This window comes from Puccinia triticina, chromosome 3A, assembly GCF_026914185.1.
Source record: "Puccinia triticina chromosome 3A, complete sequence".
NCBI lineage: Eukaryota > Fungi > Basidiomycota > Pucciniomycetes > Pucciniales > Pucciniaceae > Puccinia > Puccinia triticina.
Genome location: NC_070560.1, coordinates 8,754,324 through 8,806,656, shown reverse-complemented (window position 1 = coordinate 8,806,656; position 52,333 = coordinate 8,754,324). Strand labels below are relative to the sequence as shown.

At 46.4% G+C, this 52,333-nt stretch overlaps 4 protein-coding genes across 4 annotated transcripts; all 4 read right to left on the bottom strand.

The window, feature by feature from the left end:
- Positions 1 to 3,879: 3,879 nt before the first annotated feature.
- PtA15_3A923 (uncharacterized protein) lies at positions 3,880 to 8,579 on the bottom strand (the record flags this gene model as incomplete). Its single annotated transcript, XM_053167940.1, has 6 exons — positions 3,880 to 3,976; positions 4,060 to 4,088; positions 4,474 to 4,570; positions 4,664 to 6,094; positions 6,190 to 7,843; positions 7,934 to 8,579. 6 exons carry the CDS (start codon positions 8,577 to 8,579, stop codon positions 3,880 to 3,882), a joined length of 3,954 nt encoding a protein of 1,317 aa, XP_053019107.1.
- Positions 8,580 to 15,283: 6,704 nt separating this feature from the next.
- On the bottom strand, positions 15,284 to 16,627 carry PtA15_3A922 (uncharacterized protein; the record flags this gene model as incomplete). The annotated part of the gene is made up of 3 exons (XM_053167939.1): positions 15,284 to 15,439; positions 15,520 to 15,692; positions 15,784 to 16,627. 3 exons carry the CDS (start codon positions 16,625 to 16,627, stop codon positions 15,284 to 15,286), a joined length of 1,173 nt encoding a protein of 390 aa, XP_053019106.1.
- An 8,841-nt stretch (positions 16,628 to 25,468) lies between these two features.
- Positions 25,469 to 28,012, bottom strand: PtA15_3A921 (uncharacterized protein; the record flags this gene model as incomplete). The annotated part of the gene is made up of 9 exons (XM_053167938.1): positions 25,469 to 25,666; positions 25,760 to 25,899; positions 25,974 to 26,107; positions 26,185 to 26,284; positions 26,353 to 26,539; positions 26,647 to 27,047; positions 27,138 to 27,182; positions 27,260 to 27,534; positions 27,612 to 28,012. The coding sequence occupies 9 exons, from the start codon at positions 28,010 to 28,012 to the stop codon at positions 25,469 to 25,471; spliced, it is 1,881 nt and encodes a 626-aa protein (XP_053019105.1).
- A 938-nt stretch (positions 28,013 to 28,950) lies between these two features.
- PtA15_3A920 (uncharacterized protein) lies at positions 28,951 to 31,020 on the bottom strand (the record flags this gene model as incomplete). Its single annotated transcript, XM_053167937.1, has 2 exons — positions 28,951 to 29,151; positions 30,994 to 31,020. 2 exons carry the CDS (start codon positions 31,018 to 31,020, stop codon positions 28,951 to 28,953), a joined length of 228 nt encoding a protein of 75 aa, XP_053019104.1.
- Between the last annotated feature and the right edge of the window lie 21,313 nt (positions 31,021 to 52,333).

The following is a 52,333-nucleotide window of genomic DNA, read 5'->3' as shown; positions in this document are numbered from 1 at the left end:
ACCCTAACCCTAACCCTAACCCTAACCCTAACCCTAACCCTAACCCTAACCCTAACCCTAACCCTAACCCTAACCCTAACCCTAACCCTAACCCTAACCCTAACCCTAACCCTAACCCTAACCCTAACCCTAACCCTAACCCTAACCCTAACCCTAACCCTAACCCTAACCCTAACCCTAACCCTAACCCTAACCCTAACCCTAACCCTAACCCTAACCCTAACCCTAACCCTAACCCTAACCCTAACCCTAACCCTAACCCTAACCCTAACCCTAACCCTAACCCTAACCCTAACCCTAACCCTAACCCTAACCCTAACCCTAACCCTAACCCTAACCCTAACCCTAACCCATTCTCATCAACCCATTGCCATTGAACCATTGCCCATTGCTTTCCCCCCCCCTTTCAACCATTACTCCAACTCTCTTACCCTCAGTAGTCAGTAGTTAAGCTCATAGTACTAGCTCCTAAGATCAAGCAGAAATCAGCCACACCTTTTCTTCTTTTTCTTAGTGTTACTCTCATCCCCTCAGCATTAGTCAGGAAGGCAGCCTCTTCAGCACCCTTGCTTAGCTTACATTAGTACTAGTGTTGCTATCCATTTCCTTTCCAAGCTCTATTCTCCCCTTTGAGTAGTTCCACAACGGGATGTTGAAAATCGCCTTCTGTATCTATCTCAAGCACATTACATTGACGATGTTGTCTCTCGCTTCCTGCCCAACGGTTCAACTCCGACATCTACTCCCACCAATTCCTCTTTCAAAGACCTGCGCAAATGCAAACCCAGTGATCCTGCCTCCTCAGGACCCTATAATCAACTAATCGGCTCGCTGCTCTGGGTTGCTCAATGTACAAGGCCCGATATCTCTTTCGCCGTGAATCGACTTTCCCAGTTTCTCAAAGATCCCTCCGATGATCACTGGCTGGCAGCAATCCGCATACTCCACTACCTTTCCACCATCAAAAACCTTTGACTTCGCCTCGGCGGCTCGATGGTTTTCAGTGGTTTCTCCGACTCAGACTGGGCCGAGGATCGCAAGGATCGCCGATCTACCTCAGCATACACATACCGCCTCGGTGAGGGGTCTGTCTCGTGGAAATCGCGCAAACAAGCAACCGTGTCTCTGTCAAGCACCGAGGCTGAATATAAGGCACTCTCTGACTCATGCAAAGAGGGCCTATGGTTTCGAAATGTCCTCACCGAATTACGTCTACGTCCTAAACACGCCATTCCGCTTCACGTCGATAACAAGGGTGCTGAGGCTCTTGCAAACAATCCCAAACATCACTCAAGAACCAAACACATCAATGCGCGTTATCACTTCGTACGGGAATGTGTAAAGGACTCAAAGATACAGATTCTTCACGTTTCCACACGAGACATGCTCGCCGACATGTTAACTAAGCCGCTCCCTCGAATACTCCTCGAAAAACACCGTCTTATGTTTGGGATAGTCTAGATTTTTTTTTCTCATGTTTTCCTTCATTTCTTTTCTGGTTATGTTCATATCTCAGATTCTCAGCAAGGGGGGGTGTTGAGCTTGGCTCATCTTGTTGTCTGCTTCGATCTTCTTTCCTCTCTGTTCATCACCTATCACACACTTGTTACCGGTTTCACAGTTCATCACTCGACTACATAACCTGAGGCAGCAGACAGTGGAAAGGCTTTCTTCATCCTTTCCAACACACTCACCATCTCGTGTCTGCTGCTTCAGGTCAGTTCTCTCTTTCTCTTCCTTTTTCCTTTTTCATATGAAATACATCATCCTTTCCAACACACTCACCATCTCGTGTCTGCTGCTTCAGTCTTATATATTTCATCAATCGAGAGGACACATCCCCTGTCGATGACCGGCACAGGCCGGCTATCAAGAGGACACAGCCATCCTCTCGATGACCGGTCTGTCCCGGTCATCGAGAGGACACAGCCCCTCTTGATGACCGGGACAGACCATAGCGGTTGTTGAGGGATACATCTCTCGATGACCGGTCTGTGCCGGTCATTGAGAGGCCGGGTGTGTCCTCTTGATAGCCGGCCTGTGCCGGTCATCGAGAGGATGGGTGTGCCCTCTCGATGACCGGTCTGGGCCGGTCATTGAGAGGGGATGTCCTCTCGATGACCGCTCGGTCCCGGTCATCGAGAGGGAGGATGTTTCCTCTCAATAGCCGGACTGTGCCGGTCATCAAGAGAGTTTGTGTCTGCTCGATGACCGGTTACTCCCGGTCATCGAGAGGGCTGTCTTTGTCCTCTCGATGGCCGGTCTATGCCGGTCATCAAGGGGAGGGCTGGTTTTGGAGTGCCCCGGTGTTCACTCCATATCAGCCTGGAGTGCCGGGTTGTGCACTCCAAATGGGGGCTGGTTTTGGAGTGAACCATCCCCCACTCCAAAAGTGGCTGAGCTTGCTGAGCTGCGCACGGATGAGCGAGCTTTGTTGAGCGGTTGGTCAGGCTAGCCGCTGAGTGAATGGGCACTCATGCTCACTTAAGTGCATAGCAGGGTTGCAAGAAGAGCGGGCTGGATGCAGCTTTGGAGCTGCACCCAAAGTTGCACAATGTCACTCGACATCGGGTGACTATTTAATTTTCCTGGTGAGAAGATAAATGAAACAAAACAAAACCCACATGACACATGTGTTAGGACCAAGAAAGGAAAAGAAAGAATCTGGGAGGGATTGAGAATCTTGAGGAAGTGAGAAAGTAGGAGAAGGGATTTTGAGGGATCTTGAGGTCAAAGTCTTGCTGGTGAGATTGGGGATCTTGCTGACTTGAGGATTTTGATGATCTTGAGGGCCTGTACTGGTTTGAACACCACACCGGTACCGGCCATCAAGAGGTAGCTATCAATGTACGGTAACAGCCATTGATAGGAACATTTTGATGTTTGGTACCACCCATTGAGAGGTACATGTTGATGTCTGGTACCGGCAATTGAGAAGTACATACTGATGGCCGGTATGGGACATTGAGAGGTACTGGTACTCTCAATGGAAGTGGAAGCCATTGAGAGTTGAATTTTAAACTCCAATCAGCAGAGTGTTATGTTGATAGAGGGAATATTTGTACATATCAGTCAGCAACAGTCGTCAAGAGTGTACATGGATGTTGAGGTTGGGGGATATCAGGGTTTGTGTGTGGTAAGGAGCGGAGTATCACAAGCCTCTGGCTGTGTGATATGTGGTACAGGGGGACTATCCTAGTAGCTATACAGTCTCAAAGCTGGGACTGGTATAGGGCCCAGAAGGGTTTTTCTCAGTTTGGAAACTTGTTTAGGGCCTCCAGTGGAGGGACTAAACCGGGCCCGGGTGACTATATTTGGTTTAGTCCCGCAGTGGAGATGCTCTGAGCCCCTGCATCCCAGGTGAACCTAGGGTGTCACTCCTTTTCACCCCACTCAAAAGATTACTACAGCACACCCACTGTCCAACAACCCCCACAGATATGACACAAATTACCTCTTTGTTGTCATTACTTTCCTTCTTTTAAGAGGAAAAACAGATACCACATGAATGTTCACTAATATAATCAGAGGGGAAAACAACAGCCATATGCCAATGTCAGGGTTGAGGGGTATATGTAAGCATAACTAAGCAAATATAATCTGTAAGTACATGTAAAAAGAATTGGATATTACTACATACCCTGAAACCCACACTTCATGAAGGAAAGCATTTTTTATATCTTTTGTGAGGGGGTGATTGTTTCTTTCTTCTCAAAACCAGCTGATAAGAAAATAAGCATAAATCACTGAAGCCAAATAATAAGTAGCTACACAACTTCAGAAGAATAAAAAAACAATCAAGGATATAGAGTAGGAGAGATGATAGATAGTGTTTTTGGTTGTTGGTTAGTTTAGCTGGAAGGAAAGATTCAAGAAAAGTCAATTTGAGTTAATATTCTCTTTGAATAGGATGTGTAAGTCTTCAACTCTCCGTTTAGCCAACTCTTCTTTACTCAATGTTTGACCTAGACTCATACTAAAGGCAAATGAAGAACCGCAAGCGGGTGTCAGATCTTCTGAACAGCCGTCGTAAATGAGGCGCAGGGATAGACAACTTACTTTGCAAGTTCAGTCTTCCGTTTTTGAATCTAAGAGCGAAGATGCGGACGCAGATAGGAAAAGATGGTATAAGAATTGAATAATATTCTCTAAAAAAATGATCCGTTAGCCCGCACCTCGAGCATATTCTGTTCGACCGATCCAGAGATGATGTATCGAATCATCCTCACTGGCTTAGTCTGGCCCAGGCGATGAACCCGATCAACGGCTTGGTTCTCGACCGCAGGATTCCAGAACGGCTCCTATCAATGGGATGGACAGCACTCAATCTCAAACTGGCGCGATCAAGTCAAAAAAGGCACGAGGCCAGGGGAAACCACTGACCATCAAGTATACACGTTGAGCGCAGGTCAAGTTCAAGCCCACCCCACCTGCCCGTAAACTAACCAACAAGACCTCGCACTTCGGATCGGCCTTGAGTGCATCCATGCTTCGATTCCTTTCGGCCCGACTCATGGTGCCGTCGAGCTTCTTATACTGAATATTGAACTCGTCGAGTGCACTGGCGATTCTACGATTTCAAAAGGGAAAAGAACCCGGAATACGTTAATCATGGCCACTAGGGAAAAAAGAAAAACTCAAAAGTGGAGAGCGTCGGACGCACTTGTCTAAAAGCTTTGTCCATTGACTGAAAACGACACTCTTGACGACAGCGCCTTTGGTCGGCTTGAAGTCAGCATCAGGATCGTTAGGATCAAAATTTTCATTGAAGATGGGATCTTGTGGGGCAAAGTTAGCGGAAGTAGGATTTGCTTGACTGAAGGGCAAGAGGTCCAATATCAATTGTGAGATCTTGGTACCATGCTTCAACAAGGGACTGGAGGCTTTCTCCTCGATCAAGGCCGAGAGCGTCTTCGGTTTACTCTCGACCGGTTCTTCACTGGCTTCTTCGGCCTTGGAGACAGGCAGCGAAGACGATTCGACGGCTTTCATCTTCTGAGTCGATTTAGACTTCCGCGAGCGTCCCTTAGGAGCTCCGTTCGAAGCCGGACCTGATGGGACGCTTCCGGGGTCCTCGATTTGCAGCTCTTCTAACCGGAGATTTTTCTGGAGCTCGTCCGCCGAGACCTCGGCAATATCACTACTCATAATAAGCTGTTGCGAGCAAACCGAACAGTCTACCACTTCTTCCTCACGTTCATTGAGCACTCTCAGACCGGAACACAAGCGTTCCCGAGAACATTGGAGACAAAACAGATGTTGGCATCGGGTAATCACCGATATTGACTGAGTCTCTTTTCCGTCGACGTTCTCGGTGCCAGTGGCCTTAGTGATCGCGCTGGAATCTTGTTGCTTGGGATTATTGTTTGACTTTTTCCGGCCTCGCTTCGAGCCGGTTAGGTGAGGGGCTTTCAAATCTTCGACATCCTCTTCATTCTCACCCGTCGAGGCCGAGATTGCTTCTCTTCCGCATTCGCTACACTGAGTCGCCCCAGTATCGCGCATCAAGATCAACAACTGGATCGCCTTCGACCTCGAGAGTCCATCCTGCTCGATCTGCCTTGCCAAATCGAGCTCTCTTCCCGGTTGAACCGCTGAATCTGTGACCAAGCCGACGTGTGCACAGATCTGCCTCAACCTTAGCAACTCTTGTAGGATTGAGCAATAGTTCTTCAGCACGGTATCTTGGCTCTTGAGAGTCATGAAGGTCTGACGACTGCGTTGATGATACATTGAATAGAACTCCTTCTCATCCTCGTTGAGCTCAAGATAAACGATGTCATCCTTCTTAGGGGGCAATGTCAAGATTGGTTTCCCGTGCTTGTCAGAGCTTTGCTTTGTCCGTCTGAGTGCGATGTGTCGCATGATCAATTGTAGCCGCGAGACTCCCAGGGGCTCACCTAGTCGGGCTGGGGTACCAATGTGGGTCGTCCAGACAGCCCTGTCGGTGAATGGTTCAAGACGGAGGAAGCAGACGAGGGAGAACAGGTCGTTGAGCGAGTTCTGAAGGGGGGTTCCGGTCAAACAGACTCTTCGTTCGGCTAACAGATCACACGCAGCCTTGGATTGAGTGGTCGTGTGTTCTTTGATCATACTGTGACAAGTTTGGATTGGTTAGCCATTCACTGTTGGGTTTTCTTTGGATGGATACCAAGATGGAGGGAGTGAGGGGGGTCAATGTGAACTCACTGAGCCTCATCCAGGACGACCCGAAACCATTCTATAGCTTGTAATGGACTGAGCAATCCATCACCCTTCCGTTTCCGTTTCTGTTTGCCACGATTCTTGGCCGGAAGCTTTTCAGGGTTTCCATTGAGGATCTGAATCGATCCACCTTCGGCATCCACCTCTTCCACCCCATCGCTGCTCTCATTACCGTCCTCTGCCTCTTTGGCCCCCCGATTTTGGCGTGAGAACTCGTAGCCTAAGAGCGAGTAGGTGGTGATGACGACGTCATGATTAGCAAGCACCTCAGCATCACTCGTCCGTCCATTTCCATGATAGACACAGACTGATAGCGAGGACTTGTGAGGAGCACTCGAGCTTGAACTTGCTTCCGTAGTGGGTGTAGGTATTTTGCGGACGTGCTCTTCGATCTGACTCTCCCAGTTCTGGACGGTCGAGAGGGGGCAGACGATCAGGGTGGCTCTCGACTTGACCTGGATGAGATGAGAGCGATCATGAACTGCAATCCGTTTCTTTGCAGCCAGGGCGCTCTCCTTTTTTTGTGCAGCGGTCGACTGAGGAGCCCCGTCTAGTTTCATCTCGGAGAGAGAAAGTTTCACGGCTCCGCCCGAAGTTTTACTTCGAGGATTATCAGCCGGTATGGCTGGTCTATTGATGGGTGATTTGGCAAACTCGATAGAAGCTTCGTGGGTGGCAGAGATGAGCGAGATGATGGAGATGGTCTTGCCCAGGCCCATGTCATCGGCCAAGATGGCCCCTCTACACTGTGGTGGAGTCTGTTTGCCGATCTGCTGGATTCCAGTGACGACGTTCATCCAACCGACGTGCCGCCCATAGCTATCGCGAGTCTTCTTCCACAGGGAGACCAGGTTTTCCTCGTCCTCTTTCTCCAAAGCGTTTCTCTCGGTAGCATTCCTGGCCGATTTGAGATCTGGAGTGACGAGCTTGGGAGTCTCACGATCGAGCATGAACGATAGGGCCTGTTTCTGGTGTGGATAGAGCGAGGTGACGACCATGTGACCAGGTTCGGTTTCGTCTAGATCGACCCCGCTGGCCAAGCTCTTAAAGATCGTAGCGACTTGCTGGTGGGTATCGCAGGCCTGGGTGTTGGTGCGAGAGATCTGATGGGGCGGATATGCGGCTGAGTGACCGAGTAAGCGTTGACGGATAGCTTCGATTGCTTCACGAGGTTGAGATGAGTGAGGGTTGTTGTAGAGACATCCGAGATGCATTTCGGGGTGATAGCTGACGGGATGTTCTAGGGAGACGCCGGATCGAGTAAGGTAAGTGGCGATCGAAGTGACTGATTCGGGTGAGCAGAATAAGAGTAGCTGTAGTGGGAGCATCATCGGGTTCTGTTCGCCTCTTCTGATCACGCAGCATTCGACCCATATCTGTCGAGAATCGTCTGAGGTTGTTGTTGGGCGAGTGAGCTTAGGTCCTCCTAAGCCGTTTGTCTCTGTGATCTCCTCGTCGTTTTCCTCGAGGCGTGAGAGTGAGCTCGATTGGGCTGAGGGGTCTTGGGCTTGAGCTAGTCGATTGGGCGCCCAGCCACCGACGGCACTTCCACCGCTGAGTGAATTGATCGGTCCCAAGAGTGGTCCGATCACATTTGCGATCCTTTGGTCAACTACCCCGAATGGCACGCCGGTTGGAGCTTACAGAGAAGGGCGATGGAGTCAGTTAGAGATATATATGGGCTTACGACTGATCATCAAAAGCGTTGATGAGAGAGAGTCTTGCTCACCCTGAACCTTGAGGGTCTCACTCTGACCGTTGGGTGGGAAGCGACAGATACTGACTGGGATCGTTTGAGGTCTAGCCCTTCCATCTGGGCCGCAGTGATCGACTTGGAAGTCCGACAAGCGATAGACGATCAGGACGAGTGAGCTGAGCAGACCGATGCAGATCGGACGGGTGGTATTCGAGTGGGGGGAGGGTTGCAGGCCGTTTCGGGGGGTGCTGGGCAGCAGAGATGGTTTGAGGGGCCAGGCTCGAGGGAGGTGGTGGTGGGATCGGCTGGCTGGTTTGAATACAGGGGATGAGGGGCTGGAGGATGGGATATTGAGGTGAGGGCTGTTGTTGATGGCGAGTCGGCTCGGAGGAGGCTCCCTCTGGGCGGCCTGGCGGCGGATCGCCTGGGAGAGTGCGAGTGCGTGTTGCTTGGAGCTGAACTTGAGTTTCTGCTGGAGGGCGGCTGCTGCTGGCGGGGCGGCTGAGGAGGATGGGCTGGGCTGGGGGGCGGTGCTGGGGGCTGCCCGGGATGGGATGCTGGCGGCTTGCTGGCTGGCCGGCGGGTGCTGCTGCTGGACTGGGGGCGATGAGAGGGGGGAGAGGGAGGAGGAGGGTGGGGATGTCCTCTTCCGCTTGGGGGGTCGTTCGCGGTTGGCCATCGTTCCGGGCGGGAATGGCTGGGCGAGGATGGTCTCGAGGCGGCGGCTTATGGTGCCGATCGAAAAAATGTACAGCCCACCCGCCACCGCGTAACCCAGTCAGGCCCCGAACTTTAATTTTGCATCCAATATTTCGCAGCGCAGTCACAGTGCTCCAATCCAATTATAGCCTGGGCAACCCATGAGATCTTGAGATGAATTCAAAGTTTCAACAATCTGGATTCTGCAGTGCACAATCAATTTTTTTTTTTAAAAAAAATTGTGCACTGGTGCTACAACTTTAACAGCTGATCAGTGGGTCCCACAGTGCAAAGGGATTATTTAAAAAACACACACAAAGTAAACAGTACAGTAAGACCATAAAACCAAATGAATAAACAAGCCTAAGATATGGGAGCTGGTCAGAAGAGAAATATTACAGGAGAGGAAGACTGAAGTGTATAATTCATAATGAATCTACATACATCAGGAAAAAAGGATAGTCACTTACAAGTGACATCATGCCAGCTCCAGTTGGCTACCCACCATCTAACCACCATCTACCCCCCCCCCCCCCCCCCCCCATCTACTGAGCTTCCAGAAATTCCACAGGAGCTCCTCAGTTTTGGTGGGGCCCAAATTATCCTCATTTCTAGTCAGCTGATGCTCAGCTTTGGCTCCCAGCTGATGCACAGCTTTGCCATTGGTGCCCAGCCCATGCTCAGCTTTGGTGCCCAGCTCATGGTCAGCTTTTAGCCAGTCCTGGCTCAGCTTAATCTCAGCTTTAGACCAGTCTTGGCTCATCTTAGACTCAGATTTGGACTATTTTTTCCCAAGATTAATGCTCAGCTTTGAACTAGCATTTGTTCAGCTTATGTTCAGCTTTGGAACAATTTGGCACAGCTGATTCTCAGCTTCAGACCACTCCTGTACCAGCTGATCCTCAGATTTGGACTAGCCTTGGATCAGTGCTGATGCTCATCTTTGGAAGAGTCTTGGACCAGCTGATTTTAAGCTCCGTACCAGTCTTGTCCCAGCCAATGCTCATCTCTGGACCAGCCTTGGCCAAGGTGATGCTCAGCTTTGGAATGTTGTTGGCTCAGCTGATGCTCAGCTTTGGAACACTGTTGGCTCAGCTGATGCTCAGATTTGGAATATTCTTGCTCTAGCTGATGCTTGGCTTAATTCTATCAGGCTTGGACCAGCTAACACTCAGCTTTGCCCCAGGCTCAGCCAATTCTCACTGCTCAGCTTTGGCTGAACAGAGGGAGTGGACACCCTTGGCATGAGAATCAAGGAACTGGGGTCCAACAAACAGTATTGAAGAGGTGGAGGAGGGATGCACAAGGTTCAAACTACAACGGTTGTGGGATTGGAGATTGGAGATGTGGAAAGGAATCAGGGAATAGGCTTTCAAACTCAACGGAAATCAGGAAGAATCAGGATCAGGATGAAATTACATGGGAGACCTTGTCCAAGCCCAGACAGAACTTGAAATACAGTCTGAAGATGAGTGGTGTGCACCTGACCCTTGTGTCTGAAACATGTTGTGGGACTCCTACGCAATGGGTAAGATGAGCTTGGCTTGCCTCCGCAAGATTGTTGAAGGCTTTGCGGAGCGCTTAATTTGTGATGACACCGCGGCAGTCGTGGAAAATCTTGGGAAGGTATTGCAGAGTTGTGATCTTTTGCTGATGGAATTTGGCCGCAATTTCATGGTACCAAGATTTGAGTGCGTTCCTGATAAGTGTGATGACAGAGTTGAAGCTGTGCTGGGGGCCAAGAAGATGAGACTTGATGAAAGCATGTGTGGATTCCATTTAAGATGGTGTGTGATTTTCAAAGTGAGGCAACTTTCAAGTCCAAGTGTTTGAGTAATTTTCAGCAACCAGGAGCCAAGTTTCTGTGATGTATTTTTGAAAATCAGGACCGTATTTTAACAAAAATTGGGCAAAAGAAGATCTGAAATCTGTCTGAGTTTTAATTTTACCAAATTCAACCATATGTTTCTCTTGCACTTGATTCTTGATTGTTTTCAAGTCTTTGGCAAGGAAGGTTTTCTGCATATGCCAAGAACAGAGCATAGAATTGGTGTTGTTTAAAGTGGTTCTGAGAGAGTTTATCAGAGCTTGTTCTCAATCAGTGATGAAAACAGCGGGTGTTGAGATAGTGTATAAGCATTTCACTAGGTATTATGCTTCTAATCTATACACCCACAACTCAGCCTATATTGTGCATGTATATAGTCTAGTTGTTTCCCTCACTGTGATTTCCTCACTGAATATTGATTATTACACATTGACTCAATGTGCTGGACCATGTCCATGACATCTCATCATCTCTCATAGATCTTGTGTCACCTTTGTCACCCCCAACAGCGGGCAGGGGAATAACATGGGATTTGAACACTGCTAGCAAGGATTTGAGCTCCCAGTTGCAGAATATTTTGGTTTCCTTGGTCAGGCTGAAAGTCTTGTTGGTCCTTGGAGCCGGTAAATCCAGAGATGTGGAGCAAAGGCCTCTTGTATTTGTTTGTCTTTTACATTGAACAGTTTTCTCCGGTCATTGAGGGAGTGTTTCTCCTCTCGGTGACCGGAGCAGACCCGGTCATGAAAATGATTACTTAATCCCCTCGATGTCCGGGTCTGCTCCGATCACCGAGAGGCAAGCACTCCTCTCGATGACCAGAACGATGCCGGTCATCGAGAGGAGTAAACACTTCCTCAATGACCGGAGTCAAGAGGATTACTTAATCCCCTTGATGACTGGCTCTGCTCCAGTCACCAAGAGGCCAAGAGGTGTGTTTACTCCTCTCAATGACCAGGACCATTCCGGTCATCGATAGGTGTGCTTACTCCTTTCAATGACCGGGACCGTTTCGGTCATCGAGAGGAGTGCTTAATTGCCTTGTGTGTCAACTCCTCTGGATGACCGCGTCCATTCCGGTCATCAAGAGGCGTGTCTACTCCTCTCAATGACCGGCTCCGTTCCGGTCATCAAGAGGTGTGTCTACTCCTCTTGATGACCGGAACGGACGCGGTCATCGAGAGGAGTGATTGTCTTGTGAGACTCCTATAGGAGGGTTTCTGAGCGGTACTCGGAGCGGTATCCGGGTACCGGGTCAAATTTTGCCCAAAAGCAGGCATCAGGTACCGCACCCAGCACCAGCTGGCGGGTACCATCAAGAGCCAAGCGGTACCCGCCAGCTGGTGCCGGGTACCGCCAAACGGGTACCGCAAGGCCATGTCTAATATCCAATTATATGAGTTTTTTTTCTTCTTTTTGGAAAATACTATATCCAAATTATGGTATTTGAAATTGCATATGCCACTGTTCACATAAAATCATAAAGCCAATTTTGGCTGGGAGATGACAGCGTGCATAAAACTTAAAGTGAAATCTCCCAGCCAAAATTGCAGTTTATGATTTTATGTAAAAAAATCTTATGCAATTAGGGTGTTCAAAGTTGACTTGCATAAAATCATAACACCATAAAATCATAAAATTCTAAGGCCCCGTTTGGCAGCAATCATGTTATGTGATGTTGTGCACTTACCTAATGTGATGCACATCACTCTTGAATTTCATATCTTTCAACATAACACGAGTGTTTGGCTGCCACCCGCGTCATACAGCTTGCCTACATAACAAGCTCCATGGTCGGTAAATACTGGCCATTGAGCGTACATACCGGCAAGGCCAATCAAGTGTTTAACTCCTCTCAACGATGGCCGGTACACGGTCATCAAAGGGAATACAGAGTCCCTTTTGGGGAACACATAGTCCCATTGATGACCATTGGTCATCAATGGGAAAACATGGTCCCTTGGATGACCAATGGTCATTGAGGAGAATATGTACACAGTCCCTTCAATGACCAATGGTCATCAAGGAGAATACATAGTCCCTTCGATGACCGATGGTCATCAATGGCCAATTGTGTTGGATCGGTCATCAATCTCAATGACTGTTTCCATTGATTGGAGTGTGTACTCTGCTTGGTGACCAGTACAAAGTCTGTACCGGCCATTGAGGTGAGTAACAGAGGTGGAGTTGGGGGTGTGTTGTGTAAGGGTGCCGATATCACCCCAAATACACCCCCAGGGGTACTATATCAGAAATGGCGGGGATGATGAGGAGTGATGAGGAAACTCGTGATGACCCTCATAACTCCTCAAATCTGCCAAAGATGCATCATGCGAGCAATACGATATGGGCCTTGGTGAGGCCCGGTTATAGAAAAGCAGTGGTTATTACATAACATCACTGCTGCCAAACAGGGCCTAAGCTGAAAAAATATTTACACCGAAACACTCAAATTAGAGCAACCTTTCTAAAATGGTCCATATAAAATCATCATTTGAAAGTTTTATGATTTTATGATTTTATGTAATTAGGGTGTTCTAAATTGATTTTTGAATAGGGGGGTTCACAATTGAATTTTACTGAACTTTGGAGCCAAATTTAAGGCCTTTATGAAGAAAATTTCAAAATTTTGGGAAAATGCACAGCAGCAGGTGATGCAGATCAATCAGTGCAATTTATCAATTTTTTAAAAAAATGTTCATAAACACCTTAAAATGTGTCCCAAAGTTTTGTAAATTTCAATTGTGAACCCCCCTAATATCATTTTACATAAAATCATAAGATTTATCAAAGTTTTCAGAGGTGTTTGAATTGAAGAGAGCCCTCAACTTTCACCCCATCAAAACTTTGGACATGTAGCTCTTATGATTTTATGTAGAAAGTAGTTTGAAAATCAATTTTGAACACCATAAATGAAAATTTTATGATTTCAACTTTGAACACCTTAAATTTTGAATATAATAAATGAAGGAAGAAACAAGAAAATCTCAATACTATATAACACCAGGGGGGAATGTGTGGCACTCTCTAGAGAGTGACAGACTGTAATTTTATCAGTCACTTGGTCTGATGTAAGTTCAATGTCAGTTGTAACTCTTTCTTCAAGTTTCTTCCCTGTACAAGGGTAACTGTAGGTGAATTTGTTGCACAATGATCTTGAACTCAATTTCAACAGATAAAAATCTCTCTGTTAACATGTTTTGTTTGATTCATCTTGATCACAATTCTGGATGTGAACTTCAATGTAGGTACAAATTTTGTTGCCATGACTGTGACTGCCCTTATTCCCAAAAATATCCTTTACAAAGTGACAAAGATTACTTTGCAGAGCTGATTTTTTTTGATTCAAAACACATGTAAAATAAAATCATGAAAAAGCTTGTGAAATATAGCAACTGCAAAATCTCAGCCAGCTGATATATAAATCCTTGGGGTGTATTTCTGCCATGCCTATTCTCATAATAAATTGGGAGGAAAGGTGTGAAATAAAATGTCTATTCTTCAAGCATCAAACAGTACCAAAGCTGGGAAAACCTGGGTAACTGGTGATTTTCCTCCTTGCAAGGTGATATTCAAACAATCCTAGGGGATGTTTCCGCTACCATTTTCACCAAGAGATGTTCCACCTATGAATAATAAATTTAGAAGTGCCGTCAGCTGTTCATGATCATTTGGTACCATGTACCTTGCATATTTCAATACACATTGCATAATTCTAAGAACTTGACCTTCACCTGTCTGAAAAATGGTGAGGCTGGAGGCAAAAAGAACTAAGCTGCTCAAGGGAAAGGGGGTAGATTTGTGGATATCTACAAGTAGAACACAATCAAAATAAAACCTGATCGCAACACATGGGACTCAGGTTGCCCATGGGCATGGGCATTTCAGATTTAACTGTTGATCACCATGGATTTATCAGACGAGCTTTTGAAATCTTTCTCTTACTGGTTCCAGGATCACTGAAAGATATATGCACCTGTGTTTGCCCCAGAGGACTTAATTGGCCAAATGAGCCATCTTTAAATCATTTTCCCTTCCACATACCTTCAGTCAACAGTTTTGGTACCTCCCTTGCTCACAAAGAAATCCTCAAAACTCATTCTGATCTGCAAAAATAATGCAAGTTGCAACAGGAAAAAAGATATTAATTTAGTTTAAATGAGACGAGAAAAATTGGATGATCACAACAAGTTGCAAGCCTCGAGTTTTTAACGGGCCCTAGAAGAAACCGCCAGAAACAAAGAAGAAGCGAGAGAGAAAGAAAAAAGACTTGGTGTGTTGATGGTTCAGGACTGGAAGGACTGTGTAGCAACAAACTGTAGTATGTAATACAAAGTTAAGAATGCAGTGTGTGCATGCATCTCCTTAAAATCAAGAAGGGCTGATGTTTAGTTGGTCAAAAGTAGCTACTCCCTGTTTGGACACTGCGCCGAAACAAAAGGACATTTTTTACGGTCACGAACATCAGCTATCAGGCCAGTAAGATCCAGGGCTCGACATGAGAAAACACAAACACGCGCACAAACAAACAAACGAGAATATTGTCGGGAGCGATCTGCTCACGTTAGGAGAACTCAACAGATGTACAGAAATAAAAAGAGGGAAGGCGGCATGAATGGGACAGATTGACTCGCTCAAAGAGTGTAGGTAGGGCGAGGCGGACAGGACAGGCCGGGCCGGGCCAGAAAGAAAAAGAGTACCAAGGACTTGTATGGAAAAGAGAGAGAAAATGCGAGACGGCCGTGTCAAACGTGCAAGTAAATATCGACGGACAAGTGGGTGGGGTTTTCTTCTTATTTTTTTTTATTTTTTTTTAAAAAAAAAGTACCTTTTTTTCAAGTGACGATTATAATCAAGTTTTAAAGGGCTGTCGGCTTATGCTGATCCGAAGGCGGATATGCGTGGGGAATGTTGCCGAGGCCAAGCGACAGCCTGTACGGGTTGGGCTCGAACATGGCTGGGGGCTGGGTGATGGAGGCATGTGAGAGTCGATGGGCCTCGTAAGCTTGGGCGGCCTGTTAGCATGAGAACCGGATAAGGATCAGTGATCCTGTGTGGATTGTGCAGGGTTAAAAAGGGCAAAAAGAGGACGAACGTGTGGGTCGTGTGGATAGGCTACCTTTTGTTGTGGACTGAATGCGCTATGGGGCGACGCACTGCGCTCGGGCAGGTATGAAGGGTACTGTGATCCGAAGGCGGGCCCGGCGGTATTGGGTGGTGCAGGGATTGAGTAAGCCTGGTAATCGTTTGTTCTTTTCTCGCGGAATGCTACATGATCCGAATGGGAAAAACCGGAGATCAGGATCGATTCGGTAAGATAAAAAAGGACATGACATGAGACGAGATAAGATGAACTGACATGGCGGGCGGGGGGCAAAGACGTCCTCGTCGTATTCGTCTAGCTTCTTGGCAAATCGCTTGCTGGGGCTGAACTTCCACTTCCTGATTACCGTCCAGAGCAGGAACAGTCCGGCAACGATTCCGGCAATGATGGCCATGAGTTTGATAGTAGTCGCACCAAAGCCACTGCTGGAATCATCTTTATGCGGGGGTGTTTTCGCTGCCCGGTTGTTCTGGGAGTCGGGGCTGGGGCTGGGTGACTGTGTGGCTTGAGAGGCGCTCGTTGGATCGGGGGTGGGCAGCTGCCCTCTGGATGGCGAGATCGGGGAGGGGGGTGGGACGGTTGAGGATGATGGTGAGGTGGAATTGGACGAGGAGGGGGTGGGAGGCAGGGGTCCTTTGGGGGTGTTCGGGACAGGCGATGGGCTTGGCGATGGGGCGGCGGCGGCGGGGGAAGGGGATCCGAGCAGTGCAGGTAGCAGCGGGTCGCTGAGTGAAGGATCCTTGGGTGGTGAGTTGGGGGGCGATGTTGCAGGATCCTTGGCTGAGTTGGGAGATGCTGCGGGATCCTTGGGTGGACTGTTGGGGGTTGCTGAGGCGGCTGGGGCGGGCGGAGGCGAGGCGGCTGGGTCGGCTGGCGGGGTGGACTTGGCCGGGTCTACGCTGCGATTGGCGCCGCTGGTTGGATCGAGCAGGCCGGCGAGCGGGGTGCTTCCGGTCTGGTTGGGCAGCTGACGCTTGAGATGCCGTGCGAGTGGGTGTGAGCCGGGGGAGGGGTCCTGGGGGGCGACTGGGGAGAGGAGGAGGGCAAGCAGGAGGCATGACCAGGCCAGTTGGGGCTTGTGGTGGAGGAAGGCGGGCATGGTGGTCGTGGATGAGTTTTTCGAGCGAGAGATCGCAGGCGGAGGGTACTGTAGTGTGAGGGTGGATGGATGGATGGCGGTGGCTGGCTGCAGGCTTGAAGGAGTGGGGCAGGGTGAAACGAGTGTGGGTGAGTGCGTGGGGCTGCAGGGGCGAGGACTACAAGGTCTGAGGGGAACCAAGTGCCAGGGAGTGACGACGCTGTCTGTATGAGGGGGGTCGGACGTGCAGCACGCTGAGCCAGCTGCCAGCGGAGAGAGGGCAGGGACAGAAGACGATGAAGTGGTCAAGGGAAACGGATGCCCAGCCTGCTCATGAGTGAGTACAATATAGCGGCACTAGCTAGTCCCTGGATTGTATCTCCACCGGGGCTGGGGTTCCCTCGGATTGAACCCGCGCTGCAAGACAGCTGCTAAAGATGATCCGGGATGCAAATATTTATGTGCATACATACATGCCAATTCGATACACATTTACACACCCATTGCTCAAGCTGACAAGCTCCCGGCGAAAAAATGGACATCAACCGAGAGCCAACCGGGTTCGTACAGAGACGGATTGGACAGTGCTTATCATAAACACCCAAGTGGTCTGCAAGAAAGCATTCCCAGTATTTGAGCTCATTCTAGCCTGAAGTGCCTGTACGTACATAGATAGGTTGTCTGAGAAGGATCAGACCTGCAAGCTGCTCGACAAAACGTATCATGAGCCTTATAAGCTATTTTCAAAAATTTCCACACCTGAATTATAAAGGAGGTCCGGGTTCTTTGGCGGCTGAGCGTGATCTTAACAAGCCGGGAGGGTGCTTCCGGAGCTCGCACATGAAGACTTCCAATTCGGATCAACCACACAATAGAGGGGGTTTCAATATTGATCCAGCAAGCGTTCCAGGTCGGAGTTTCCAGGAAAAATGACCGACCTGGAACGCTTCCTGCGGACCTGATCTCCTTCTCCCTATCCCCTTCCAGGACCTCCAGGACCGCAGGAAATCAGGAAACATTTAACCAAATCAGAGACCAATCAGACCTTTTTCTCAAACCCCGGTCCCCCAGCTTTTTTTTTCGACACCCATCAAACACCCGACTCACCAACGATGTCATTGCCAACGACGATTGCGTCCAAGACTCCGCAACTCCGCCCTGACCATGGAGCCCACCCTGCTAGCTCAAAGGGTCTCCAAGTATTTGAGGCATGCCCTAGTGAAAACCAGCCAACATTTGTTGTATACCGCTCATGAGCATTCAGCCAGCTAGGATTGAATCCTGAAGTGCAATGATGGTATGTGTCAAGAATCGCGGCAGGTAGATTTTGTTGTAACCCAGTTACTGGGTTACCATCCGCAGCTCACTAGACACCGGAACATGAGGTTCCAGCGTAGTAGTTTGCTTAATACACATGCGTTTCTCTCACAAACCACTACAGATTTCCACAAAGCATTGAGAGGCTGTCGGCCTGCATCGGTGAGAAGGGAAACAGGAACAAAAGAAAATTCACACTCAGGGCAGCCCTTCTGTCCTGACCGTTTCAATGGCCTCTTCCATCCGTACTCCACAACCACCAAATAAGCCCAAGTGACTGATAGACAGCGAGAGCTAGCAAGACAAAGGAGAACTGTCCGAGCTGACTATGAAGATCCCCCCTCCAGCCAGCCTGAAAGCCACCAGCACTGAGCAACTCAAGACACTCTTGAAGCCAATCAGAGCAACACCCAAAAACCGGAGGACCCACTTCCATAACTGGTTGGATGAATTCAAAGCGAATCCATTGGCGATCTTCGAGCCTGAGAATGAGGCTCAGATCAAACTCATCTTAGAGCTCTGTCGGAGAGAATCAAGGAGGCTTTGCTGTTTTGGCTCAGGTCATACTCCTAGCAATCCAGCTTGCTCTGATGACTACATGGTCAATTTCAATCACATGAGCGGGTTGATTGAGGTTAATCTCATCCTTGCTTTCCTGCTGGCTTCACTCTTCCTGAGCTCATTGACCTGAATCCGACTCTTGAATTTTTGGTTCCAGGCGGATCAAAGTACCAAAACAATTGAGGTATGGGCTGGCAATCGCCTCAAAGATTTCATCCAGCTATCCCACCAATAAATTCTGAGCTTGTCAGTGCTTGGATCAATCTCAGTGCAATCCATTGCGGGAGCCATCTCTAGGGTTAACAATGGGCCGGGCTGGCCCATGGGCAACCCGCGCCGTAGCTTGTGGGCTGGGTCTGAGCTTGTTGTTTTGGTTTCCCACACTCAGATGGGCTGGCCCATGGGAGCCCAAGGTTGGATTATGAAATGATTGAGATCTCTTGAGTCTCAAGTCATAATCAGGTTGACAGAAAGCTTCAAACAATCATGGATTCAACCACCGCTCCCATTCCTACCCAGTCTTTGGCTCAGCAACCTTGTATTGAGAACAACAGCAGCAAAGGCACAAAGAGACACCAACTGACCAGCAGGGCTTGGGACCACTCCAATTTGGAAGGTATTGAGGTTTCTTTCTAACCATCATAAATTCAACTTACTGATATCTCTTTCTTTGTTTTTTTAGAAGTAGATGGGCTTGCACAAGGCATCTGTAAATACTGCCGGAAAGAATTTACCGGGCGTCCATCTGCGGGAACAAGTCATCTCCAACGTCACCTTTTTGCTTGTGAGGGGAGTCCTCTCTTTGGAATGCAAGAAAATACCAAATCCAGCCCCAACAAATGGGAGTTCTTGCAAGAAACATCTCGTACACTTTTGGCGCAAATGATAATTGTTCACAAGTATCCTTTTCGGCTTGCGGAACACAAGTTTTTTATCAAGTTTGTGTCCTCTTTACAACCTGATTTTAAGATGATCGGTCGACACACAGTGCGCAATGATTGCTTGAATATTTATAATCAAATGAAACTTTTGATAATGGAAGAAATCTCAGCCATTTGTTGAGTTGCATTGACCACTGATTTGTGGACTTCCAGAGATCAGACTGGATACATGGTGGTCACGGTGCACTTCATTAATGACGACTGGGAACTGAAGAAACAAATCGTGGGGTTCAAACCCCTTTCTTCACCACACACCGGATTGGCAATTGCTGATCGCCTGCGCGACATGCAATTTTGGAGTGGAATCTGCAAGAGAAATATACCTTTATTACTCTTGACAACGCTGCGACAAATGACACGGCAGCCCAAAGGATCCAGAAGCTACTTTACAAACGATTTCCTCAGGGACTAGATGTTAAAGGAGCTTAAAGGAGCTTATTTCCATGTCCAATGTTGCGGGCATATCATAAACCTTGTTGTGAAAGATGGACTCCAATCTATCAATCAAGGACTGGCTAAGCTTTGTGCTTTGGTGAAATATGTTCAGAGTTCTGCTGCTAGAAAACAAGCATTTGACAAAGCTGTAGATATCTGTGGTATAATCTCGGACAAACAACCCACACTCAATGTTTCTACTCAATGAAACTCAACCTTCTTCATGATTGACTTGGCTTTGCCATTCAAGACAGCTTTTGAAAAACTGTCTATGACTGAATCGGGCTACAATTCATATCCCACCCCAGGTGAATGGGTGCAATTGAGAAATATGCAAGTTTTCTTGGGGATTTTTCAGAAGGGTGAGCTCGCTTTTAGTCAAGATTCAAGAGTGCAAAGATCAAACATTGAATTTTATTTGCTTATTTCTGACAAAGCTACTGCCAATCTCTCCGGTACTCAGTACCCCACCTTGAATCTGGTCTTCAAGATAATGACTAAGCTTGAGAAATACATCAATAAAGCTCAAAAGGAAAGCACTCTACCATCTATTGAACTTGCTGCCAAAACAATGCTTGAAAAGTTCAACAAATATTGGCACCCCATGCAAACTTTTGCTTCCCTAGCGATTGTTTTTGCTCCACGCTACAAACTTGACTTCCTCTATTTTCACTTTTGTAACAAGCTCAAACTCAGTCAAGAAGCATGTGAATCCCAACTCACTCATATCAGGGAACTCTTGTACGACTATTGCTCTAGCTACGCGCCCAAACCCAAAAAATTCATTCCCCAAGAGAAGGCTGCGGAAACATCACAAAACCCTTTCGATGATGTATTCCATGCATTCCTGGCTTCCACTAAAGGCACCTACACCATGTCTGTGAACTCCAAGCTTGATCTATACCTCAAGCAACCCAATGTGGTAGTTCCAAACGGAAGCCACTTCAAAATCCTTGACTGGTGGAAAGCCAACCAGGCTGAACATCCTCATCTCTCCGAACTGGCCAGGACAGTGCTGATGGCACCAATGACCTCTGTAGCTTTGGAATCAGCCTTCTCAACGGGTGGTCAGGTTCTCAATGAATTTAGAAGTCAACTTAATGTGACAATGGTTGAAGCATTGATCTGTGCCCAAGACTGGTTAAGATGTCCAACATACAATCCTGATGTTCTCATAGATGAATATTGATGATAATAAATACACTTGTTTTTTTTTCTTTTTTCTTTCTTACACCCGAAAAATTGAGTCCAGCCATGGTCATCTGATATGGTATGAACATTGGAGAGGAGAAATTGACTCCTGACTCAACTTGTGAATTGTGACTCATGCCACAGAAAGAGGTCAAGGGGCCGGACACAATGACGGGAAACCCAGGTTGGGTATCCCATTGTTGACATGCTTGCTCCGGAGCTTGCTGGATGCCTGGGCTGCCAAGCTGCTCACTGTGTGCCTTGTTGGTGCACCGGCGGCGGGCAAAAGGCTCCAGTCTCCATGACCATCACTGTCCACTGATGTTTTTCCCGACGCTACCTTTCTACCTGGTCGCTGGGCTGACCCGAGTCCAACCCAAACTAAATCAGTGGCTCAGCCCAGCCCAGCACACCTGGCTTATTACGTAAGGCCCCAAACACTTGATGGGTTGGGGGGAAATCAGAGTGGGCCGCTTTTGGGCCGGCCCATTCTCAACCCTAGCCATCTCAACGGTGATCCATGGCTGCGATTAGGACTACAGATGTATCTCAACATATTTATGTTGAATCCCTGACTTAATTCTTGCTGACTTGAGTCAAGTCACCGTGAATAACTCAGAGGGCCACAAGCTCTTTCAAGCAAGTGTTTGTGGCTTAGGACTCACTGGCGTGATCACGCAATTCAAACTGCGTTGTGAAGATTTGTTCAATCTTGAGGAAACAACCTATGTGATCCCGTTTGATGTGTTTGTGCGAGCACATTTGACCAAGGTACAAAAGCGCCCGGTGGATGTCATACTTTTCCCACAATTTGCCAAATGCAGACCTTGGCAGATACTTGCCAAGGCTTCCGTGCGGGACAATGACAAGAGCTACGCGGCAATACCAATGGGTAGCAGCAGGACTCTGTATAAGTGAATGCACAAATTTCTGATGAGTATCTTCTTCTTGGGAATGTTAGAGGACAATTGCAATGAGAAAAGGCAAACCTCATTTCCCGTATAAGCTTTGTACTCTTCCTTGGTAACCTTCAGATCCAAGAAGAGATCTCCCTCCAGGCACATTCTCGTGTTGAAAAGAAAGTCCTTGGCAATGATCATACCATCCAGTGCGTGAAGCAATTTCACAGTATGTTTAGTACTAATTGGGTTATCAATGACATGGATCCCTCCATCTTCATCATCCGTATAATACTTGTTGTCAGCCTCAACATAAAAATATTTAGGACACTTACGGGAAGATTTTTTGCCACTCCGGTTCGGCTTGACAAATCCGTGCTCTTCTTTCTCCAGCAACGCCAAGAACATAACATAAGGTAGCTTGTTGGTAAGATCTTGAACTGCCTGTACCCGCCCGCACAAAGTCTTTAGCCTTGAGTGCTTGGAGGGAAATGCCAGCTTGGGTGTATTGATGTTCAAGGGCATAGTAAAGATGACTCCTGACTTTGATGTCGCTGGAAAGATCCCTGTGCCAGATTTTGAGAGTTTTTTGGAAGAGTTCCTTCTCCAAGCTGATTTTATTTGCTAGTGGCCGGGTGAGGCCAGGCTGGATGGCCAGGTTGTAAGTCAGGACGCATCAATAGCCGGATTTGACTGGTAGCACTTTGTGTCTCACATTGGAATACCAGCACGCAAATGACTGGCTTGCATTGGATGTTTGCAAAGTCTTAGATTGGCCATGATGTTTTGAAACAACTTCACCGCCTGTGTGCGCTGATGGCAAACATATTATCAGAGTTCCAAACATGCCTGGAGTTTTTTTGGTACTATGACACCAGCTATAAAGGCATGGAAACTGCACGGTACAGTCCGGCGGTGGTCAGCTCTCCACGTGTTGATCCCGGTTGTCCAATCTTGGTTGTATTGCTAAACAAGGTTGACTAACCTGCACGGTACAGTCCGGTGGTGGTCAGCTCCCCATGTGTCAATCCCGGGTATCCAATCTTGGTGAGGAAAGAGAGAAGATCCCGGGCGTGCAAGAGCTGAACTGTATGTGCCCAGAAGTGACAGGGTTAGGGTTTGGACATGTCACTGACAGAGGCTAAACAACTATGTACATGATGTGTAAGTACATAGTTAACCATCAATGTTTGCAAAAGTGTATCCTGAACTCTAACACCAGCAATTCGTCAGTTTCAAGTTTAAATATAACTAAATACCAAACCAAACTGCAACAGTTGAGAGATAACTCTTACTTGGTGTGGGGCTTAAACATTGCTCCCTTCTCATAAATGAGCATCTTGTATAGCTCTGATCAAATGGGGCCGTCAATACCAATACTGGTTGCGACGTGCTTGCTCAAGTCAAGCAAGTAAGCTTGCACCAGGAAAAAAAAGTAGTTACTTGATGATAAGTTACATGATGCAGCTTTGTTTTCTGCTCCAAAACTGCTCCAATGCTGTTCCTCTCCACCAGCACATCTAGGGCTCACATGCCAGGTGTCAGGATCAAAGCACTCCATGTGCAAAACCAGATGATGCTCAGCTTTGGCCCTGGCCCAGCTGATGCTCAGCTTTTACCCTGGCTCAGCTGATGCTCAGTTTGTTCCCTGGCCCAGCTGATGCTCAGCTTTGGCACCAGCCACCTGATGATCATATTTGGCCCTGGCTCAGCTGATGCTCAGCCTTGGCTGTGGCTCAGCTGATGCTCAGCTTTGGCACTAGCCTAGCTGATTGTCAGCTCTGGTCCTGTGATGCTAAGCTTTGTACCCATCGTTGCTCAGCCTTTCCCTAGTCCTGTCCCAGCTGATGCTCAGCTTTGACCCAGTCCTGGGCCAGCTGGTCAGCTGATTCTCAGCTTGGAGCCAGACCAGGGAAAAAAATGGGAATCAGCTTGGACAGGACCAGAGCTGAAAATCAGCTAGGCTAGGGCCTGAGCTACGGCCAAGGCTGAGCATCAGCTGAGCTACAGCCAAGGCTTAGCATCAGCTGAGCTACGGCCAAGGCTGAGCATCAGCTGAGCTATGGCCAAGGCTGAGCATCAGCTGAGCTACGGCCAAGGCTGAGAATCAGATGAGCTACAACCAAGGCTGAGCATCAGCTGAGCTACGACCAAGGCTGAGCATCAGCTGAGCTATGACCAAGGCTGAGCATCACCCAAGCTACGGCTAAGGCTGAGCATCAGCTGGGACAGGGAAAAAACTGAGCATCAGCTGAGCCAGGGTAAAAGCTGAGCATCAGCTGGGCCAGGGCCAAAGCTGAGCATCATCTGGTTTTGTCACATTGAGTGCTTTGATCCTGACACCTGTCATGTGAGCCCTAGATGTGCTGGTGGAGAGGAGCAGCATTGGAGCTGAAAACAAAGCTGCATCATGTCACTCGCCATCAAGTGACTACTTTTTTTTCCTGGTGTTACCAGGGGTCGGCCCAACACCCACCCTGCCGTTGGGGTCAGCCTGACTGCCCTGACAGCTTCTGCTTGGGGAGGACAAAAACCAGACGTCAGGGTCAATCCAAACCAGGGAAGACGTCAGGGTCAATCCAACCCTCAATGCTGATGTCAGGTTCAGGCCAACCTGTCCGTCACTTTTCCTCCCAAAGGCGGATTGCCGCTTGATCCCCGGTAGGTCAGACAGGTTTTATCCAACATCGGATTGCCGTCTGGGTGCACCCGTAGTGTAACTCAGCACGCCCGGTACTGGCCACTCTCTTTTCTCACCAAGAGTGGACCCAATACCGAGCGTGCCTGAGCTGATCCAGCAACACATTTCTTATCATCAGATTTGCATTTGTCCTGAGGGCGTCTTATAGTCATCCCCCGCGGATATAGCAAAATAGACGCACCTGAGAAACCAGAACAGCGTGCTGTGAGCTAAGGAGGCCGTGATGGGAGGCCGACAACAAATGGGAGAGAGAAGAGAAATGGACTAAGCACCTGTTGGTGCGAGGGGAATGACTCGGAGAAAGATGAGTGAAGAAAAGAAAAGGAGGCTTGGTACAAGATACTAAAGTCTAAGTACAAGCTTCTAAACCTAAAGCTAAGACAAGTTTGTACCGGGCCCGCTCCACCTGACTGATTTGCCGCAGTCACTCGCCTATCCTCCTCTGTCCTGTATCGCAACAGCACCCTTGTCGTCGAACTTGCCCCCGACCAAAATAAATATTCAATTTTGTATCTGACATTGAGGGGAATGAAACTGTGCAGACAAATGCTGATGTAGTACATGACGTGTTATGTGAGTGTGCAAAGAGACTCTTGTTTTTTGAGTATATTTGTAATATTACAGGGTAAGTGATGCGAGCATAGTTACTTCTGGAGCAACTTGTTTTTAAGACAGTTCCTGGCAATGAAAAGGTCGAGTTTGAGGAAGCAACAACAGTTTTTAGGGTATGATCATATGATATATACATAGGTTTGATCAGCTGGTGATCCGGCCAGGTCAAGTCAATCCAAGTGCGGCAATCCGTGACATATGACGATTAACTGAAGCAATACCGTTCGAAGCAGTTCGCACATGGTCCGGATCGAAGCACGCCCTGCCGATTGCGGGCTCGATCTATCAATGCACAGGATAAACATGTGGGCCAGTCGGCATCACTGCGACTGGCACTGATCCTCGGCCTGGTCGTAGACTCCATGACCGAGGTCAGGAACGAGCTGGTTTCCTCCTTCGAATACTAGAAGCGTAAGAAAAACAATGTGTTAGTTACAGGACTTGCTTTGGCCGCGATTTATCCCGGAAAGTGCCTTCATAAGGCTACGGACTCAACTTGTAGTTTGAAGGTTGAGTAGTTGGTGAATGGAGGTGATTGGGTTGGGCTATTGGGTAAGTAGATTACTAAGGGATACCCACCATTACCTTGCTTAGTCGGCGCGTTGCAGCCGAAGAATGTGGGACGAGATGACAATCCTTTGAGCGCAGCGAGCGTGCTTGTTAGCGCCTTCAGATCTTCTATTCGTAGCCAGTATAATACATACGCTCACCCTTTTGCTCCCAGATTTTGGGATCCAACGGGACAGGTGGGAAGGTGGCTGTGCCAGCCGGCAAGACCTTGGTCACTCGTAGGAAAGTATTAATCATGCTGCTTCCGTTGGGCCAGCCCGCCCCGTTCGGACCACTGGTTTTCCCGAAGGGTAAAGCAATCAGTGACTGGTCAATGTGATTTGTGGGACGGAGGCACTTCGATTTCCATACCCTGAATCAGAGTCCCGAGACGCATCCGCCGCCAAGATGACATCAACTTGTCTGACTGGAGCCAGTAACGGGCTGAGCGGTATATTTTCGCCGTTCTCGCCTATGACGGGAACACCAATGATCAAACTCATCTTCCAGAAAAGATACTGACATCAAGTGGAAAATTACCACCATCAACAATCACCAGCTCGTCGGTGCTGGAGCGATCAAAGCCGGCGGGGCCATTTACACCTCTGAACGAATTCGGGTACCGTGCCGTCAGGGATCTGTCAAAGCTAGCGCCAGAAATCTTTTGAGCCATCGTCTGCAAAACTGAGGTGTATTGGATAGGTAAGCCAGTCACAGCATTGAACAACTTTTTTAGGGCAAAGAAAAATCACATGAAAGAACAAAAACATCAAGAGATTATCAGTCAAAATGGAGCAGTAAAGGTTGTTAGACAATGATGAAGTTTTACGCAACCGTTGCAGAGCTTCCCATGATGAAACTCAATTGGTCAAATCCACGAACGCAGGTGTTTTTCGGGTCGGTTTGTGCGGCTTTGATGACGGATGAAGCGATGAAAGGCTTCCCGGCGTTGAGACTAGTGCCAAGAAATTCCGAGGGAATGAAAGCGCTCAGCTGGGGGTCAAAGCTCCCGAACTCGAATGGCGAACATTCATAGACCGGGGCGGAGAGCGGGACGTATGTTGCTCCGGAGACGGGCACGTTGCTCGGGTTGGCGGCTGATTCGTCCAAGGGCTTGTGGTTACTAACAATGATCGGGAGGGGGATCTGAAAGTTTTGCATCGATTGCGTGTTCCGCAGGCTCGAGAATAGCATCCCCGCTCCGTGAGCAGTTGTAGGCGAATTGGTATAGAAGTCTGTGCATGATTCAGGAAAATATCCATTGGGAAAGGAGCCGTCAGTCTTGACATCTCACTCAGAACAGCCGTCCGATTCGCTAGACTAACTTTCAGAGCTTGTTCCGGGCAAGAAATGATATCCAAGCGCGCGACCTAGAGTAGGATATGGAAGGCAACATCAATACTTATGCTTGATGTTCATGTTGAATCGGTAAATGTAAGATAGGTACCCCAATGGTCAGTCAAGGAGATGTTGTACCCAGCAGCCTCTTTGAGCTTGGCCGTATCATGGAGAGCGTCCAGAAACTGTACACTTCTGAGAGCATTAATTCCGCCGGGTAGAGCCAAATCTTTCTCCAACTGCCAGCCCTCCACCATCTCAGGCGCGGTTGGGTAATTGTTCGCGGCCGCGGATGCGACCAGCCAGCTCCCACCACTAAGACCAGTGACATATGTTGACAATGGATAAACACCGCGGAGCGGGCTAGAGCTGGACCTCGAATCACTGAAACGGAAGACAGAAAAGTGAATATGAGAAACTGTGAATGTTTTTCGAAGTATTTAAGTTGGCATGATACCCACAGCGCTTGCATGACTCCCGCAGCATATAATGAGGCGCGAAGACCGCCACCAGAATGAGCAATCGCAAATACAGGCCAATCTTGCTGGTTTTTGGTCAGCAAGGAAGTGGACTGGTAGCCGCTGTCCTTTCCGGGCCCGTTGGTGAAAAAATCCTGCCATAGTGGGTTAATTACAGATGCGCGGCCCTTGAGATAGTTGGCCTCGGCCTGGGACAAGCTTTGATTCCGTCCGCTTGGGGTGCCTGCGAGCCGCAACAGCTGTTGGGTGACGGGACATTCAACGCTGACGGGGGCGTAGGAGGGCAAGCTGGCAGTCAGGACTTGTGGGTTGACCTTCCCATTCAAGTTCAGTAGGAAAAGCAGAAATAGGTCGAGCATTGATGGGTAATAGGCAAGTGGCATCCCTCTCGTCATCGGGTATATGTACGAGTGTGCTTTTTAGGTTGCAAGAGATTGATGGCGAAAACTGTCGGCTGCCAAGGATCAAACGAAACGCGAGGCCTGTCCGTCAGAGAAGGGTCAGATGACTGATATCATGCAGATCAATACATTGAGAAGGACGTGATATAAGTTAAAAGTGATCCTGATCAAGTCCAATTAATTTGTAAAAAGATTTATTACATACAGACTCGTGCCGGTATTTGTTGCCTTGATGACGAGCTGGGCTTTACCACAGAGGGGAGCACTGATCAGGGAGTGTTGCTATGAATGTGTACTTCAAGTGAGAGTGAAACGCCGGAAGAGAAAGATCTCCAGTTGAGATAAAGAATGGAACTTCGTGGACAGCCGAAGTGCAGGACAATCAGACCACCTCAGTTCTTGACAGAGGAACCCAGACCTAGACACTCAGACTGCAACGAAACCGATGTTCAGGAGCATTTGAACGAGAATACGTATGTACATATCCTTGATGGAATAGCGGCTGAAGGGTTGTGATGTATGTACAACGGGCCAGCTCTGCCCAGATGGCCGGAGGCAAATGGCTTCAAGGGCGGCAGGACTGAATGTACAGGAATGCCTGGATTACGATTAAACTGAGTCAGGTTCTTTGGTTGCTACGATGTCATTGTCAATTGTTGAGCGCGTAGCTGCGCGTAGCTTCTGAACTTGGTTTTCTAGGGAGGCAATTGTCCGCTCAGTGGATAGGGCAAGCCGACAATGTTTACTCTATGGGCTATTTCGCAGCTCCCGTGGTAGCGCTGGGTGTGTGCTGGGCCCTGTGAAGCGGTATGCTTCTGTCAGTGAGTCGGCACATGTCGACAGTTGGGTTTCCCTCAGGAGCAAGGCTAGAAAATCTAAAAGCGTGTCGCGACAACTTTCTACTCTTGGGAAATAGTGTCTTAGTTCTGGTCCTCGTGGTAAGCGTTGCCTGTCCTTCTAGCAAGAGCCAGGACAGCTACAGCCGGGCTCGGTGAACAAGCATTGCTTGACTGCAGGGAGTGACCACAGTTGCGGTCCTCCGTGATGATGTGGTTGATCCGGGGGACAGACACAATCTTCTCAACCGGCGCTGCTCTGTCAGATGTTTCCCTGATCGGTAACTTTATGACAGAAGTGACGAGCTCAGGGTTGCTTTCACTTCAAGAAGGCTGGGGTCACACTAGCTTAACTAAGCCTCTCGAACGGAGGGTCCGGGGGACCCCGCCCGGAGGGCTCTCCGCAGGAGAGGCTTACTCGCCTCATGTCTGAAGTCTGGCTGGGAAACCTCCCTGCGGGAGGGGCCGCTTCGCGGCCAGCCACAGCGAGCCTCCCAGGGGGGACTTGTGTTAAGTTAGGGGGTCACACCAAACGACTCAGCTTGGCTCAAGCCGGGGCGCCGGCCCCAGAGGACAACTACAACTGAACTTTATGGCAGAAGTCACGAGCGACTTGTTTAAACTTCAAGGAGGCTGGGTCGGTCATCAGCGCGCGCCAAACGACTCAGCTTGGCTCAAGCCGGGACGCCGGCTCCAGAGGATAGCTACAACTCCTAAGCTCGGAGTAAGATTTTGAAAAATAAGAGACTGCAGTCCATGGGGATCAACATGTTGAGATGAGCTGGACTGCTGTTCAGCAAACAAATAAACAGTTGACACAGCTGGCCAGTTTTCCTCAGGCGCGATCCCATGAACATGAAACTCGTCCACATGGTCACAAGTCTCCTGCCTCCTCCTAAGACATATCCAGAAAATCATATGCGCGGGTCCGTTTGTCGAATGAAATATCATCAAACACACTTCTCAGATTTCGCTGGGACTGAATCTGACTAGAGGGAGTACCACCTGGCACCATCTAGCTTAACTAAGCCTCTCGAATGGAGGCTCCAGGGGACCCCGCCCGGAGGGCTCTCCGTAGGAGAGGCTTATGAATATGTCTGCAGGCTTGCAGACAAAGGAAGGATTTTCAATACCAAAAAAAGAAATACATGAAATGCCAGAGTGATGGTGGTGAGCTACAGTCCGAATGACTGATAGGAGCAAACAAGAATGAGAAATGCACCTGATGATGGTGCAGGCAATGAGACATGAAGTGAGTGAGGAAAATAGAGAAAGGAAAAACAAGGTATAAACTGGATGACTTCCCGTTGTCATTTAGAGAGCTCTAGATGCCCCTCTAGAGCCTAAATTAAGACACCCATCAAAAACTCAACCAGTGCACGTGAAATGAATGAACTGTAGGATTAGGAAAACATTCCCCTTTTTGTCAAGAATTAACAATTTGGGTGTGTAAATTGAGATCTGGGAGGCTCCCAGACTCAAAAGGAAGTCCTCCACTGTCATCTAAATATAAAAGTGCAAGCAAAACCTAATTAGATGATAGTACACTAAACAAAAAACTCTAGAAACTGCTAGCAGTTGAGATGCAGAAGCTCAAAGGAAGCTTGAGGCAACGCTGAAACAAATACAGTACATGTATTTGTATATGCCACATATTGCATTGGTTTGTATTTAAAATACAGTGTATTGTATTGTATTCTTCATCCAACACAATACACTGTATTTTTTGCAATGTGTATTTTCCTACCAATGCAATACATGGATTCTGAGTATAATGTATTGAGAAGCCCAATACAATACAGAAAATTTAAATACAATCTCTCCAATACATGAATATATATTGGGCAGTTTTTCAGGAGCCTGTGGTGCGCGGCTGGGGTAATGTTGTCCCCCCACCATAGTGTTGTGGGGCCAAGTGGAAACCGACTTTGTTGTTGTGGGACCTTTGGCTCCATTGTTGTGGGATGATGTGGAGGGTGTGTGCGCAGCTTGAACCATGCTAGCTACTGGGTATATTCTTTCTCAAAATGGTGGATAACCTAGTTGCTTGAGATCTCTCAACTCTTGCCCTTGACAATATCCAACCCCCAATGGCTCAATTGACTGGTCCTGAAACAGCCTCTTCACCTGCACAACCTCTGAATTGGCCTCCATCCTGTCAATCTAATTGTCTTATAAATCCTGTCAAGATCCACGGGAAATACATCCAATCAAGTCAAAACACCCGCCAATCCCCCAAAAGATAAGCAGCAAGAATTCAATGCAAGTTCAACCTAGGCATCTCCCCGCAGAAAGAATTGCAAGCAAGTTTCCTCATCATCCACTCATCATCACCATGGGAGTTTTCTTGGCACTTGAGTGCAAGTGCCATCACACAATATTGTTTAATATCCCTGTTAGATATATCCTGGAACATTGACCTCAAAACACGCTGAAGTCATGATGAATTCATGATGAGATGATGCTCAATTGAGCTGAAGGAATGCTGAAAAAGGGCTGAATTTGTTGCAATGATGACACTGGAACAGCAGAATGAAATGAAGAGGGTCGTGGAAGGATTACATTGCATCAGAGAAAAGAGAAAAGGAAAAAGAAAAGAAGAGAAAAAGAGGACTCACCTGGAACAGCAGAATGAAATGAAGAGGGTCGTGGAAGGATGAGGTGTTGAGTTGTCTGTTAGTCTGCTACCATGATGTATCACCACAGTAAAGAGGGCTGTTGGATCGACCCATGAGCACTACCAACCAACCACCCAGCTGGCAGCCACAAGCGTCTGTAGCCTAGTTGGTAAAGGCAGCACTCTAGTATGTGTCTCAGCATAGCTGAGGTCGTGAGTTTGACTCTCACCAGACACATCTTCATTTTACAGTCTCTACAGGTTATGAGCCCAGAGCTACCTGAGCGCTACTCGCTTACAATAGAGACTTGATGAATTTGTGAATGCTTACTTGTAAGACCACGCAAACCCCTATAAGCCTACATCTAGATCACGGGTTCAATCCCTACGCTGATCATCTTTCCTGGGTCTCATTCCCACTCTCTCTTGGGGTCAATCCCCACTTCCCATCATGTAGCAAGGGGGGGTGTTGAGTTGTCTGTTAGTCTGCTACCATGATGTATCACCACAGTAAAGAGGGCTGTTGGATTGACCCATGAGCACTACCAACCAACCACCCAGCTGGCAGCCACAAGCGTCTGTAGCCTAGTTGGTAAAGGCAGCACTCTAGTATGTGTCTCAGCATAGCTGAGGTCGTGAGTTTGACTCTCACCAGACACATCTTCATTTTACAGTCTCTACATGAGGAAAGCACCTTCCACGTCTGCTGCTCCAGGTGACTACAATGGTGAAATGTCACAGAAGATGATATGTAGATGAAAGTTTTGAGGCAGAAACACAAGAGAGAAAAAAAAAGGAAAAACATGAAGGAAAAAAAAACAAAACCTTTAACAGAATTTGCTTGAAAACCAGCTCAAACTTGACCCTATGTATTATTGGAACTATTTGAGAGCACATTTCAAACTGCCTTGCAAAGCAATATCAAATACTTTGCAGAAAAAAGGGGTTTTTCATGGGAATGATATATTTGGATTTATCATGTGTTTATCATAAATTCCAAAAATCTTGATGTATGTTAGTGTCACAAAAACATGCACATGTAAATTTGTGTGACACATATTTCAGTTTCTTGAGTTTTTCAAAACATAGCTGAAGCTCAGGGAAAAGTCCCTGGGAAAAAAGCTCATATTAACTAGGAGTTGAACATGACTTCATAAAATCTCCCTAAAATTACATTTATACATATTGCTGAAAATTACATACAGTTTGTGAAGGGTCCACATAAGCCTGTGGTGCTGCATGCGCACTCAGCTTGGTGTCAGTTGGCTTGGTGAGGAAAAATGTGACACACCACCATGCATGTGTAAATTTGTGTAAAATATTCTTTGGCTGCTAATGTTTTTCCCCAGGGAGGTCAAATTCTGGTACAAGTCCAGAGGGGCCTCAGATTACACGGGTTTTGTGAATGACTTCAGAAAATCTCCTCAAAGAGATTTATGCACAGATGTATAAAAATCAAGTAAAATTTGTCAAGGATTCTCTGAATCCCCTGGCTCTGCAGGGGAACTCAGTGTGGCTGTAAGGGTTGGGAGACCCTTCACTGAGCGGAGGCTGGAGAGGCACGGTGGGACGGGCTCAAAGGCCTAGCGGTTCTAGAACCAACGATCGGGGAGCTTGAATTGCGTGGCTAGCCCAAGCAGAGCAAGAATGGGGTCGGAGTCTCTCGTTAGTCTATGTACATGCTTGAGAGGAGCCATGAGGAAAAGAACAGAGATGAAAGGCTTACCTAGCCCAAGCAGAGAGAGAATGGGGTTGGAGTCTCTGCCGGGCTAGATGGGGCAAGGGGGACGGCTGAACTATAGTCCTCAACAAGTGACATGGCCCGTATGGCCTTGTGAAACCCGCAAGACGCGCGGGGCTTCACAGTCTCCCCCCCTATAAAAGGAGAGAAGAATAAAAGGAAATGAGAAAAAATTAAAAAAGGAGGGAGAGGGGAGGTAAGACAGTAGTAAAAAGAGGATAGCAGCTGGGGTCCAGAAAATGTAGCGGTTGAGAGGCGGCTGGGGCTGTTGAGATCTGATTTGGGTGGCCAATGGGTCTGGTGGATACTTCAGTTGTTTTTTTATTTCTTCTTCTTCTTCTTCTTCTTTGAACTGTTACCAGTGTTGGTAGGCGGAGAAATAGGTAAGTTGGTGGCCGAATTATTTGGCGGCTCTACACTGACTTCGCCGTCACTCAAGTTGTCCGCGTTGAACTCTGCAAGAAGATTGAGGTATTTGTCGAGATTGTCGTTGTAGAACTGGGTACTCATTGAAAATTCTGGAGCAATTGTGTCTTCTGCCAAGCTCAAGCCTCCTATGTGAACGGTTTCCGGCGAAGAAGGCCAAGGGAGAATGATGATGGGATTAGACAAGGCTGTATGAGAACTTTCAGGCGGCTGTGGAACAGAAAGGACACGCGGGACGGGGGAACAGGGAAGGGGAAGATGGGCGGAGAATGGGGGCGATGTATGGGTGTGTGAGGTGGAGAGCAATTGCTCGGCAAGTGGGGATGCAGGGGGGACCGGAGGGCCCGGGGAGGAAAGCGGCCTGGCAGAAGGCTTCTGCAAGTCTTTTGCAGCCCCAGGCAAAGAGGAAACTGGCGAGCTGGGCGGGGTTAGAGAAGCGGGCACTGCACTTGGAGTGGCTAGTGTAGCGGGCAAACTCAAAATGATGGAGAGAAGGGGGTTCTGGGGGCTTGTATTGGCAATGTTGTCGGCCAAAGAGTCAGGTAAAGGATGGGATGGGTAGGTGGTGCATTCAGGCGGTGTGGATAGAGGTCGGCGGAGGTCTTGTGGGGCTGTCGAGGGCCCTGGGGCAAGGGGAGGGACGGTTGGCAAGGGGTGCCGCGATTCCGTCGGTCTGAAGGACGGATGAGACAGAGGTGGTGGTGAAGGAGGGGCTGAGCTGGGCGGCTTGGGGAAGAGCTTGAGTGCGCCGGCCTGTATAGAATTGGGGGAATCGGTGCGGCCTGCTACCGGCTTGCCACTCGGAACTAGGATGGACGGTCGTCGGCGGTTGTTAGAAGAGGAAAAGATGCTGGGACCCATTCGCCAGCAACTGGTGTTGCATCTGGTACTGGCTGCGGGGCATGATGGAGGAGAGGGCGGGAGGGCTGTGATTGAGCAAGTTTGAGACCCTTGTTTAATCCCCCAGACCCAACAGTCGGACTCCAGGGACTCCACCGTTGTCGCGGATAAAAGAGGCACAAGTCCCTTCTCAATTGAGTACCGGAACGTACCAGACAAGACCAAGGCGGGCCGGCGAGAATCAGTCCCAGCCAACAGGAGTTGCACCATCTCCTCTAGACGACTGATGCGCGCCTCGTATCTACGAGAGGAGGGAGCCTGGTCGGCGAGACTGCCATGTAGAGCCTTCGGAGCAAACATGACAGTAGAGACGGAGGTGGAGTTGGCGCAGAGACTGTCGCTTAAGAGGCCCAACGCTTGAGGAGCGGCGGAAAAGTGCGTTTGAAGGGATGGAGCCGCAAGACGTCGAGGCGCTTTGGGCGGGAGTGAAGATTCAGATTTGGGTTGGGGAGATCCGGAGGGTTGCTGCGGTGCGGGGTTGGGTGAACAGTAGCTGAGGTACCCGGCTCCACAAGCAGAGATCAGGCGGTGTGTAGAAGGGGCGATGGGTGGTGGATGGGACTCAGGAATGGACGTCCCAAGTATGCAGATTCAAAATTGGAGCTTTGGAAGGCGGGATCAGAAGCAAAGCCGGCGGACGGAAGGACGGAACGCGGGAGAATGGAATTTCTCGAGCGGCGGGCGGACTGAGACGGCCAGATGAGGGAGCGGGACAGAATTGGTGGAAATTAAAACCTCCCGGAAACGGAATTCAAGACTAAGAAGTCTTTATGGAGCTGGAGTCGGAAGGGGTTTTGAGATTAGAACCTCGCGGAAACGGAGTCGGAATAGATTTCAAGACTAAGAAGCCTCGCGGAAACGGAGTCGGACAGATTCTAAGACTAAGAAGTCTTACGGAGACGGAGCCGGAGTGGACTTGGGACTAAGAAGACCCGCGGACGGATAACCGGAGATGGTTTGAGTGGCGGGCAGGCGGAGGGGTAGATTTTTGACCAAGGAGACAGCAAGGGAGAAAAAATTCTTGCCAAGCTGTCGAGGAGGTTGGTGGGTCTAGAAAAAAAAAGTGTAAGGGTTGGGAGACCCTTCACTGAGCGGAGGCTGGAGAGGCACGGTGGGACGGGCTCGAAGGCCTAGCGGTTCTAGAACCAACGGTCGGGGAGCTTGAATTGCGTGGCTAGCCCAAGCAGAGCGAGAATGGGGTCGGAGTCTCTTGTTAGTCTATGTACATGCTTGAGAGGAGCCATGAGGAAAAGAACAGAGATGAAAGGCTTACCTAGCCCGAGCAGAGAGAGAATGGGGTCGGAGTCTCTGCCGGGCTAGATGGGGCAAGGGGGACGGCTGAACTATAGTCCTCAACAAGTGAAATGGCCCGTATGGCCTTGTGAAACCCGCAAGACGCGCGGGGCTTCACAGTGGCGCAATATTGTTTTGTGATGGACAATGTGTCACACAAATGTGTGCGGGTACGTTTGTGTGACACAAGCTGTCAGAGTATGGAATTATGTGCTGAAGTGTGACAGGTACCCGCCGGCAGGTGCTAAGTGCCATCTCTAGTGACTGTCACACAAGCCCGCACGCATTATACGTTTGTGTGACAGTGGGACCCTCAGCCAATGCAAGCCAAATTCAAAACATAGCACCAGGGCAATTAAATCAGACCTCCCAGAGTCTCACTACACTCCATCATAAGTTTGAATCATGTGTAATGGAAACAATTTAACAAAAACTGGCAGGTTTTTGGTGTGCACCCTGAAAATCAATATAAAAATAGTTTCTGAGAAACCAACAGGGTATGTGTTTACAAAGAGGTCAAAACATGAGGAACTTTGGTCAATATGGAGGATCAAGTAAACCTTATCATTAACTGACCTTGTTTCCAGGATAGGTATGGCATACATTTTACACATACATTATACAATACATCAAGTGTTGTTCAAGTTAATATCAGAATATGTTGTGGAAGACATGAAACTTGCCTTCAAACCAGTATCTAACTGATATCCCACCAAATCTATAACTGAGTTCAGAGATGGCACTTGCACGCAAGTGCTGAGCAAACTCCCATGGTGGCATGTTTCAAATAATTGTTGCAGATTGACAGCCACCCCCAAGTCCAAATCCAAAAAACACAAGACAAACAACAAATCTGATTTGGACCCCAGAAATTCTTCTGAGACAGACAAAGACAGAGAAGGGATGGACCTCTTGCAGAACTTGGGCAAGGAGAACAAAAAAGCCAAAAAAACCTGGGGAGGTAAGCTCACTGAATTCAATGATGTTGACTTATATTTTGATCCTCCACAATATGCACCCAGTCAAGTATACTGCAAGAAAAACTCTAGAAAATGATTGCAGTTGAGATGAAGCAAGCTTCAATCAACCCTCAGCTCAAGCTGGAGTCAAGCACCCAAATTCTGTGCTGGTGCACTTGAGTGTGTACCTTGAACAGCATCTCAATGTTGAAAATGCTGTAGTTCTCATGCAGTAGGCTGAGGCAAATGAGCATCCCCCTGAGCACCCTTTTATTTTCTTTTATTAGACACTCCATGCACCATTGAATCCAGCCAGAATAACATAAAAAGGGTATGTACACATGAAAGGAATATGTATAGATGAAAGAAATATGTATGCATGAAAGGCAAATGTGAGAAGGTGTATTACCACATAAAAGGGATATGTACACATGATGAAAGGGGTATGTATGCATGAAGGGGGTATGCCAATTAAGGGGTATTTGCACATGAAAGGGATATGTAAACATCAAAGGGGTATGTAAACTTGAATGATGAAAGGGGTATTGAAAGGGATGTAAAAACTCAAAGGGGACATTTCAACATGAAAGGGTCATGGACAAATGATGAAAGGGGTATGTACACATTGTGAAAGGGATACATGCACACAACACTGGGTCGCTACGCTACGCTACGCTACGCTACGCTATTTCAGCGCTACGCGTTAGCGTAGCGGCAAAAAGCGCCCATCTATTTTGCATAGCGTTAGCGCGCTGTTAGCGCCGCTACGCTGCGCTAATTTTCAGCGGCGCTAACAGCGCGCCAATTCTTTGTTAGCGTTAGCGCGCCGCTACAGTCGCTACGCTACGCTGCGCTGCGCTACAGCGCTTTTAGCGGAAAAAAAGCCCTTTTTTCCCACTAAAGGCGCTGTAGCGCAGCGTAGCGCGCGCTCTTTTGCGCCCTGCATGCGTAGCGTTAGCGCAATTGCGCGCATCTGCGCTAACGCTATGCTATCAGCTAAAATAGCTGCGCACCGCGTGCGCGTAGCGTTAGCGCATATGCGTGCAATTGCGCTAACGCTACGCTAAAAAATAGCGCATTTGTGCTGCGCTACGCTACGCTAACCGCTATGGTTAGCGTAGCGACCCAGTGTTGATGCACATGAAAGGGATATACACACCTGAAAGGGGTATGTGCACATAAAGGGCTATGTACACATTTTGAAAGGGGTGAATGCATACAAAAGGGATATGTGCACAGCAAAGGGGTGTGTGCACATGAAAGGGGAATTTTCACATGAAAGGGATATTTGCACAGGTATCAACTCCTGTACTGAGGTTTTTGTACCTTACACTTGTTGAAGTATGCTTATATCCATTGCACTGTATGCTTCAACCATAACACTAGCAACTTGTATATAGCTTATACTAATTTGCTCTAGGAGTTTCCTCCCTTTTCCTTAGTGAATCAGATCATATCCTTTTCTCACTCCTGAGTGTCACAAGACTGTTTAGTCTGTGAACTTCAGTGTTCATCCCATTGTTCCCTCAACAGGTTATGAGGCCCATTTGCTCAACCTGCTCTTGACAAAAATTTTTTTGCCATTGATTGGTCTTGCGCACTCTAGTCATCAACCCGGAACCACGTTACTTTCAACTAGATTCAATGCCTGCTCGCACCACTCAGAATCCCGCTGCTCTTATTGGCAATGTCCCAGTCCTGGACGGCAACTCGGTTGGTTTCCCTGCCTGGCGCACCCGAATCAAAGAGCTCTTCACCATTCAGGGGGTGCACGATATAGTAATTGGAAGGCTCCTCCGCCCTGAAAGCGACTACAAAGATAAGGACTCCAAGCCGGTAACCCAAGGATCTCATCAACTGTACTACGCTGAAGAATCCGGGTCCGACTGGGACGCATTATCAGACATCGCCAGAGCAACGCTGAAAATGACTTTGTCTATTGATCTTGCGATTTGTTACAAGGATACTAAGCCTGTCAGTGTCCTCTTCAAAACAATCTGTGATGCGTATGAAAAGAACACTCGAGCGCGCCGCATGATGCTTCAGGATGCTCTTTGGACCGCTCGTCACGATCCCAACAAACCAATCGCCACATGGATTGCACGAATCAGAAACTCGGCTTCTGATCTCAAGTCGATTAAACTGGCCCCTGCGGACCAACAAATCTGTGATCGCCTCCTTCGCGGACTAGACGAGTCGTGGAAGCCTATCCGAGATCATCTCGTATACTCTCCAAACAAGATGTCTCTCGATGATGCTATTGGAGCGCTCAAAGCGCACAAGGTCTCAATGCAGGTGTCGTTCAATCATACTCCTGAAGCCTTTGCGTCCCCGGGGGTTACGAGGAAGAAGAAGCCAGGCTGCTGGAACTGCGGCAAAATCGGGCATCATTTGTCAGCATGTCCCAACCCTCCGGCAAAGAAAAAAGGGAAAGCTAGATTTGAAACTTGGGCAGGCGCGGTGTCTACGGTTCGTCTCAGCGGCGGTGGTCGAAGTGAGGACAAAGAAGATGAAGAAGAAGACAATGACTTTGATAGAGAAATTGACTTTGTTTGGGGGTGAACCTGAAGTAGAAGAAGAATTTTTTTTCGTAGGAAGGGCAACTCTGGCACAACCTGATAGTTAATTCCTCAATGGCATTTTAGAGTATATCTGTTATCATGATAGTTCCCTGTTCTTTAGTGTCATTGGATCTCTAACTTGATTGTAAACTTTTAATTTCTGTCCCCATGAGAAATATGCCTTACTAGTCACTTTAAGTAGTCTGGGTATTTCATTTATAGTAGTTCTGATTTTCAGCAAGGGGGTGTGTTGAAGTATGCTTATATCCATTTCACTGTATGCTTCAACCATAACACTAGCAACTTGTATATAGCTTATACTAAGTTGCTCTAGGAGTTTCCTTCCTTTTCCTTAGTGAATCAGATCATATCCTTTTCTCACTCCTGAGTGTCACAAGACTGTTTAGTCTGTGAACTTCAGTGTTCATCCCATTGTTCCCTCAACAACACTCACTCTTGCATAAATTAGGCAATGTGCATGGAATAAACCAGTGCTTGATTCTTGCATGAGGGACAGCTTGCCTTGAGTTTTTGCATCTCAACTGCAAGCAGTTTCTAGAGTTTTTCTTGCAGCAGTAAGTCTTTTTTTGAAATATCCTTTTCCATGTCACTGTTGCTTTTTAAACTTGTGGATTTGATTGCTATGTACATCTAACTTTTTGTTTTCTGTCTTCAAAGACAGAAGGCCCCAAGCTCCACTATCTGTGCAAGTGTTGTCATGTCCTGCACAAAAAGAGCAAACACACTCACTCCAATCTAATCAAGCATTGCAATGGCGACTCAGAACATTCACCTTGCCCAGCAAGAGAAGAAGCCATCAAGAAAGGTGCTTGTTGTGAAGACCCGGAGGTTTCACATTAAGATCACGACCAGATTACACCAGCAACCTAGGAGTACTTAGCTTGACTCTCCCTGTGCCCAATCTAACTCAGCAGAGAGAAGCTGATCTTCTCTCCTGGGTTAGGTGAGCCCCTCCTTTTCTGTTCTTCATTCTCAGTTTTATGTAATCAGAGGAGAGAGAAGCTGATCTTCTCTCCTGGGTTAGAAATTTTGGTAACCATATCTCGCAAGAATATTCACGCTGGGATGAGATATAGTGGCAGAAACACCAAGAAACTATCAAATTAGTGATATTTGGCAACTGATCATATTGTAGCTGCTAAATTTGGGGGTTTTATGGCAAGTAAAGGTACATAATGAAACTTTGGGGGCTTGTAAACATTTTGGTAACAATATCTTGCAAGAATCCCTATGCGGGATGAGATATAGTGGCGGAAACACCAAGAAACTACCAAATTAGTGATATTTGGCAACTGATCATATTGTAGCTGCTAGGTTTGAGGGACTTGTGGCCATTAAAGGTAAATAATGAAGCTTTGGAGGCTTGTTAACATTTTGGTAACAGTATCTTTCAAGAATCCCCACGCTTGGATGAGATATAGTGTTAGAAACACCAAGAAACTACCAAGTAAGTAATATTGGGCACATGATCATATTGTAGCTGCTACATTTGGGGGCTTTGTGGCCAGTCAATCCATCCACGGTGGTAACAGTGTCAGCTCCCGTCTCTTATGTGACGAGGGGCTGATGGGTTTTGGATTACGTGCTGTAGCGGCTTGGGCAGCGGCCAGCGAAAACAGGGCTGCACTATAGCTATTACAGCCAGTGGGAATAAACCACACCTCGACGCTGAATAGCGGAGGGGCTAGCTCCCTTACAAAAGTAAGGGGACGCGGCGATGACTCAAGCCAGGCGCCGTAGCTTCAAACAAAAGAGAGGTTATTTTCTAGGTTACAGGTGTGATAACAATCACCTGTACCTAGAAATTACACAAGTTGAGGTTGAAGGAGCTGTAAAGGAAAAGATAGGGTTAATTGATTATTAAAAACCCCACTCACTATTGTTTTATAGTAAGGTTGGCGGGTTTGTATGTGTAATAATCTTGGGGGGAAATCTCTCCAGGGGAAAGATCCCCCCTTTTATATTACAGGATCAGCTCCCTCCTTCGAGTCAAGGTCCTGAGGGATCCTTAACTCCAAGGAGGAGTGAACACGGAATTCAGAAGGGGATTTACATAAATATGTATGTAATCACCCTAATTGTAAATATATTAAGCTTAATCAGGATAAATACACAGAGAGATAAGATTATCTCTCTCTGTATAAACAGATATGTAATCAATGTGAAATAAGATTAATTACATACTCAAAAGAGTGTGAAATAGGTACTAAATACATAATAATAGTACATTGAAATAAAAGGTACATAATTCATGTAATGACAGGGAATTGAACTCTTGCCTTTATGTACATGAGTCAATCATTAAAGAAGTCTTTAACCATTAGGCTATAAGACATATACTCTGCATTGTAGACACATGGACTTAGTGTCTCAGTGTCTGACATTTGCTCCCACCAAAAAATTACTCTTTAAGAGGAATTTTTAGATCTTTTGGAAGCTCTGAACTGCCTAAGCAAGACTTGGCTGTTGTTCATATTTTCAGGTTCTAGCCATAGATCTTCATCTGGCTGGCTATTTTTGAACCTTACTAAAAACAACTTGCAATCCTTTCCTTGCTTCCTTACAGTCTTCTCTTTTAAAATTTTGAGTGGCAATTTTACACCTTGGTCCACTTCGATTGGTGGAACAATTGGTACTGTAGAAGTTCTTACAGAGTTCTCATCAGGGTCAATGTACTTTTTACATAAGCTAATTGGAAAAGTAGGGTGTCTCTGATTAAATTCTTCAGACAAGATAACTTCTACAGCATTTCTTCCATGAAAGCTTTCAATAACAAAAGGGCCAATAAAAGCATCTTTCAACTTCCTTGGTCCCCCCAGGTTGTTAAAGTTTACAGTTGAGATAAGAACCCTGTCTCCTATTTCCAGGTTATGGTCTCTATGGGTTTTATCCCAGCGCTCTTTGTTGTACTCAGTTGCTTCTTTAACACATGTATCTGCTTGTTCTCCTGCTTGAAACATCATTTTTTGGAAACATTCAGAGCTAGGGTGTAAAGCAATGGTTTTAGAGAGCAAGAAATCCTTAGGCATATTTGGGATCCAACCTCTTTCGAGTTCAAAAGGAGAGATTCCTGTTGTGGAATGTTTGCTTGAATTATAAGCAAATTCTAGAGCAGGCAAAAGGGATACCCAGTCATGTGTGTATCCATCACTGGTCTTGAAGTCTACTCCATAGGCACAATATCTCCTGATCATATCCTCTAAAGTTTGGATCATTCTTTCAGCCAAACCATCTGTTTGAGGGTGGTAAGCAGTTGAAAATGCCAATTTGGTTCCAAGGATTTCAAATAAATTTTGCCAGAAATCTGACGTAAATTTTGGATCTCTGTCACTAATAATTACTCTAGGGCAACCAACATCACTAACAATGTTGTTCCAGAAAACCAAAGCTATGTCCATAGCACTACTGTCCTTATAACATGGTAAGAATCTGGATCTTTTGGAGAATCTGTCACAAACTACCAATACAGCATTATAGCTTTCGGATCCTGCAGGGGGAAGTGATGTAACAAAGTCCATGTTAATGACTTCCCATCTTCCTTTAGGTTCTTCAATAGTTTGTAAAAGACCAAGTTTCTTACCTGTAGACCTATTTGCTTTCTGGCATCTGTCACAGGAGTCACAGTACTGAGATACTTGGTTTCGCCATTCAGGCCACCAAGCTAAACCTTGTACTCTGTTGATGGTTCTTTCCTTGGAAAAGTGCCCAGCAGTAATGCTGTCATGACATTCATTCAAAATAATACTCTTGTGATCATCTGATATGAGTACCACTGAAGAATTGTGTTCTCTTCTGTGGTACAATAAACCATCTAAGAGTACAAATCTTTCTTCTAAAAAATGCTTCTTCCAAAGTCCCTCAAGTTTCTCCACAAGACCTTGATCTGAATGTTTGGATCTAAGCAACTGCAGAAGAATAACTGTGTTTTTGTTGGACTCATAGCTTTTCTCAATTAAATCCCAGAAGGAGCTTGCCAAACCTGATACAGAGACTGCCATTATTGGTTGAGTGTCATCAATAATCTCTTCTTCAAAAGCAGGATTATTTTCATCATTGGGTAGAGCCCAATTAGCAAGACACTCAGACATTCTCATGGGAAAAGGCAGGATAGATGTAACTGGAACAGCTGTTTCTTCATCTTCTGCATCATAAGCTGGATTATCTGAATTATTTGGAAGAGCCCATCTAGAGAGTCCATCAGCATTTTTATGGACAATACCATCTCTGTGAATTATAGTCATAGACCCACGCCATTCTTGGATGGAAATTTGCCATCTCAGCATGTGTCTATTTGGTGTTTTCATATTGACCAAAGATCTTAGTGCAATACAATCTGTGATAACATCAAATTCACAACCATCCAAATAATAGTAAAGCTTATCAAGGGCCCAGACTAGACAAAGACACTCTAGTTGAGAAGCTCCATATTTTTTCTCTGAGTCTTTGAGTTGTCTGGATATAAAGCAAATAGCTCCCTCAATAGGTTTATCATCAATTATTTGGATTTGATGCAATGCTGCTCCTATTCCTTCCATGCACGCGTCGACGTAAAATATGAAGCGTAACTTAGGATCTGGATGGAAGAGCAAAGGAGCATTTTTTAAAGCAAATTTAATTGCTTCATAAGCGGCTACGCGTTCTGCCGTCATTTCGAAAACTACACTAGGGCTGCACAGTTTATAAAGGCTGGAAGCCATAGCGCCAAAGTTCTCAATGTGTAACCTGTAATATCCTGCAAAACCTAAAAACATTTGCATTTCTTTTAAGTTCTGTGGTATAGGTTTTAAAAGAACTGCAGCCACTCTGTGCTTGTCAATTCCTAAAGAAAGTCCACTAACAATGTGTCCTAAAGCTTTTAACTCAGAAAAACCAAATTGACACTTTGAGAGTGAAATTTTCATATTCATTTTTGTGACTTTATTTAGGACTATTTTCAATCTGCACAAATGATCATCCCAATTATCTGAGAAGACAATAATATCATCTATGTAGATAATGAGCCAAAGCTGATTTAATTCATTGGCAAACTCACTATCCATCATTCTCTGAAAATGTGATGGTGCATTCTTAATACCAAAAGGCATGCGCAAATATTCAAATACTCCTAAATGGCAGACTATTCTCAAAAATTGTCTGCTGTCTGGGTGAATAACATTTTGGTGAAATCCTTTAAGTACATCCATGCAAGTGATGTATTTAGAGTTGTGAAGTTTACTCAAGGATTCCATAATTTTAGGCATAGGATACCTGTCAGGATTAGTATAGGTGTTAAGTGCCCTAAAGTCTCCTACTAGTCTTGACTTGTTGTTATGCCAGGCTATAATAACTGGTGTAGTTATATCAACTAATTCATTTGCTCCAACTTTTCTAATTACTTTAAGTTTAAGTAGAGCCTGTATATGTTCTTCCAAAGCTTCTCTGCTTCTAGGACTAGCAGGATATGGTGCTTTACGAAGTACTGGAGGATAAGGTCTATCAATACTTAAAGTAATCTTAAGTTCATGCCCCTTGATTGCGCCAAATGGCTCTTCTATCGTGGCAAAGGCTGATTTATTGTCAAAAAGTAATTGAAATAATTGTTTTCTCTGAATTTCAGAGAGGTTCACATTTATTTTAGAACTCTCAATTACTTCTTGAGTGAAAGCTTCTTGTGATGATTGAGTCATAGCTACTACACTGTTTTTGTCTTTCACAAATTGATGTTTAAAATTATCTGTACCAATTTTGAAATAACTGCCTGAGTCATTCATAATGGAAATCTTAAAGTGGCTTAAGTAGTCATTTCCTATTATGAAGTAGTTGACAACTGCGTTTTCAATGACTATGAAATCAGTGGGAAAAACATAGTTGCCAAACTTAAGATGGACTTTAACTATTCCCAGAGTGTTAAGCTTATCTGAGCAACTGTGAAATTTGTCATAAGATTTCGATATGACAAATTTTTCCCAATCAGGGCAGAATTTAGATAAATAATTCTGTCCTACAACTGACTTGAAAGCTCCAGAGTCTAACAGGACTTTACATGTTTTTCCACGACATGTCATGGAAACAATCTTATTGCTACCACTGATAGGTGTGATGAAATAATCCAAAGTGTTAGGAATTACACAGAGGACATTTGGATCAGCCTTCTGGTTCCCAGAATCACTTTCTGAATCTGCTTCAGGTTTTTCTGTGTCATCCTCATCACCTATAGCAGCTACTTTCTTGGAGTTTTTAGGGCAATTCCTTGAAGTATGTCCTGTCTTATCACAAGAATAAAATTTGACTTCAGTATTGGACTTAGTTGAATTATCCTTACTCTTGTCTGATCCATTAGGATTAGAGTAAGTTTTGCCATTCTGCATATAACCAGGTTTTCTCTTGCCTATGTTAGTATATTCTGCAATATCTTCCAAAGCATTAATAAGAGAAGTTAAAGTCTGATTGTCTTTCATTGCATTTTGAGCAGCAAAACTAACATCACCTTCCATTTGGGTCAAAAGCTTAAACATAAGACTTTCATGATTTGTTTGAGGTTCACAAGCCATGATCCTCTTATACTGTCTTGTGACCCAAGTTGCTGCTGGTGTACTACCAGGAACAAATTTGTCTTTCTGGTAAATAATAAGAAGTCTGCGTCTCCACGCTGGAGTCCCATACTTCTGATTTATTGCATCTTTCCAAAAGGACCAAGGTTTATCTCCTACCATAGATCTAACACTGGAAAACCATGCATGAGCTACACCAGTGAACATGTTTTTCAATTTAGAAGTAATAACAATGTCTTCAATTCTAGAGTCTTGTTGGATTGTATCAATCCATTCAATAAAGTCTACATGATTATACTCTCCTTCTCCAGAGAAGGTAGGCCAGGCTTCCATTTTAGACAAGCCTTGTAGTATAACTTTACTGGATTCTTGAGAAATATCCTGCCTAGTTGTTATTTGAGGATGGTGAGGAGTAGTCACAGGAATTTCAAACAATTCATTAAGTCTACCAGGATCCATTTCTGTTTTGGTCTGGTTGACATTGAAAAAATTCTCTTTTCCTTGTTGTATAGGCACTGCTTGTGGAGTTGGGCCAGGAGCAAAGGTGCTTGGATTAACATTTACATTACTTGATGGAGCACTTGACTTAGCAACTAAAGTAGTGCTTAGAGTTTTCAACTCTTCCAATTTATCAAGTAAAGTAGAAAAGCGCTCTTCATTCTTTTTCTCCATTGAAAAAATTCTCTCATTAATGTCTTTAATAGGTTGTTCTCCTATTTCTACAAGGAAATCAAGTTTATTATTAACTTCTTTAAGGAGCTCATGCTCAAACTTGAGTTCAGAGATTTTTTCATGGCAAGAACAAATTTGCTCTGAAGTTTTATGGCTTGTAGAAGTTCCTACAGCTGGTGGTAATTCAACAGAATGACACTTCTCAACATTCTTTCCTTTATGCTTGCTGGCTTGAGCAGTCAGATTTGAAGGAGGAAAAAAGTCAAGAGAATTATTGTGAGAAAGGTTCAAAGAAGCTTGTTCACTCAAAGGCTTCAATTTATTGGCAAACTCATTTAAGTTGTTTTTATTGTCTTCTAGCTTGTCATACACCAGTGCGAAAAGATTATCAAACGCTTTTTTGGAGAGGTCTTCTCTTTTATTAAGTTCTGTTAAAGTGTCACGGATATTTTTAATATCAAAAGTGGAAACACTTTGTTTGATTACGGCATCAAGCTTAGAAGAGACATCTTTACAATTTTTGTTTGTATCTACAAGTAGCGGGGACTGTTTGTACAGATATTCTACTTGAGGTACCGTTCTAACAAGTTGTTGCAAAGTCGCGATGGAGTTATCGGAAGAAAAAATGAGAGAGCAAAACTTTTGCTCGTACAAATCGGACTGTCTATTCAGTGTATTACTCAAGTTAATAGTTACCTCGCTGTTAACCTGTTTTGATAACAACGAGCAATTAGAATCTACAACCTTTTCAATGCTTGTGAAAAGGTTCTTTAAGATAGGAATTAACTCACTAGAAGTTAACCCTCGTACATCATTTCGTCCTCTTGGAGTTGACAATGATTGTCGTACCCTCCGTTCTGATTTCGCAAGGACTCGAGCGCCTGGTATTGCGCTTGAGTTGTCCGATTGAGCCGTATCATCTCGCAGTGGATCAACATTTGATGAGACATGCGGCGTCTGTCCCGTCTGCGTGACGAGTCCGCTGGAGGATTCTCGTAGGGTAGGGCCCGAGGTGTCCAGTTCTGCTGTTGACGTCCTCTGTTGGCTCCTTGACCTCTTTGCCTCTGGTTGTTCCTCGGCTGTTGGTCTCGATGGTTCTGACTTGCTCTTGGGACATTTGGTTGTTGGGTGGGAGCGGTCGAGTGAGGATACACCGGCGGAGGCATGGTGCTGTACGTCAAGGGAGTTATGGCTTCCTGGTTGGGAAGCACTGGTTGCGCCGAGGGTGGAGGATCTGTCACCATTGGTTGGTGGCCGGATGGTTGAGGAATCGAGGGGAGAGACTTCCTTTGGATCGGAGGAGTCGGGAGCTCCACGGTTGGTGCAGGAGGAGTCGGGCTCCATAACTCCATGGGTTGCGGCCCGGGAGTCGGAGTCGGTTCCTGTCCTCTTTTCCTCAAATAGTTCCTGTGCTTCGGGCCTGACTGGTAGTCTTCCCACTCCGCCTGAATGTCCCAATCCCCATAGAGGGATCGGAACTGATCCGGTGTAGGGACTCTTGTGGGACACTAAATGTTTATTTGGTGAAAATATCCTCTGAGGGGGAAATAAATTGCTAATAGGTTGAAAGGCTATTACAACTTACGGGTGGTTTGAAAGACCTGCCCCTCTAATGGTACTATGCAAATAACTAAGAGTCTTGTAATCAATATTTATAAAGATGTGGCTGATTCCAAGATAGATCTTACTTTTGTATAGTAATCTCTATCAGACCTAGATTCCTCAAATCACTATTCTTGCAGATCTGTTACAACTTCTGATGCTGGAGGGATAATGTAATCCAGTGGGATCAATTATGTAAAATACAATTGTTGTTGATGTTGGGTTGTTGATGAGAAGGTTGGTAATGATCTCTTCCTTAAGCAATCTCTTGATAAGGCACTTTAATCAATACTAGAGCTCCTGGTTGCTACTACACTACTACTACTTGTTATAATTGTTGTTGATGAAGTTGGTAATAATCTCTTCCTTAACAATCTCTTGATAAGGCACTTTAATTACTACTAGAGCTCCTGACTACTACTACTACTACTGACTCAAACTTAACACTACCACTACCACTACCACTACCACTAAAATACCACTAAACTACCACTGTAACTAAACTAACCACTGTGACCAAACCTCTGTAGGCTGATGGGGAAAAGATCTGATGAGGGGGGGAAAGAGGCCTCCTTATATATTGAAGGGTGAGGGAATTTAGCTCCAGGGGAACTCCTTGTGAGGGCTATTTTCTGCAGGGGATATCAGTTGCACAGCAAGATATGCATGTGTTGCACTGCCTGCCAAACAATTAGGTAATGGATTCTGCAGGAGGGGATATCAGTTGCACAGCAATATATGCATGTGTTGCACTGCCTGCCAAAGAATGATGTAATTGATTCTGCAGGCAGGCTCCTTGAACACCTTATCTGCCTGCATATGCTGCACTGCATGATATCATGTGTTGTTAGGTGACCCAAACAACCTTCCGTAACCTACCATATGCCTGCATGTCCAGCTGTTGCCTTCTTCCATCCAGAATATTGGGGGTCAAAGCCTCTCCTCCCACCTTGCTCCATCCTTCCTTCTTCCTCCTCCCTAATTAATACTTACATCCATATCCCATCATACTGAATCCTAGACCCTTATAAAGTAATATACCACCCTTATAAAGATAATATACCCTTACACAAGTAATATACCCTTATAACACTGCCTTACTTGATACACCACACCATCCTCCCTTCCATTCCTGGTTGAGACATGTGCTCCCAATACCTTCCACCTCTTCTATTGATAACATCCTTCCACCTCCCTGCCATCCTACCTAGTCATGGTCCTCCATTCCATCCCTGATCACGCCGTCCATCCTACATGATCCTAGTCTGCCGTTCCGTCCGTGCTAACACTATCCCTCATCCATCTGTCTGTATCTGTAATGAATCCATTCCTCCCATCAACACATACACTGCTTGTATTATATATAACTTCCTCCTCTTATAATGAATGATAGCTGTATCTATGCTGTCTCAATACCTCTGCAATGTGCTTTTGGCATTGTCACGCCAATGGAGCACCACACCGGGCTGATGATATGGACGATCGTCGAGTTGAGATTCATTGCTGCTTCCAGGCAGAGGATCATCATGTCGTCGTCGTCCTTCTCCTTTGCTAGATTCCGTCCGTCCAGCTGGCTTTTCAAGCCCTGGAGCATCGGATGTATCCGGGGGTTGAGGTTTTTTAGCGTGTCGGCCTCTAGGGGCCCCGGTAAGATCTTGCGCCTCGAGCAAAGCTGGGCGGTTGCTCCTGGTGCGCGATCGGGATGAATTATTAGAACTCATCGTTAATAGATATAATTCAACAGATTAGCACTAACCCGTAATAATATCCAAGTCGCTGCTGTCAGCAGGGGGATAGGACTCTCGAGAGTCCTCGGAGCTAGGGATGATAGACGAAGTAGTCAAGTAATTCAAGACTACAGTTCGTCCTTGAGGAACAAAATGATTTTCTAGCTTCTCTCGTGTTTTCTGATCAAAAGAACCGTCGTCAAATACTGATTTTTTGACAGAAGAACCGCTAGTAGTAGCGAGTTTCGGTTCAACTTGCGGCTTCTGGTTGGCTTTAGGGATGACCTTCTTAATCTTGATCTGATTAAGAGAGCTAGAAGGGTCTCGGTTGATCAGCTTCAACACCGGCTCGGCGCTTTTGAAGGGATCGGCCGTTGGGACCGTCTTTTTGATTTTGGGCTTCGTTGGTACCGGTTTAGCGGGGGTGGCTGAAGTAGCAGGGAGAGTCCTAGCCTTTAAAAACGGGGAAGGGATCTCCGTGTTCGCTTCTGGCTCCTTGGTCACCTCTTGGTCCCACTCGGGTGGTACCACTTCTGGACTCTTAGGTTTCTTAACGATCCTAGGTTTCTTCGTCACGGTGCGCAAACTTTCCAAGGTGGCCGTCGGAACCTTCTTGATAGTTTGCTTAACAATTCGGGGAGCAGGGTCAGACAAGAGCGCTCCAGGAGACGGAGGAGTAGTGGATCGGACTGCTCCGGAGTAAGTAATCTTGGAAGGGGCGGCGGACACTGAGAGGTACACAACGACGTCTACAGCTTTAGCAATCAGTCCTCTCCTGATAAATACCAAAATATAGAGAGCTCACTCTTATCGAGTTATAACTGGATTTGAAGTGGAGGGATTTGTTTTCAAGCGGTTGTACGGGCGCTGATTTTTGAGAAAGGTTTGATCAATCTGCGGGTTTTAAAGGAAAACGAAGAGGTTAGATCCCAGATTTCAGCAATATGAAGAGCTATGTTCAACACTGTATGGAAGCGGAAGTAGAGAAGTTTGAAATATCAGAGGGAATCTCGTTGAGTCCAGGATGCGGAGCTCTGAAGAGCGGAGGAAGTCAACGAGATAAGTAAATTTTCAGAGTTGGAGTTTAACTCTTAGGTTAGGTGGTACACAGGAATGAATTTCTCGGCCAGACCCCCAGTTGTCAGCTCCCGTCTCTTATGTGACGAGGGGCTGATGGGTTTTGGATTACGTGCTGTAGCGGCTTGGGCAGCGGCCAGTGAAAACAGGGCCGCACTATAGCTATTACAGCCAGTGGGAATAAACCACACCTCGACGCTGAATAGCGGAGGGGCTAGCTCCCTTACAAAAGTAAGGGGACGCGGCGATGACTCAAGCCAGGCGCCGTAGCTTCAAACAAAAGAGAGGTTATTTTCTAGGTTACAGGTGTGATAACAATCACCTGTACCTAGAAATTACACGAGTTGAGGTTGAAGGAGCTGTAAAGGAAAAGATAGGGTTAATTGATTATTAAAAACCCCACTCACTATTGTTTTATAGTAAGGTTGGCGGGTTTGTATGTGTAATAATCTTGGGGGGAAATCTCTCCAGGGGAAAGATCCCCCCTTTTATATTACAGGATCAGCTCCCTCCTTCGAGTCAAGGTCCTGAGGGATCCTTAACTCCAAGGAGGAGTGAACACGGAATTCAGAAGGGGATTTACATAAATATGTATGTAATCACCCTAATTGTAAATATATTAAGCTTAATCAGGATAAATACACAGAGAGATAAGATTATCTCTCTCTGTATAAACAGATATGTAATCAATGTGAAATAAGATTAATTACATACTCAAAAGAGTGTGAAATAGGTACTAAATACATAATAATAGTACATTGAAATAAAAGGTACATAATTCATGTAATGACAGGGAATTGAACTCTTGACTTTATGTACATGAGTCAATCATTAAAGAAGTCTTTAACCATTAGGCTATAAGACATATTCTCTGCACTGTAGACACATGCACTTACTGTCTCAGTGTCTGACAACCAGCCCAGCCAGGGATTCTTCCTGGTGGTGGAAGACTATCAACCACGACCATGTATAGAAGCAACCCGGTGGACCATTGCCAGCGAGGATCCTCAACCTTCTGTAATGAATAGAATCCAGTTGAAAGTCCTGCAGCGGTGGATCAAAGGTGGCAGAATTAGAACCAGCTTAAGGGTTTGGTTCAGCGGCAATAAAAGATGAACAACCAGTACAGGGTACTTACCCACATACTTGTTGTAAGCCACCGGTATGTAGGATTGCCTCAGGTCTGTCAGCAACAAGCACAAATATTATTTGCCAGCAGTGAGCACTTGCATGTTGTGTAATGCGTAGTGGCTGTTTTGAATGAGGAGAGATTGCCTTCAGCATCAACGGCAACTGGAGAAGTGCATACATATTGTGCAGTATGGAGTTTCTTTTAGGGTC